This window comes from Cervus elaphus, chromosome 30 (assembly GCF_910594005.1).
Source record: "Cervus elaphus chromosome 30, mCerEla1.1, whole genome shotgun sequence".
NCBI classification, from domain to species: domain Eukaryota; kingdom Metazoa; phylum Chordata; class Mammalia; order Artiodactyla; family Cervidae; genus Cervus; species Cervus elaphus.
Window position 1 is genome coordinate 31080225 of NC_057844.1, and position 72089 is coordinate 31152313.

Below are 72089 nucleotides of genomic sequence, written 5' to 3' on the forward strand. Positions count from 1 at the left end.
CTGACATGAAGGAACTCAAGCTGGAAACCTCATGGATTAACCCTTACAGGTTGTGCCTCTCTAAGTTTTCCTCTGATTCTACAATCAGACTAGAATTAGAATACATTGGCTGATCAAAACCTACAAGTGCCAATCCTCCACCCAGGACTATATATCCCTTTACTTATCCATGTGATAAAGTGAATTCCAGACCCACAGCCAGTTAGGTTATTTGAGCAAAAAACAAAGGCTGAAAAAGACCATCTACTTGAGTTAAAGAATCCATAATGAACCATCCTATAAAAAAATGATTGATTCCAAAAATGGTAGGTCCCTATCCTTGATGTGAAAGCTTTGCATATCTTGCAGTCAGCAGAAATTTTTACAAGAATGAAAATAAACACACCCAAGTTCAGTAAATAAAGAGTGAATAGGGTGCCAACTCAAAGGCATCACAACCCAGTAAAACATGGGGGCCAGCAGGCAGCTCTGCTGAGAACCAGAGCACACCGCTGACAATACAGGTACCAATGGTTTATAATCAAGACTTCTAATCTTATGCTGAGCCTCATAAGAATTATTGTCACTACAATTTATTTGTGAATTTGAGGCTTCACACATTTGACTTAACATAGAAACTAAAACCAAATAGCACGTACCCATGTAAAGAACATGTGTGTTAGTCACTCAGTTGTGTCTAACTCTTTGTGACCCAATGGACTGCAGCCTGCCAGGCTCCTCTGTCCATGGGATTCTCCAGGCAAGAATACTGGAGTGGGTTGCCATTTCCTCCTCCAGGGGATCTTCCCAAGCCAAGGATCGAACCTGGGTCTCCTACATTGCAGGCAGATTCTAAGTCACGCTATAACTGGAATTTAAATTTGGGAGGGAAAAAGGCACCTCCAATGCCAACAAAACTCTCCCCAAAGTATTTTGTAGCTATTATTTAGCATATTTCAAAGGAATAATCTTATTCAGAGTAAGCTGGCCTTTTAATTTAATGACCAGACGTTTGGCCCCAAAGAACCACTAGGTGTAGCAGAAAGCACCCTCAAGCTTCAACAGACTCATCCTTCACTTCGTTCAATGTGCAGCCTGGAAGGAATTTGAATTTGAAATTTGACAAGCGCTTCTTTAGAACACTTTAAAAAATGAGCTTTGAGCCACTTGCTTCTGTCCTAAAGGAATGGTGCTTGCAAGAAAAGAGTAAAAAGGCAGAAGATCCGTTCAGGCCTGCAAGTATTTTATGGTGTCAGGAGATTCACTGAAGCTTGCCATCTCTTTGTGCTAATAAATGTTAGTCGTGTGATTTGTTATTAAATAACTGGCAAAGTTTCATTTCAATTTCTTTGACTATGTCATGATGCAGAGCTACCTGGAATCATATTTGTACAGAAAGAAGGAACACCCTTCCAGGAATATGAGAACCCCAAGAGTGGGTTTAATGGGTAAATTATATGCTTGTCACTCAGTCGCGTCCAACTATTTGCCACCCCATGGACCTTAGCCTGCCAGGATCCTCTGTCATTATAACCTTAGAAGAAACTAAACTCAAAGGCCAGTATTTTATGAAGCCGATAACTTATTTCTGGGTTCCTATAGATACTTGCCTGTTTTTGCTGTTTGTGGAAGAGAAGCGTGTCTGCATCTGCGAAGGAGAGTGAGGCTTCTGCTTCTCTAAGATTTTTAACTTAACTCTGTCTTCATGAGTTAATGCAAACTGCCGCAGGGTGCTTTTTCTAATTGTTCCCTGCCCTTCTCCTGAATCCTCAAAATTAAACAGATCTGAGTCAGAATCCCAGTGATTCTGAGAAAGTTGTCTTACTCCTGGGTCTCTCCTTCCTTTGTAAAATGGGCAAAACGACATGACCTCCCAGGGCTGTTGTAAAGATTACACAAAATAAAGTATGTGAAAACCCGAATGGTGCCTGAGCTTACCTGGGAGAGCTTGCCTTCTGCTGCCCCTCCCCCCCTTTTTATTTCTAGTCTCCTCTTGTCTTTTCCTTCTCCTCTCTCTTTAAAGCTTTTTTATTTATCTATTTTTGGCCATATCATGCAGCATTCAGGATCTTAGTTCCCTGACCAGGGATCAAACCAGTCCTCTTGCTGTGGAAGTGAAGGGCCCCAACTACTTGACCACCAGGAAAGTCCCTTAAATCATTTTTAAAATTGAAGTATAGTTAAATTTGCAATGTTGTGTTAGCTTAGGTATAAGCAAAGTGATTCAGTTATACACACACACATAAACACACACACATATAGTTGTTGTTGTTTAGCCACTCAGTCATGTCAGACTCTATGCGACCCCATGGACTGTAGCCCCCCAGACTCCTCTGTCCATGAGATTTCCCAGGCAAGAATACTGGAGTGGATTGCCATTTCCTTCTCCAGAGGATCTTCCGAACCCAGGGATCTAACCCATATCTCCACGAGGCCAGGCTTTTCATCAGTGTGGTTCTACTGGTCTTTATAACAAGAGGCAGACAGTAAGGCTGGATCCCAGCTGAACAAGAACAAATAGCTGAAAACTCAGGCCCTAAGAGAAGCTGGTTTAGTCAAGTTACTATCACAAATGAAAATCCTAGTACAGCAGAAAAAGAGAGGGAGACAAACACTTGAAGTCTCTCCCAGTGTATCTCATTTTATTATGATAATTGTCATCATCGCTTATTATTGAGAGCTTATCATGTGCTAGAAAGAGTTCTCTTTTAAATTTTTGTATTTTGTATGTATTTTTCTATTTCACAATTTTTTTTAGATGAGAAAATTGAGTAACTTACCCACATTTACACATGTAGTAAGTGGCAGAGCCAGGATTTAAATATAGGGCCCACATTCATAACCAATATGTTACTTTCCCCTCTCTCTTTCACTGGAATCTGTTGATTTAAGTTCACTTTAGGTCTTCTCTTTTATCTGATAGATAAGACAGTAAAGAATCTGCCTGCCATGCAGGAATCCTGGGTTTGATCCCTGGGTTGGGAAGATCTCCTGGAGGAGAGAACTGGCTACTCAATCCAGCATTCCTGGCTGGAGAATCCCGAGGACAAAGGACCCTGGTGGGCTACAGTCCATGGGGTCGCAAAGAGTCAGATGCAATGAATGACTAACACTTTTGTCTGTGACCTTACATCAAAGGTTGCCACTGTGATAAATTTATGACATCTGAATTCCTCAGAAAGATGAGAAGGTGATGTGGCATGAAGCCTCCTGACTTGCTGAAGGAGATGCCCAGTTAAACAGGGCAATTCCTTTATCACTGCTGCCCTTGAGAGATGGTTAGGTCCCGGCTCCTGTGTGAAGTCTCTGATTGGCATGCTGGAGGAGGCGCGTGCTGATTATTCCATGTAACATGGTCATGAAATGCAGCCACATGGGTGGTTGCCCAACAAGGCCTGACTCAAGAGCTGAATCAGTGATGATGACAGAGGCCACTCTCTGGTCCCAGCCCTTCTGATTAGTTATCTCCCTGTCAATGTGATACACTGGAAGCCTTCACAAGCATACACAAGGCTTTGGAGAAATCTTTCCTGGATTTCTCTGCCTTAGATATTAATATAATGTGCAATACATTTATTGATGGACAATGTCACTGTCTCCCTTGGTAAAGAAAAAAACACAGTTTGAACAGCATGGACTTAGTATGGGTCAATCAATCAAAAAACTAGTCTCAAAAACAGTGACTATCTGAAACTAATGTAACAGTGTAAATCAACTATCCTTCAATTTAAAAAAATAAAAACAAACAAAAGTCCAATGACTATTGTAGAGGTTATTAGGGTATAAAAGAAATAGAATTTCCAGTTCATGCCACAAGATTAGTAATCAAGAGAAGTCTCTTGCCTACATTGATGAGAGTATAATCTTATACAGGATTTTTTTTTTATTATTGAATAGAGTTTTATTACTTTTGGCATTAAAAAATGCCTTTTCATTGAATAATCCTATGATGGTGGACTGATTTGCATGGCAATGAAAACCAAGCATAATGACTGTATTTTAGGAAATCAATTTGATGATGCATTTTATATTCGTTTGGTATATTTGTCATGACTTAACACAGAATCATGTAATAATTCAACAATTACATAATGCCACTAGGAACCGTTCTGCCTTTTGGTTTCTTGGAACATCTTAGAGGAAACTCATTCTTATGTTCATTGGAAAATTATAGAGAAGACATGGGTACCTTTTAAGAGTTTCTATTTCCTCATTTTTTGAAAGAATTGGAGATGATGCCATTGCTAAGGTTCCTTCTAGATTCAACTTTAGATATTCAACAGTGCAGGCAAAACCCTGCAATGGTGTGGGCAAAGTGGGGTTGAGTCGGGAAGAAAAGCATTGTAGGATATCAGCAGGAGGTCAGATGGGGGCTGCTTTTCTGGTGGCCCGTGAATATAGTCTGCCCAACTCCCATGGCTGTATGTTTGCAAAAAGACTTGTTAAAAACATGTTACCATTAAAAAACAGAACTCACTTTTTCAAGGTGAATTCCAGCCTGCACACAAAAATCTTCTTTCCATTGGCATATTCTCTTAGTCATGGGAAAGCAAATGAGCAAAGCCTGAATATCATTTCTGCCTTAATGAGGCACACTCCTAGGTCTGAATAGAACATCAAAAAATAATCCCTGACTTTGCAAAATCACCGAATTGGGAAGAGAATGTAGAGGTTCGTCTCTTCTGTGTGCTTACTGACAAGGTTATTGGGTGCTATTCCTACAATATGTTAAGCACTGGGGCTTCAGAGATGAATAAAACCCAGCTCAGACCCTGAAGGAGGTTACAGATAGTTGGAAGGAAAGGTGGCTACAGCCCAAAAGAGGAATAATAAAGCTGCCTATCTGTAGCAAAACTGGGTGTCACCTCCTTCACTCGTGATGTTGTGGCCCAGGAACTGTATTAGGTATGTAAATTATTTGTAAATAAAGAAATAATTTGGGGGGGGGGTCCAAAATCACTGCAGATGGTGACTACAGCCATGAAATTAAAAGATGCTTACTCCTTGGAAAAAGTTATGACCAACCTAGACTGCTTATTAAAAAGCAGAGACAAAAATAAATAAATAAATAAAAAGCAGAGACATTACTTTGCCAACAAAGGTCCGTATAGTCAAAGTTATGGATTTTCCAGGAGTCATGTACGGATGTGAGAGTTGGACTATAAAGAAAGCTGAGTGCCAAAGAATTGATGCTTTTGAACTGTGGTGTTAGAGAAGACTTTTGAGAGTCCCTTGGACTGCAAGGAGATCCAACCAGTTCATCCTAAAGGAAATCAGTCCTGAATATCCATTGGAAGGACTGATGCTGAAGCTGAAACTCCAATCCTTTGGCCACCTGATGCGAAGAACTGACCCATTTGAAAAGACCCTGATACTGGGAAAGATTGAAGGCAGGAGGAAAAGGGGACGACAGAGGATGAGATGGTTGGATGGCATCACCAACTAATGGACATGAGTTTAAGTAAACTCTGGGAGTTGGCGATGGACAGGGAGGCCTGGTGTGCTGCAGCCCACAGGGTCGCAAAGAGTTGGACACGATTGAGCGACTGAACTGAACTGAACTGAACTGAAGGAAATAATTTCTGTTACCTGATTGATAGCTGTACTACAATGACCCTTAAGGGACTCCCTGGGGGTCTAGTGGTTAAGACTCTGCGCTTCCGGTGCAGGGGGTGTGGGTTTGATCCCTGGTTGGGGAACTAAGATCCCACATGCCAGGCAGTGCAGCAAAATAAAAGACCCTTGGAACTCCAGGGTCATGTGACCCATGCCCAGCCAGGGGAAGATGCATCCTCCAGCTGTGGGGGGCCCCTTCCAGCTGTGCATCAGGCAAGATTCTGGGGCTTGCTCCACCCTGGCCCTGGACCTTACTCTGCTTGCTGCCCTGTTTCTGAAGGCAAGCCTTCAGAAATGTTTACTTCTTACACACAGGGAAAGGTTTGACCAGATAGAAATCATCTCAATGCAAAATGAAAAATCACAAGGAACAGGATTTTTTTCAACCAAAGGACAGCAAGGAGATCGCACCAATCCTAAAGGAAGTTGACCCTGAATATTTATCGAAAGGACTGATGTTGAAGGGCTTCCCCAGTGACTCTGGTGAAGAATCTACTTGCAATGCAGGAGCTGCAGGAGACTCGGGTTCAATCCCTGGATTTCAAAGATCCCCTGAGGCAGGGCATGGCAACCCCCACTCCGGTATTCTTGTCTGAAGAATCCTATGGACAGAAGAGCCTAGAAGGTTACAGTCCATAGCGTCTCAAAGAGTTGGACATCACTGAAACGACTGAACACACACTGGGATGCTGAAGCTGAAGCTTCAATCCTCGGGCCACCTGTTGCAAAGAACGAACTTATTGGTAAAGACCCTGATGCTGGGAAAGACTGAGGGCAGGAGGAGAAGGGGATAACAGAGGAGGAAGTGGTTGGATGGTATCACCGACTCAATGGACATGAGTCTGAGCAAACTCCAGGAGACAGTGAAGGACAGGGAAGCCTGGCATGCTGCAGTTCATGGGGTTGCAAAGAGTTGGACACGACTGAGCGACTGAACAATAAATTAGCATACACAGTCTTGGACAGATCAAAAGTTTCTAAAGGTAAGGGGTTTCCTATCTGGGTGGAGTGTGTACATATGTGTGTGTGTGCTCTTTCTGATCACCCCACTGTTCAACCAGCCTTCACCCAGTTCAATCCCAGATACCTCAAAGCTAAATTTGCCTCATTTCCTGTGTGCTTTCTGAGTGCTGGGTGCTAGTTCCCATGGTGGCATTTATCAACACATGACATGGTATTTTAAATTTCACCTTCCCCATCTCTATCTCTTACTGGACTCTGAGCAAAGAGGGAAATGTCTTGAGATAAAGAGACTCGGGCTGTATCAGAGGAGAGGTCAACATCTGGGTGGCTGAATGAGCACAGTGGGGTGGGGGAGGGGAGAGCAGGGCAATGATGATTATTCCTTTCATCTTTATGACTGTGGCCGCCTTTGCAAATCACAGTACCTGCAGGTTGTCACTCATTATTAAGACAAGACTGACAAAGAGGAAGGAGGCTGATCTTACTTTTGAATGAATTTTTATTGGAGTAAGGCTTCTCTGGTGGCTCAGATAGTTAAGAATCCACATGCGATGTGGGAGACCCGGGTTTGATCCCTGGGCTGGGAAGATCTCATTGGAGTAGAGCTGTTTTACAGTGTTATGTTTGTTTCTGCTGTATAGCAAAGTGAATCAGCCATACATGTATCTCCTCTTTTTTGAATTTCCTTATCATTTAGGTCCCCATAGAGCACTGAGTCGAGTTCCCTGTGCTATGCATCAGGTTCTCATTAGTTATATATTTTATACATAGTAGTGTCCATATTAATATGTCAATCTCAATCTCCCAATCTATCCCACGCCTATTTTACCCCCTTTATGTCCATGCATTTGTTCTCTACGCCTGTGTCTATATTTCTGTTTTGCAAAGAGGTTCATCTGTACCATTTTCTAGAGTCCACATATGTGTGTTAATATACAATATTTGTTTTTCTCTTTCTGACTTACTTCACCCATATGACAGTCTCTAGGTCCATCCATGTCTCTGCAAATAGCACAATTTCATTCCTTTTTATTGTCCCATTGTATATATGTGCCACATCTTCTTTATCCATTCCTCTGTTGATGGGCACCTAGGTTGCTTTGATGTCATGGCTGTTATGAATAGTGTTGCTATGAACATTGGGGTGCATGTATCTTTTGGAATTACGGTTTTCTCAGGGTATGTGCCCAGGATTGGTATTGCTGGATCACATAGGAAAGAAGCTGAACTTGAAGGAATTTGACTTATATAGTGTTTCTCAATTGTGGCTACACAAGTGAATTACTTGGGTGAGCTTTGAAAGATAGTGGCGTCATGTGTGGTTCAGGAGAGTCTGACTTACTTGTGCTGGGGTAAGGGTGGGGCATCCATCTTTTGAAATGGCTCCTAGTGATTTTTATAGGAACAGGGTTGGGAATGTCTGGTTAGGGGAGTGTAAGGTTAAAAGGCTAGACATAATTGCGACTCCTGTGTAAGGGTCTCCTCAGGAGTGAAAACAGGCCAGCCACGTGTCCGCCTGTTCCCTTGCCTTAGACAATTTAACTTTTTTTCACATCCCAAAAAATGTATTCATAGCACAGTTCTTAAATCTACAAACACACATAGTATATTCATTCTGTTCTGGAAAGAGTAAAGACTAAAGGTGGGGGAACTTCCCTCACGGTCCAAGGGCTAAGACTCTGTGCTCCCAATGCAGAGGACCTGGGTTTGATCCTTGGTCAGGGAACTAGATCCTTCGTGCGGCAACTAAGACCCGGCATAGTCAATTATATATATATGACTAAAAGAGGAAAGTCCATTACTAAACCAGTAACTATCAAATTATCTCCTGTTTCAGAGAAAAAGTCCTTGATCTTTTATTATGGTAGGAAAGTGACATTTATTGAGGACACTTCTATTGATAGTTTTCACATTGGCATTAGGGGGCTTCATATAGGTTTTCTCATGAGAAAGAAATGCAGTATACTTTTACAAAGTAAAACATCAAACTGACTCTTACACTGGAACCAAAGAAGACCGGGTCAGCCTTGGGCAACATTGGATGGAGGTGGCAAAGGGGCTGGTGGTTGCCAACGGCTGGAGGGAAGGGGAATGGGAGGTTGTTCATTGATTTGGAGTTTCAGTCTCACAAGATGAAAGAGTTCTGTGGATGGATGGTAGTGAGTGTAGTACAACAAAGGGAATGTTAATACCACTGAATTGTGTGCCCCAAAAAGGTTAAGATGGTAAATTTTATATTATGTATATTTAACTGTAATTTTAAAAATAAAAAATAAATTCATCCACATAAAGTGTGAAATTCAATGGTTTATGGTGTATCTACTCTAGAATTATGCAGCCATTGCCATAATCTAATTTTAGAATATTTCCATCACACTCGGCTCCACCCCACCCCACCTCCAAAAAAAAAAAAAACCCTTATACATGTGAGCAGTCACTTGGGAGAGATATTTTTAACAGATCATGGGTGTCATGTGTTATTCTTCCGGAACTTGACTTCATAGACTCTTAGAAGCGACTTAGAGACTTTTAGTCCAATCTCTGCAGATGAAGAAATTGAGGCTCAGAGAAGCAAAGCATCTTGGCAAAGGTCACACAGCAAATTCATTGGCAGAGGCAAGGCTTCTGATTTCCCATGGAGTTGCTTTTCCCAATAAAAAAATGCTGTGTCATTCACTTTCTTTAGATTGTTGCTGACAGTGGATTGAAGGTATCAAAAAGATGCTACCCTTTTCTATTGTGGACACAGGGGTTCTTTCTCCAGCCTCTCATCTTACCCACCTGAACCGGGAAGTACAGAGTAGACAGGAGAGTGCAAAAATCTGTGGTGGTGTCCGGTCATGCTTCCTTATGCCTTAACACTATTAGGGAAGAGCTATAATGAATTTTATGGAGAATAATGTCGCAGCCTCTCTTAGAAGAATGATTAGCAACACAGCCAGGTGCGAGGACTTTACTTTTGAAAGATGTGGCGTTTTGCTGTGGCAGCAAACAGAGCACCATGTGTCAGAGATGCCAAGGTTTTGGGCTGGCGGCGGAGGTCATTACCTCTCTTATCATTGTATGATTATTGGGAAAGAGCAGAGGAAGTGGGTTGAGGCTTCTATACATCCTGCTGTCTTCTCCTTCTTGTCTTTCTACTTTCAGACTTAGCAGAGCCTTGGCCAGGGCAGCAGCTGGATGAAAGTTGGGATTTGGAGTGGGGTGGGGGACGAACTTGGTGAGCTCCTTGAAGCACCTTTGGCAGTCCTTATTTTCTAGAGGGCTGGTGGAGAGGGCGCTGAGGTTGCTACATGTGGGGAATGAGGCCAGGGAGACTCACACAGCTACAGACTTAGACATATCTAGATCAGGTCCTGAAATCTACTCCAGGCAAGGTTTGGGTCTCTTTTGTCTTCTGCCCTTTGGTCTTTCTGGGAATTTGACATACCCTCCTCCTTCCTGGTTACCACCCTAACTCACCCCAGGATGATGTACACCCCCGGGAGTGTTTGGAATTTCTCCAGCCAGGCTATTCAAGAGGTAGGTACTCTAAACTTCCTGAGGGTTTCCATCATGATAGACACACCTGACTGAAGAGATTGCTGGGAGAATGACACAGGCTCCTAGCCAATGGAGGACACTGCCTAGGTTAGTCATCTATTAAACTTCCGGTGCCTCGCTGAGGGCCTGGAGGGTTTGCTGAATGAATAAGTAGTAACATTTCACATCAAACGATGCATATTATTTACAAAGTGATTTATTTCCCATGCATGGACTCATCCTCACAACTGCCCCTACTTGACCCCTGGAAGGTAGGCAAGACTGTTTCACAGATGAGGTCACAGAGCTGGAGGTTGGAGAGGTGGCTTTCAGATACTTAAGTCTGTTGGCATTTTTATACAGGTATCTTATTGAGATGGCCTTTCCTAAAACACTCAGAGAACTAAGAGAGATATGAGTCAGATAGACGTTTGCGGTCTCTGCATTTCGTTCCTAAATCTAGGGTAGACATATTCTTCATCTAAGTCTCTCACTGATGGTATTATTTTCTGTTGTTTGCTAATCACTGCAGGTGTATAAGTTTTCAAAAACATTCTGAGTTAAGTGGGATTTCAGGGCTAGCCTGGTAAACTCGTGTCACCCCATGTGGTTTGGCATGGGTAGCTGTTTCCTGATAGAGATTTTGCATCATACACTATTGTATCTAACACAGTTTTTTGTTCACACACTATTGTCTTGAATGTAGTTTTGGGTAATTTCAATTAACTGGATTGTAGTTTTATGGCCCTGGGTCGTCAAGAAACACATGTTCAAACATTCTCCCTGCTTAATGATATCCTTACTCTTGCTGAACTTCTAGGACCTTATTGGAAATCAATGATTGCTTCTGATCCTCCAAATGTATTGTTGAGGAGAGACCTAGATGAAATCACTATATGAAATGCTTTGAGATTGCAGGATGTGGAGAGCACGCTGTCGTTAAAATGAATGATTCTGCTTGGAGGTAAACCATGTTTTAAGTCTGCGAGTATATTGTGCATGAGGGAATTTCTCTGTGCAGAATCATTTCCCCCCCAGTAATTCGCAGGATCACAGCCCTCCTGGCAGCAGGTATCTCCCTAAACTCCTGGGCAGTCGCCGGGCTAGAGCGAGCTTTCCTCTCCTAGCGACTGTTGCTAGGAGGGGCGTGGCCTCGGAGTCCGGCTAGAACGCGTTTGGTGTCCCGCTCCCCACCCCACCCCCACCGCGTAGACTACATTTCCCGTGATGCTCCAGGTGGTCTCCGTAGTGACGCACTCGGTGTTCGCGGAAAGGGGGGTGGTGGGGAGAAGGAGGGCGGGGGCGGTGGTTGCGAGGAAGGTAGGGGGGAGGGGGCGCCGTGCTCTCCGCGGGCCCCCGGCTCGCGCTCCAGCAGCTGCCGCCGCCGCCGCCATGTTGGCTTGAGGGGTGATGACAGGAGGCGGCTGCGGCGTCGGGGACTGAAAAGTGGAGGAGGAGGAGGCAGAGGGACGGAGTTCTGAGAGGAGAAGGTTCCCGGGCTGAGGAGAGGAAGGACCCGGCCTCTTCCGGGGTCCGGCCGAAGTCGGCGTCGCAGGGAACTCGCGAGGCCGGGGAGGGGAGCGGAAGGCGGAGACGGTGGGGGGGAGGCGCAGGCGGAGGAGGCGGGAGAGGAGCGCTGGGAAGCCGGAGACGATGCGCCCCGAGCCCCGCGGCTGCCCGGAGGCGCCCGCGGCCTGAGCCCCGACGGGCCGTGGGGGTCTCGCTCCTGGCGGGCCCAGCGCCCCGCGCTCCCCCCCACCCCCAACCCCCCGCTCGCCGCCCCGGGCTCTCCGGCCCGGGCTCGCGCTTCGGCTGCCAACGAGTTAAATGCCCTTGAGCGCGGGTTTCCGCGGCCCCGGCCGCGCGAGTTGAGAGCCGTTTGCCCGCGCCGGTCGCCGGGGACACGTCCATGTGTAGCCACATAAGTTCTCTGTGTGCCGCGGCGCCCGGGTATCCTCCTCCCGCTTCATGAGGACTCGACTCGGGAGCGGGTGTGAATCACGGCGGGGCTGGGAAAGGAGGAAGGCGATTTAACCCCCTCCCACCCCGCTCCATGTCCGTGTGTCACTCGGCTCGGTCCACCTGGCGCGGCCGGTCCTGGCGCTGCTGCTGCCGCTGCTGCTGACTTCAGAGACCCGGGAGTTGCTCCGCTCCGGCCACAGCTCTGCCGGCGATTGTTCCTCTGCGCCCGGCCAGGCCGGCACTTCGGCTCGGAAAGAACTTACTGTTTTATTTAAAAAAATTATTTTTGGCGAGCACATCTCGAACTAATTAAGATCTTGAAGATTGATTTCTGTTAGCTCGAAGACTTCTCTTTTTTTTAATTTGTTGTCTTAAAAATTTTTTTTTTCTTTGCGTAAACATCTGGGTATATGTCAAACGGCAAGATGTCCAGTAATGTCCCGGCGGATATGGTAAGTGAAGGATTAAGAGTTAACGACAGCCTTTGATTTAATTGTGGTTTCTAATCTCGTTTAATCAGAAAGGATGCAGGCGTAGGGTGAAGGTTTGCGGGGTGGGGGTGGGGAAGCCACGGTGCTGGGAGATTGTGGAAGAAGTTGGAGGGTCTGGTGTCGCTCTCGTTGAAAGCGCTGCTTTTAATACGGATCTTCTCACTTGGTTGCGTTTTCTAAATGGTTAAAGACAATGGAGAAGTTGGGAACATGTAGCAAGGTGCCTTGAAGTGGAGAAAAATCTCTTCCGCTTTGCTAGAAGCCTCTGAATACTTGTGTCTGAAAGCTTCTGAAAACGACAGAGCTGAGGCCGGGTGTCCCTGCTGGATACAGAGGTTGGCAGGAAATCGGGGATCTTGCCCTGTGACACTGGTCATGGATGCAGTAGGTGCAAGCTGGGTATTTCCAAGAAGTGGGGACGTCTTATCTCTTAGAAACTCGGCCAGGATTTGCTGTGAGCTTTTTCGAAACGTTTGGGAGAACAAGTACGGCGACAGAAATAGACGTTTTGGAATGTTCACAAATCCAGGCTGACTGTATTTTGGTACTTTTAATGAATATTCCAGGACTTTTAGTACCAAATACTTAGTAGTATGACATCACTGGGCTTTTAAAGGCTAATAAAACACATTATTGATTGAACCTTGATCCTGGAATGTTAAGAACTGGAAACCAAAGTACTCTTGTTTACTGACGCTTTTCTTTTTGTTCATGAAGAAGGTTAAGCTTATGAGACTGTTGATTAACAGGAACCGTGTAGGCTTACAGCGCTGGGAAGGTGGGTTTGTGTGAGGTGAAATTACTGTTTGCTGTTCTGGGGACAAACGTAATGCAATTAACAGGGAGGAGAATAATCTCCTTTATGAAAGAATTGAAGTGAACATAGTTATGCTCATATATACGAAGTTAACATTTGAGCATTTGTATATTTCAGTGAAAAAACAAAATTGAACTTTGCTGAGGATTAAATTTTAAAATGTCAGATGTTTCAGTTAGAATGAACCCCATTTACGGGCTGTAAAATTAAATGGCTCTAAATGGCATATTTTGACCTTGGTTTAAAGACATTTTGCTTGTGTTTGATTTCCCTTTCAGTGCACTGTTTAAATGCAAAGGAACCACAATATTCTGTCTCCTGGGTGGCCACAGAGCAGCCCAACACTCTCCTTCCTGAGTCTTCAAACTCGAGCACTGTCCTTTTAGTTTTCCTTTCCCTTACACACCGGAGCATAGTCTCCTGCCGGCTTAAGGCTAGCCAGACTGGATTTCCTTCACCCTGTTGGTGAAGTTGCCTAGATAGGTCTCTGGATGGAGCAGGAAAACCCTCTTTCCCCGATGGATACTCTGTGGGCTCATACCCTCCAGCAAAGACTTGCTCTCTGGCTAAAACCTCCGTCTTATATCATCATGCACACTGTGCGATATGATCACCTTACGTACTATATGTCTGTCACAGAAGTTGTCGTGCAATAGATCTGTGAGATTAAAACAGTGCAACAACTTCCTTTATTTAGGCCCAGTGACGAGAAGGAGCTGAATGTGCGTAGCTTCACTCGCAAATTGGGGTGATTTGGAGAATACTGTTTCCAAGTCAGAGAGGAGGTTTGGAAGCTAGTGTTAGGATCGGGGTGCTGGGAAGGGATGGCAAGGTTGTATTAATAGCTGTAGTTATCAAATACAACTGTTTCTGTTCTGGACTGTATTTTAAGGCCTTGATGATTCTGTGGTGCTTTGAGATCCCTTGATTAAAGGTGATAGGCAAGGGCAAAGCAGTATTATGTAATAAACATATAATTCCTTGGTGATGCCGTTTCAGAATGTGTCTAAGGTACAGCTCAGATTAGATGATTCTGAATAATTTTTATGTTTCATTTTCTAGCCATACAACTCGCTGGAGGCCTTCAGGATTTTTTTCCAGCATTAAAACCTTTTAAACCGTCATTTGCTATTACTCATTTTGCATTTTTGTTTAAGAAGTGTCTTCCTTTTATATGTACCTAGAATTACAGCTTTTTGAAATATAACATGATAAATACCGGTTAGAGGTCGTGGACTCAATACTTCGTGTTTGTTAAAGTTTTCATTATCAATAATTGACAATCTGCACTTACATTCTGACTTAAAGTGAGGAAAATGCCACCGCTCTTGAAAAGCATCAGCCTTCTCAGCCCCACCTCTCCACAGTCTGATACTTCCCTTGAAGCATAACTCTAAATTGATTGGGATGCATATTCTTGCAAGTATGAATACATATATTTGCTAGATGCAGTAAGCATTTTAAGTTTCTCCTTGGTGACAGTGTGTGCTATTTAGAAACAAATGTTACGCTTTTTCACCTGTTAATGGTGCTTGTCAACTGTATAGGAAAATCCTATTTCGGAGAAGAGGTGGGGCAGTGAAATTATAATAAACCCTGTCATGGTTTCAATAGAGATAGTTCATTCTTGAGTTCTAATAATTGCTAAAGCAGTTGATGTTTTTGGTAAAGTCTCCTGATAGCAATTATTGTGACTCACTTTTTAAAATCGATTCTTTTTTAGCATGACTTTTATTTTGTACATATAACCAATATTTAAAATTTACTTTTAAACATTCAGTATATTTTTTTGTGTACCATAAGGGGTCTCTTTTTCTTAGAATCCAAATTTAGCAAGTCTGTCTTTTAGGGGAGGGTACGAATGGTAGGTACCCCTAGTGAATGGATTTGCTATATTCTTTACAAAAAATAATTTGCAGTTGATACTTTTTCAATTAACATTCTGTAAAGATGTTCTATAAATGGTATAAATGTATTTACTTAAAATGTTGGCTTTTTCTTTGCTAAAGGTGATTGAGTTTGAATTGAGATTTACTGACATTTCAGTGTAATAACTAATTTGTGAGAAAAATCTGAAAATATCCTGAACCGAGTGTCATTAGAAAACATTGTATTTAAGTGATTCATTTTCCCTCTCAGCCCAAATCATAGCTCATGATGCGGCTGTATTCATTGTTTATACTTGTAGCATGAATTATGTTAATGATTTAGGCTTTCTGAAAGAAAGTGTTTAGTCTTTCTATCAGTAATAAAGCCTAAGACTGGTTAGATAAGCTGGTAATTTCGTTTTCTGGATTTGGAAAGTTTTCAAGATGTAAAATAATATATTTATAAAATTATTATATAAAAATTGGAACTACTGTTTGGAACTATATGATATCTATAAAATTGAAAACCCTATGTAAGAGAGACATTGACAGTGTGAGAATAATGGCAAAGCAGTTTTGGTTATTTGAAGCATTCTAAGTGATAAAGAATCCTGTACCTTTTTAAGCTATGAATGTAAAATTGTAGCACATGTAACCATGTTTAGTCTGGGATTAAGTGAGCTAATGATAATTTGATTTTTTTCTGTGCTTAATGAATATTTTTATTGTAATGTCATATCTTTTCCATTTGTGAAAGAAATATTGGAGCCCTCTAGTGGACAGGAAATTATTCAAATGGATTTCTTTTCAAAGTGAAGTTTTATCACTTTTCTAAGTTAAATGACAGATATAGAGTATACCAGGGGGAAAATGTCATGCTCGAAAAAGGTATATCTCTTATGGTATATTTCTTTAAATTGTTTTACTTGAATGTGTCTTAAATTTGGTATCTTGAATTAGACATTTTTATTGAGAAAACAAATAGCACTTTATTTCCCTCCATTTTGAATGGCTTTTCCTTTCCAGCTCTGAATCCTACTCCAGCTCATCTCCCTCTCTTGTGAAACTGGCTTTTAGTCCATTCTAGTCCACAGTGATCTTTCCTTCCTGTGAACCATTTTCTGTCTATTTCATATTCTTACATGATGTCAAATTTACATGAATATATGTCTTGTATTTATTATAGCTACCGTAATTTCTAAAACATTTAAAAACTGTTGAGTGATTTTCTTGACTCATAAGGCATTACTCTTTCTGTTATTTATGGGGAACATAAATATTGTCCCGTACTACTACTACTACTAATAATGGTGTTAAGCATGAAGTCTGTGATGTCTGATACTACTTTAAATATGAAAAATGTATTTTTAGTGTAGTTTGGAAGTTATTTTAAATTAGTGGATAAAATACTGATGGCTTTACTAGTTTTCATAACATGAAAGAGTAAATAGGTTTTAGGAGACTGAACTTCAACATGCTCTTTAAGAATTCCTCTCTTTCTGGAGGGGGAAAATTGAAAGTGACTAGAATTCATGGTAACTGGAGACCCTGGGTAATAAATTATTCTGAATCAGTAAATTTTTTGGATACATGATCATTATTTTGGGGAATATCCCAGTCTATTTTGGATTTCTGTCCTGTTTGCTTACATGTAATATGCAGCACATAATTTAACTTACTTTTGGTGACTTCGAGCCATCATTTGAATAATATTGATTCAGTTCAATGAAGTTCATTGACTGTTTCTCTATAATGTACTGTCATTATTCTATAAACTACAGCATCTTAGCTCAGCATCTGATACAGCTTTTGAAGCTTTGTGCCCCTTCACTACTAGTAATTGGCAAAGTAAGATGAGGCAAGTCAATTGCGATTTGAGAATAAAAATATTAGAACTTCTAGTTTATTTTGTGCTCCAAAAAGAAAGAGAAATTGAACTTTTTTTTTTATTAATACATAGATTGGGTCTAAAAAACCTCCAGGCTTCTCTAGGTCCACATTCTAATGAACATTTTCCTGAGGGACAGTATGAGAATTTTGTAATGTGGAGACAGCAAGACTATGAGTTTCTCATAGTTTTTGCAGTTTTTTTATGATAGTCTTTTATATAGGTTCTTTAAAAATTATTTATGTTTGGCTGTGCTGGGTCTTTGTTGCGGCTCAGGCTTTTCTCTAGTTGCAGTGAGCAGGGGCTTCTTGTTGGCTTTTCTAGTTGCAGAGCATGGGCCCTAGGGTTCATGGGCTTCAGTAATTGCGGCTTCCGGGCTCTAGAGCACAGGTTTAATAGTTGTGGCTCATGGGCTTAGTTACCTTGTGACATGTGGGTTCTTCCTGGACCAGGGATGAAACCAACGTCTGCTGCATTGGCAAGCGGATTCTTTACCACTGAGCCACCAGGGAAGCCCTAGGTACTTTTTAAGAGAATCTATGATACTTTGAATGGAGATGGGGAGCAGAGGTTCACTGTCAAAGTACCACAGAGAGTTGTAGAACTCAAAACTGAACAACACATTTTTATTTTACTTAAGATGAATATCTTAGATGCTGATCAAAAAATAGTCATACTCAGTAACAGTGGTCTTAATGTTAAGAGTAATAGTGTTTTTAGTGGTTGCATGATGAAAACAATGTTTAAGATAGTTAATTAAAATTAAAACAAAATTTTAATCTTTTAATTTTGTTTTAGTGTGTTTTATAATTTGCATAAAATGTATGGTTTATAAATGAATATATTATATATATTGACATTGTATGCTGAAGTATTTTATGGTTGGGATGTTCAGTCAAACTTTATAAGCTGTAAGATGACTTCAGATTTCTAAGTATTTTGAGTTCTGTTTGATATAGTGTTCCCGTCTCCTGCCTTGTTGAGTATTTTTCTGTGGTCAGTATGCCTAACTGTCCCTCTCTGACTTCATAGTTGCTGATTCTAATTTGCTGTGGGTGTAGAAATCAGATTTTCAAAGTTTATTAGGACAAAGTGTTAAAAAGGAGTAAACGACGTCCAAGTGGGATTTTCAGGCATTCTTATTGGAAAGTGCATAGTCTTTTATTTCATGGACTTGGTCATGTCTGTTTTGGCTGTTAAGAGTTCTGTTTACTTGAGGGGCTTATTTCCTGACTGAGTTTTGGAGAGATGTAGATTTTTGCAGGGATGAACTCCATAGATAATTTTAAAAATAAATTTACACAGGTAGCTTTATTTTGAGCTCAGAGGGGAGAGATGCTAATATTTGTTGTGTCCTAACTGTTTCCCAGGCAGATGCTTGGCATTTGACAGGATAACATTTAGTTTCATCCTCTCAGTGACCCTGGAGAAATAGGTTGGTAAGTAAAAAAAGAGGCCGCTGTTGCCCCCCTGGTGAAGAGCACCAGGAATACATCTGTAGTGGGACAAGTCGAATTTACTGACTTGCTGCAGCCACGCAGTCACAGAAGAGGGTATCGCAGAGGTTCTCAGTGGGGTTTGCCTCATGATGCTGATGAGGGAGCCGGGGGAGAGGAGACTAGCACAGGGTAGAATGCTGCAGACAGAGTGGAAGTGGGTTGGTAGTTGGATCTTTCAGCTGTCTTTGTTTAGGAGGCAGGAAAAAGGAAGCGGGCTGACGGAGCTCGTCAGTCATTGTGGAGCTGTAGTGCGGCCCTGGGAGAGTTTATTACCTGTTGGTCTTCTACCGGCCTTGTCTGTCTGTCACAGAGTGGTTGTCAGCAGAGCTATTTTTACTTTCTCTCAGCCTAGGTTCAGAGAGGGTAAGGATCTTCTTTGGAATCACATAGTTAGGAAAATACAGAGCGAGGGTAGGAATTTGGGTTTCATGGCAATAGTGATAAACACCCCATGCTTTTCCCCTGTGTACCTGAGCAGACAGTGCTAACCCCTCAGGCCCTCTGTTCAGCAGAGTACCTGGATCTCCTCCCAACACCTTGCTCCAGGTATCTTTGCAGAATGCTGTGTAACCTATGGGTTGGAGTGATTGTAATGCAGGTGGGTTTTTCCCTGGTGACTCAGATGGTAAAGAGTCTGCCTGCAATGCAGGAGACCCAGGTTCAATCCCTGGTTTGGGAAGATCCTCTGGAGAAGGAAATGGCAACCCACTTCAGTGTTCTTGCCTGGAAAATTCCATGGACAGAGGAGGCTGGTGAGCTAAAGTCCGTGGGATCGAAAAGAGTAGGACACGACTCAGCAGCGAGTAACACGCTTTTCTTACTCACTGCTTAAATTCAAGGGAATTTTCTTTAAACTTGTTGGAGCTTTGAGTCCTCTTGTATATATATTATACAATAGAATTTTTTTCCTATAAACTTACACTTTGAATTCAAAGACTGCTGCTGCTGCTGCTGCTAAGTCACTTCAGTCGTGTCCGACTCTGTGCGACCCCATAGATGGAAGCCCACCGGGCTCCCCCATCCCTGGGATTCTCCAGGCAAGAACACTGGAGTGGTTGCATTATATATGTGACAGACACATAGGTTGATTTAGTGCTTTCAGGGTGTTTTGTTTTTGTCTTCCTACTAATATCTGCTTATGTATGATGCAGATTCTCTGTTGATTGATTACAGCCTAGCAGCATTTTTTTTATGGTCTAAATAAAATATATACATGGGCAGTCTTCTATAACTAGGTTTTGAAAAGAAAATGTTCTTTCTGTTGAGGAAAATTATCTTAAGTTAGGCATTATATCGTATTTATGAACATAAATCAACATGGCAATTCATTATGTCTAGACAAAATGCTCTGTCAAGACAGATGTTTGATTTTGTTTACTCTTATAAAGTTAGTGTTTTTGCCATAGAAATGTTCCTGCTTTATTCATTTAGTCATATATCATTAACAACTATCCATACAAATAAGTATAGAACCATGTTATAATTTTGAACTGATTCTGAGTGACGTACAAAAATTGTTTCGCTATTCCATATTCATAAAGCATTTAAAAGTTATTAAAAACAATGTTGTAATGCCTATCTTAGAGTATGTCTCTGTGCCTTGTCTGATTACTTTCTTAGGATAAAATTCTTAGGAATGTAGCGGCTGTATGTTTAGATATGTGCTAACAACTGGGGTGAGGTAGGGATACACATCTCACTAATTTTGAAGCATCCTTGATTTTCTGGATAAACCTAACTTTTTCATTATGAATTATCTTCTTAATATGCTACAATATATTTCATTTACATTGTTTTCAGTTTTGTTCATGAAAAAGATTGACTAGTGATTTTTAATTTCTTGTAAAGTCTTTGACACATTTAGCTATCAGGGTTATTCTGACTTCGTAAAATGACCTGAGAAATGTTTATTTTCTGAGTTTGTGAAAATTGATTTTATTGCATCCATAAATGTTTGGAGGAGTTCACTGGTGAAGGAATTTGGAGTTTTCGTTGGGGAGGGGGGTGGAGATTATTGATTCTGTTTCTTCAATTCATGTAGGACTATACATGTTTTCTATTACTTTTTTGTCAATTTGACAAGTTTTGCTTTTCAAGGTGTTTATCTATTTTCTAAATTTTCCAATGTGGCTTAAGTTTTGTTTTTTTTTTTTTTTTTTTTTTTTTTACAATATCTCTTTATTATCTTTTTGATGTTTGTAGTATTTGTAATGAAATGTGCTTTTAAAATCTGATTGTTGGTAATTTGTGCTGCTTCTTGCTCTATTGACTTTCACAGAGTCAATTTTCAGATTTCTTGTCTTGCAGGTCTTCTATTAATAACTAGTTTTGTTTGCCTGGAAGTGTGTTTATTTACCTTCATCTTTAAAGGGTCTCTTCCTTTAGCACCTTTAAGTTATTTTATAATTTCTGGCTCCCACTGTTTTTATTAAGTCAACTTGTGGTCTTACTATTTTTCCTTTGAAGTTAATGTGTTTTCTGTTTAACTTCTGTTGAACTTAATGTGTTTAGGCTATTTTCAAGATTTTATCTTTGTCTTTGGTTTTTAGCAGTTTTACTAACTATGTGCTTGTCCATAGCTATTATTGTATTCTTTATGCGTGGAATTTGTAGAGCATTTTGAGTCTATGGCTTGCTATTTTTGTCATTTTGTGAATTTTCTAAGCTGGAATTCTTTTTTAAATTTATTTTTTATTGAAATATAGTTGAATTAAAATGTGTTAATTACTGCTTTGTAGCAGAATGACTCAGTTATATTGATACATGTATATGCATTCTTTTTCATATTTTCCATTATGCTTTATCACAGAATATTGAATGTAATTCCCTATGCTATACAGTAGGAACTTGTTGTTTGTCCTTTCTATATATACCACTTTTCATCTGCTGATCTCTAACTCCTGATCCAAGCCTCTCCCACCCCTTTCCCCTTGACAACCGCTAGTCTAGTCTATGTGCTTGATTCTGTTTCTGTTTCATAGATGGGTTCATTTGTGGCATATCTTAGATTCCATATACTAATGGTATTAATACGGTATTTATCTTTCTCTTTCTGACTTCCTTCACTTAGTGTGAAAATCTCTAGTTGCATCCATGTTGCTGCAAATGGCATTATTTTGTTCTTTTTTGTGGCCCAATAGTATTCAATTGTATATATGTACCATATCTTCTTTATCCATTCATTTGTTGATCGACATTTCGGTTGTTTCCATGTCTTGGCTATTGTGAAAAGTGCTGCTGTGAACATTCTGTTCACTTCAGTTCCATTGCTCAGTCCTGTCCGACTCTTTGCGACCCCATGGACTGCAGCACACCAGGCCTCCCTGGCCATCACCAACTCCTGGAGTTTACTCAAACTCATGTCCACTGAGTCGGTGATGCCATCCAACCATCTCATCCTTTGTCATCCCCTTCTCCTCCCACCTTCAACCTTTCCCAGCATCAGGGTCTTTTCAAATGAGTCAGTTCTTCACATCAGGTGGCCAGAGTCTCAGCTTCAGAATCAGTCCTTCCAATGAATATTCTGGACTGATTTCCTTTAGGATGGACTGATTGGATTGTATGGTAATTTTATTTTTAGCTTTTTGAGAGACTTCAATAGTGTTTTCCACAGTGACTACACCAGCTTACACTCCCACCAGTTTACACTCCCACCCACAGTGTAGGAGGGTTCCTTTTTCTCCACACCCTCTCTGTAAGCTAGGGTTCTTCAAGTACTGTTTCTATTCAGTTCTTTCTTTCTGGGACTACAAATGCATGTGTGGTGGGTCATTTCAGTTTTCATTCTTTTTTCCCCCTCTGTGTATCTATTTCGATGTTTTTGCTGAACTGTCTTCAAGTTCACTTATCTTCTCTGTCCAGTATCCAGTTATACCCAATTATTAAGTTCTTAATTTCAGTTTTTGTATTTTCAGTCCTAAAACTTATACAGATTCAAATTCTCACGTTTTACCTATTTTTCTTGAGTATGTAAACATTGTTGCAGTGTTTCTGTCTGATAACTGTGATACTATCCCCATCATCCATGAGTCCATTTCTGTTGTCTAGCTTTTGATCATTTGATCCTTTTTCCCAATATGCCTGGTAATGTTTTAATAACATTGTGATGAAACATTATAGTGGGTCTGAATGATGTTATCTTTCTTCAGATAAAAAATACTAATATTCTCTGGCAGGTAGTTAGGTAAACATTGATCACTTTGATTCATTAGTGATTAATAAGAAATAAGCCTGAATTCAGGGTGATCAGGAAATTCAGATAGCCTTCTAACACATAGCTCTTCTGAGGTCTCATTTAAAAGTTTAAAGTGTTTACCAAGATTCTTCTTCCTTGGCAAGCCCTGAATTTTAAATATGATGAGGCTGATAAAAGCTCTGCTTAGCTTTTTTATCTTCTGCAACATCTTTTTGAGGAGCTTTTCTGCATTTCAGTCCATGTTGTTTATGATTCAGCACATTCCTGGAGGGCAAACACTGAGCAGGATGTTGGGCTCGTTCTTTGCTGCTGCTGCTGCTAAGTCGCTTCAGTCGTGTCCGACTCTGTGCGACCCCATAGACAGCAGCCCACTGGGCTCCCCCGTCCCTGGGATTCTCAAGGCAAGAACACTGGAGTGGGTTGCCATTTCCTTCGCAGTTCCTTTTTATCTGGGATCCTCAATCCTGGCTCCTCTGGTGTAGCACAAAAGTCCAGTTTCTGCCTTCCCATCCCAGCGGGACTGCCACAAGCTCCCGGCTCCTGTTCTGCCTGGCCTGGATGCCCTGTACTGGTAACTGGCAGATGCCTCAAGGGGAAAACAGGGGCCATCCGTGTGTGTCCCTTCTCTCGGCATGTGATGTCCTGGCTCTCTCGGTGGTTTTCTGTGTGCATTCAGATAGCTCAGTTTGTTTGTTTGGTATCTTATGTCACTTTTGTAGTTGCTTTCAGTGAGGACTTTGGTCTGATATTGCTCTTCCTCATGGCTTGACCTAATTGCCCTTTGTGTGCGTTAGTTCCCCTGCCTCCCTTTTGGCTCTAAGATTACCAAGTTTTTTTTTTTCCCTCTCTCTCTTCTATCCTGATAGTAGCTATGAGTAGCTAAAATTAATTCAGTACTTAACTGTGTTACTTACCATGGCACCATCAGCCAGGCAGTTGCTTAAGTCAGACATCTAGGAGTCATCTCTGATCTCTCCCTTTCCCTCATCCCCCAAATTCAATCCATCTCAAACTGCATCTGGAATCCATCAACTCCTGTTCTCCATGCCACCACCGCATTGCAAGTACCATTGCTCTTTCCTGGACACAGCATTAGTCTTGGAGCTAATTATTCTGCTTCTGTTTACGTTCCCCTGTGATGCATTTTCCAGAAATAGCGTAAGTGATTTTTGTGAGACGTAAATTGGATCATCTTTCCTTCTGGAAAAAAAAAAAAAAAATGGAAAACTTCAGCAGCTTTCCATTGAGGAATAAATTCCCATAGAATAAAATCACAGATCCTTAAAGTGGCCCTTCAGAGTCCTGCATCATCTGGCTCTTGCCTGTCTCTATAATCTTATCTCCTTTGACTTCCTATGCTTCAGTTATCCTGGGTCCTCTCAGACAGGTCACAGTCTCTTTCCCACACCTGGGCTGAGCCTGAAATCCTCCTCAGTGTCCTTCTGTACCCTACATCTGTGGGCAGTGCTGTCTTGCTTCCTGTCCTCAGAGGTACTCTTTCTGTTCACATCTAAAATTGAATTCCCTCATCTCTCCATTTCTGACTCAGAACCCCATGGGCTCCCTCTGTGGCACTTGTCACACTTAGTAATTCATTAGTTTGTCTTTAGATTTGTTTTAATTGTCAACAATTCTGTTAGGGTAGGTATATCTCTTTCATTGGCCACTGTGGCCAGTAAGTATGATGCCTTTTATATAGTAGGTTTTTCATAAGTATTTGTGGGCTTAAGAAGTAATTATATTGTAGGCACTGTGCTAAGCTAATGACTTGAAACAGACTTAATCCTAAAAAAAAAAAAAAAAAAAAAAACCTCTCAGAACAAGCTTACCAGGTAGGTAGGTGCTCGTGTTAGCTGCATTTTACTGATGAGGAAGGTGAGAATTAATGATATTTTGTCACTTTCCCGAAGCCAGCCAGCTAGGTGGGCCCGTTTTGTGTTCTTGGATATTTTTGCATTTCTAACTTTTCACCATTTTAATGTTATATCATCTTCATTATATCTCAAAGCTAATGACTGTGATTATACTTATATTCTGGTATTTCAACTTTAGCTTCTTGCATTTGCTTAACATTTTAAAATAACCAAAATTTCAGAAAGGAAATTAGAAATTTGTAATGGAAGCTGAAGAAATATTAATAAGATTTAAATACTTGAAGTGGTGGATTTGCAGTGTAGCTACCAAGTATTATGAGTGGTTTTTCAAGCCATAAAATCTCTCTCATTATTTGTGATGAAATAGAAAGCCTGTGTTACTATTAAATGCATATATTTGATATATATAAAAACATATATTTGAAGAAAATGGTCTTTGAGCCTTTTGTACTTAAAGGACTATTACATAGATTTTTACCTTTAGCACTCAATGTAATCGATACAATTTCCATGTTAGCTATCACTGTACTTCCATGCTTACTTGTCTATGGGTAATAATCCTGCTCTGTTTCTTTCTTTTCGTTCTTTAGTTAATCAGTATGTATTTGTTGAGCATGTGCTTATGCCAGGCACATTTTTAGGCTCTGGTGTACAGCAGTGAGTGAGGGAGATAGACATTAAACACAATAAATAAGTAAAATACATAGTATGTGAGGTGGTGGTATTTTTTTCTCCAGGGAAGAATAAGGGAGAGGGTTTGGAGAGTGTTGAGGGAGAGTTGCTGTGTTGCCCAGTTTTACATAGGGTGATCAGGGGAGACCGTTGGGAAGGGGTCTGAGGGCATTGCGGGCCATCCAGTGTCTTGGGGGATCACATGCCAGGCAGTAGGATATGTCCTTGTTTGATTTCCTTGTTCCTTTTCAGTTTCTTTCACTGTCAGTCCTTCCCTTAAATTTTTGTGTTTCTCATGGTTTTTGTTCCCTGCCCTTCTGTGTCATCTGCGTGATGACACTAATTCCTCACTAATTGTGCAGCAAACATTTGTCGCCTGCCGGTGTGCCAGATAGACCCTGTCGGTAGTCGGAGCCAGTTAGTTTTCTCTGATGTCAGCACACACACACAGTGTCTTTTGAATGAATTTCCTGTTCTTTATCTCCACTGCATTCAGCCATGTTTTCATCCAGATATCATCCCCCTTTATCCACCCCCCCCCACTTCTGTTTATCTGCCTTTCACCCTTTCCCCAGGTTTGTCTTTTGAAAACACAGATCTCATTACAGAGATCTCGTTGTTTAGCTCTTCTACCTAATTATGGTTGGCCAGTCCACGCCCAGCTCTTTAGGTGGTGGCATTAAAGCTCTTGGCATCTGGGCTCCGATCCAGCCTCATCTGCTACAGTTGCCCGCTGTGTGTGCCCTGTGGGGGGCTATAATGAACTCTCTGCTGGCCCACAGACCCTCAGTCAACATTCCTGCTTCTCTCATCCTTGCTTAGCCTACCCTTTCTGCCTTGGGGCACCTCCCCCCTCCCTTCTTGCTTTATTTGCACTGAAGACTTGTGCTTCGTGGCAGTGTTAATTCCTTGGTAATGCCTTAACTACTTGGTCAGGAGCTTGGTCATTCTAAGTATAGCACATGCTAGGAGGTCCAAACCAAAGGGACAGTGGAGGCACAGCTGTTGCCCTGGAAAGGACCAAGGGGAAAAAGAGTGGCAGCACGGCCTTCTCCTTCCAGGGCTGCCAGCAAGTTGAAGCACCAAGTCCAGAGGGACAGAGCTAACACACTTCCTGTTCAGGTTTCAGCATCTCTGGTTCCAGTGAGCCCACAGTTGCTAGGTAATGATGAGTCTCAGCGTTACCTGTTGTACCATCATAACAGCCAAGGAACAAGGTCCGGTCCACAGGAAACTAAGGTGAAAGGATTGCAGTTCCAGCTGATTAGTCTGGAGTTCCAAGAGCTGAGCTTCTCAGTCAGTCCTTCTCTCATCCACATTATTACCTCTACTCAGGCTATGGTTTTTCCAGTGGTCATGTATGGATGTGAGAGTTGGACTGTGAAGAAAGCTGAGCGCCGAAAAATTGATGCTTTTGGATTGTGGTGTTGGAGAAGACTCTTGAGAGTCCCTTGGACTGCAAGGAGATCCAGCCAGTCCATCCTGAAGGAAATAAAGTCCTGGGTGTTCATTGGAAGGACTGATGCTGAAGCTGAAACTCCAATACTTTGGCCACCTCATGCGAAGGGTTGACTCATTGGAAAAGGCCCTGATGCTGGGAGGGATTGGGGGCAGGAGGAGAAGGGGGCGACAGAGGATGAGATGGCTGGATGGCATCACCAACTCGATGGGCATGAGTTTGAGTAAACTCCGGGAGTTGGTGATGGACAGGGAGGCCTGGCGTGCTGCGGTTCATGGGGTTGCAAAGAGTCGGACACGACTGAGCGACTGAACTGAACTGAACTGAGCACTTGTCAGTATTTTTGTTTGTCCACTAGACAGACTGTGTACTCTCTGAGGGCAGAGAGAAGCTTTATCTTCCTCATCTCTCTATACCCCTGTTCCTATATAATAGGAACTATTATAATAGCACCGCGCCTGTTGTATAGAGAATGCCAGGTGAGTGTTGAGCCAGCGCTGCAGCTTTGTCCAGTGGGACATTCTGCAGTGATCGTAATATTCTGTATTTGTGCTGTCCTGTAGAGTAGCCACTGGCTGCACGTGGCTGTTGAGCACTTGGAAAGTGGTGTGTGACTGAAGAACGGAATTTTAAATTTTATTTAATGAATTTAAATATGAATAGTTACAGGTGGTATTGGACAGTGTGGTTATATAGTTTACATAACTATCTCTCTCAAGTGCAGTTATATAGTTTACATAATTATTTCTCTCACTGGACCAAAGAGCTCTCTAAATTTTTTTTGGCTTGTATTTCAGATGGTCCCAAACTGCTCAGCTTTTGGTTTTACTTTTTGTAATTTTTGTTCTCTCACTGTCAGCATTTTTTGCTACTGTCATTGTGTACACTGTCATCACCTTTCTTTTAACTTTTTGGATTTTAGTCTACATGACATAGAAAGACATGTAATCAAGCTAATGGAGTTCTTTTAGAAAGAGCAAATGGTATAGGGGCCTGGAAGTCATCTTTGGCCTTTCCTAATGTGAAATAAGAATTAAGTAAGAATGTGGAATAGCCCTCAGAAAAGAAGAGAGAAGGCTAAAAATATAAATTAATGTGGGCATTAAATTGAAGAAAAAATACCTAAATGACATTAGATGAATTCACTAAGAGATGAGAGAGCAGCCCAAAAGTATATAGTGCCTCTAGTTAGAGGTAGCATAATTTTTTAAATGAGAAAAGGAACGAAGTTATGGTGAAAAATTGTTTTTTAAAGTTTGACTCTGAGGAAAGCCATCCAAGGAAAAACCTAAGCAAGAGTAGCAGTGGGCAACAGCAGAGATTGCAGGGGCGATTGGATAAGGACCAATTAAAGTTCATTTTGTGTAATTTGGTGAAGGTTGCATGGATTTTAACTCATTGTCAGATATTTTACTGTAGTCAAAACATTGTTTTCATTATAATTCATAGAGTTTTCTTCCATATTGAAGTGTTAGAAAAATTCAGCATGTCCACTTTTTTTTGAAGTCACTGCAGTTTTTCAGTTTCTGTGTCCATATCTACCTTTTCTTAACCTTCTCTGTCAAAATATTTTGCTTTGCTATTATATATAATCTGGACAAGCGTTAATAATACTTGCTTTCTGCTCTGAAGTTGATCCTTTTTAATCCTGCCCAGGTGAGTCTCTCTGTTACCTGGTGGGAGGGTTGTTGGTTCAGTAGCAGCCACTGAGTTTGTGCTTTGATGCAGGGTTTACTAAGAGGTGTTCCGTGTTTAACTCTTCACACCCAGAGAAAGACAGGTTTACTAAGAGACTGAGACATCTAGCCTCTTGGTGGTTCTGTCAGATTCCCAGCTGGCCGAGGAAGCAGGCAGACAGCTCTTAGACTTCCCAGAGCCCTGCCTGCCTCACTCCTGTGGGATTTTGGACAGGCTGCCAATGAAGACAGAAAACTGGGAAAACATTCTCCCTAAATATCTATATTCTAAAGTGGAGATGGGCTCATTCTTAGGTTGTTTATACTACAGAGTGCAGATGTAAGCTTATTATTATTTTTTTATTTTTATGAGTCATATCTGAAATCTCAAGTAGAACCACTAGCTGTACACTGAAGTCTTCCTGGAATAGTTCAAGTGGCCATCTCAGTCTACTATGAAATCCCCGCACACATATACATACACCACGTCTTCTTTATCCATTCTTCTGGTGATAGACTTGCAGGTCATTTCTGTGTCTTGGCTATTGTGAATAGTGCTGCTGGGAACACTGGAGTGTACATTTTTGCTTTTTAAAATGCAGTCGTCATCTTTGGGGATTCTGTGGAGTCTAATATGGAGCACCAATGACTAGAAATACTTTGCTAATTTTAATTCAGTAGTTCCCCTAAAGTGAAAGCAAAACAAAAATTCACTTAAATCAGAGTACTTTATTTCAGTAGAGTCAAAGAAGGAGGAGTTTGAGTTTATTGAATAATATTTGAGATTTGTAGGAATGCTTAATATCTTTCTGATCTTACAAAAGATCTCAACTGTCTTTTTTTTTTTTTTTTTTTAAAGCTTTTCCCTTCTCCAGCTAGTACTTTGTTTTATCCTGTTTCTAGGTTTGGAAGTATATACATAAAGATAATAACATCTATATATATGTTTATGATTTTTTTTTTAAATCCTTATACTTTAAAACCTTATACTTTTAATTTTATTTACTCTCCAGTCATCTGTCAAAAATAAGTAAAAATGAGTCTCTAACTGTACTTTACAAATTTTAAAGTACAAATAACTGTACTTCACAAAATGTACACTTTTTTTTTTTTGCTCTTCAGAAATCACATTTGTGTAAGGTTATTGACTTACTGAGTTAGGGCTCTGCTAGCTTATAAGCTATTTTATCTGCCACATGTATTCTACCGAGGTAGTGTATTCCAGTGATGGTATTAATTATATCAAAATTAAGAACATCAACACTATTTCTCAACAGTCCTAAAGGAGATCAGATTTCTAGATCTTCTAATTTAAGTAATTTAATAAGACTGTAGAGGACCAGTTGCAATCACCTGGCAACTATTTATAAAATACTCTTAATTTCATTTAAATTCCTTGAGAGGCACTGTTAATGATTCTATTTGGGGGATTTATGTGCAGTAAATTCATAACATGTATTTGTTTACAAAATCAGTATACAATACTAATATAAACTGGAAGTTTGAAGAGTTTTTATTATGGCCTTGTATTAGAGAAATACAGAGCAACTAAAAGTTTTTTTATTGGCGTACTAAACTTTGCTAACTGTGGAATACATATTCAATGAATAAAAGATACACAATAGAAAATGGTAGAAAATTCAACCAAAGAAATTAGCATGATCTTTTTGGAAAGGATTGACTCTCCAAGTTCAAGGTAAAATTTAATATCTGCAAAGCAATAATAACACCATCTCTTACTTAAGAGTTTTAAAGTTAGACTTTGGAGAAGGAATTGGTAACCCACTCCAGTATTCTCTCCTGGGAAATCCCATGGACAGAGGGACCTGGCAGGCTACAGTCAATGGAGTCGCAAAGAGTCGGACATGACTGAGCAACTAAACAGCAAAGTTAGACCTACCAAGAAACTGGCAGAATAGCTTCCTAAGCAATTTGTTTGGTTACCCAAGAACCATGACTACTGTGAAATGACATAGTATAGTTATAAATAATAAACACAAGTTCAGTCCTGATTTGTGTTACAGTTTTGTACCTCAGAGGTATTTTATTTTTCTCTGATGAACTTAGTGTAATAAATCAGATACTTCAAGTAATAGGTTTTTAAAAAACGCACAAGTAACATCAGATGTATTGGAACATTGCTTAGATTTCAGTCTTATTAACACAGTCCTTTTGGAACCTAGGTTGATTAGCCGCCTTGTGTAGTTTTTGTTGTTTTCAATGTAAATAGTTTATCCTAGTATTCAGTGTCCAGGCGGGCCCTATCCCAGGTGCTTCACACACATTCATTCAGTAGGATTTCCCTACAGTGCTATGAGCTAGGAATTATTAGCCCCATTTTACAAATAAGGAGACTGAAACATGAGAAATTAAGCAATATCTTGGTGACAGGTGGAACCAGGATTCAGATCCAGGTATTCTCTTTTCAGAGCCTATGCTATGAGTGTAACATCTCTGGAATTCTGGGAAAAGTGAAAGTGCAAGTTGCTCAGTCATGTCCGACTCTTTGCAACCCCATGGACTATACAATCCATGGAATTCTCCAGGTCAGAATACTGGAGTGGGTAACCTTTCCCTTCTCCAGGGGGTCTTCCCAACCCAGGGATCAAACCCAGCTCTCCTGCATTGCAGGTGGATTCTTTACCAGCTGAACCACAAGGGAAGCCCAAGAATACTGGAGTGGGTAGCCTATCCCTTCAGTGGATCTTCCCGACCCAGGAATCGAACTGGGGTCTCCTGCATTGCAGGTGGATTCTTTACCAACTGAGCTATCAGGGAATTCTGGGAAGGTATACTGTATTCTTCAGTACTACTGTGTGTATTAAAAATGAGCCAGTTCATTTTGTGGACACACAAAAAAGGCAGCATTTATTTAACAAATGAATAGCAAGCCAGGTAAAGGGTCATCTTTAATGTCTTTATTACACAGTTGAGTTTATTGTTTATATCATGGTTGTGACCTAGCATGTTGATTTGAACGGTGTCCATATCTGATTCCTTAAGTTGAAAGAACAAAGAGTGGAAGATAACTCAAGGAAAAAACAACTTGAATTTAATCTTTTTAAATTTCTAATACCATTTCAGATATAGGAACCATGAATGTAAAATAAACTAAGACTGCAAGGAATCTGGGAGTAGTCTGAACCTAGAATTCATTCTCTCTTAGTATAAAAAAGTCTTTGAGGACCTCTCAGGTTCTGCTTATCTCCAGTACATCTTTTCTGCAGGGTTGCTAACACACTACTCACTATCTTCATTAGAGAAGCTTCTTTCCAGAAAAGAAAATACTGTAAGTTAGGAGGAATTGTTTGGCGTATCCAAACAACATAAATCATTCTGTTAAGCTTTGTAGAATCTTCCACATTTCTAAGTGATTGACATTTTATCCTCGCAGTTGTCTGTAGAAAAACGAGTGGGGAAAAGGGATTATTACCCTTGATTTATTCCCTGTGATGGAGATCTCCACTCCTTTAGTCAACCTTTAACATTAGTGAGTGTTGTTCATTAATTCTTTGTGGGAGTGTGGTCCTTGGATATCTTTCTAGATTGGTTCTCTCCAAATTGCTAATCAGATTCTCTTCTAACTTTCCTCTCCCTCTCTTTTTTTTAAATGGTGTCTTTTCTAGTGACAGGGCTTCCCTGATAGCTCAGCTGGTAGAGAATCCACCTGCAATGCAGGAGACCCCGGTTCAGTTTCTGGATCCGGAAGATCCACTGCAGAAGGGATAGGCTACTCACTCCAGTAATCTTGGGCTTCCTTAGTGGCTCAGATGGTAAAGAATCTGCCTGCAATGCGGAAGACCTGGGTTTGATCCCTGGGTTGGGAAGATCCCCTGGAGAAAGGAACAGCTACCCACTCCAGTCTTTTGACCTGAATAATTCCATGGACAGAGGAGCCTGGCAGGCTACAGTCCAAGGGGTCCCAAAGAGTTGGACATGACTAAACACCTTTCGCTTTCAAACACTACAGTTATCTTTCTGGTGGAAAGAAGAGCACATTTTGTTTTATTTTGAAAAACTGCTCAGAAGAAAGAAATTTACATAATTTGCAATGCCCTACTAGTTTCATTAATTCATTATTATAAGTAAACTGATTATCTGGGATGGATTGGACAAAGTATATAGCTGCTTTATTAAGTATTCTGTCTGAATAGGTAGGTTAACTTTTCCAGATTTGTAACAGTTCTGTTATAACATCCTTCTTAGTTCATGGATTTGGTGGAATATTTTATTCCCTGGTGGCTGCATTCCTTGTAAACTCTATAACTGTTATGCCAAGACTTCTGATATAGATGCAACAAAACACCTTATTTAGTCTTTGACTTCCATCTTATGCTATGATAGTTTCTCATTTTCTGTCGCAGAGTTAAATGACCAGCTTTACAGTTTGACTCAACTTCTTTAGCTTACAACATTAAGAGTCCCTTAGGTGGGATTTTGTAAATACTTATTTTAAGTTTTATGAAAAATTGCAGACAGAAGTGGAGAGATAAGTATAATAAACCCCCATGTATCCACATTCCAGTTTCAACAATAATTAACTCATGGTCAGTTATGTTTACTTGCTCTTCCTGGATGATTTTGAAACAGATCATATTACATATGACATTTGATATGTATGAATGAAATATACATGATAATGACTTTTTAAAACAACCACAATAATCATTACGGCTTCAAAATTAGCAATAATTACCTAACATTATCAGCCTTACAGATACAAAGCATATAAAGACAAGTATTCATGCCAGTTTTTAGTAGTTTTGAACTGAAGGTACTGAAAAATTTAATGTTTCAAAGGCTGTTTAATATTAAAGTGGTTTTTTTTGTCTTATGAACATTGAGACCTGAAGAAGGCATAGTGTAGCAACTTTCTTTTCTAATCCTGCTGTAGACAATATTCTTAGCATTCTCATCTTTTCTCTTACCTCTAAAAAGAAGTAGAAAATGTTCTCACTTTGCTGTCAGTATATACAAACTTAAACATTGACCACAGATTTTGAGCATAATTGCACTTATTCAGATTATATGAAGTAAGAATGTTTTCGATAAGTAACAATCTATCTTTGAAATCTAAAAAAATTGCCTAAAGATGTAAAAATAGTTCTTGGACAGAGAAATATATTTCAGGTGATTAATTGGCGTTAATGTGGGAAATTATTAGGTTGCTATCTTCCTTTTTTATTGCAAAGAAAAGGAAGAAAATTGTGCTTGTACCTCTGGTCAGTGACCTAAACAGTTTGTTCTCTTTTTCCTTTGCTCTGTAATAGGTTAGTAGTTATTTAAATAATTGATGTTAAGTGTCTCTGAATTCCTGTGGTTCACAGATACTATTAACCTTCTCTTCCTGACTGAAGAGGATGTATAGGATAGAATCTTTTTTCCTTTGTCTAAATTTAGAGTTCATCATGAATTAGAAAGTTTGTGAGTGTATCTGAACTGGAGGTAAAGTATGGCTATTTTCTTATTTTTTAGCTTTGTTTTGCTGCTGCCGCCTTTTTTTCCCCCCACTCTATGCAGTTCAGGGTGAATGGAGAGCTAAAAATAAACATTTGCAAACAGTTCAAGCTAGAAGTTATTTTTCTATAATCCTTGAGCTGAATAAAAGCAGAAGTTTAAAAACTTCTCTGAATTCGAGTTTCACTGGCATCCCTGGCTTACAGAGAAGGCATTTGGTTGCCATTCACCCAGCTACCTGCTCTTGTCTCAAAACCCTGACCTAGTTCTAGATCTGAGTAGGGATTGGCGCCATGTGCAAGTTTATCCGTACCTGTGGATTTGCACTTGAATATCGCTTTTAGCAAACTTGATGATCTTCTGTTGGCTGGAGATGTATTTTCTCCTGTGATTACTTTCTGCTTGAAGAGTTGGATCACAGGTTGACATTAAAATATCAAAAGCCTCTGGAAACCCTATCCTTTCTAATACATGTAAACAATTTTGTTTGTGGCCCTTTCCCTGTTCCTCCCCTGAGAGACCCAGTCTTTTATTACCATTACTGAGACTGTCCTTCTCAACACACACCCCACCCCCAAGGGTGGGGAGGGGACTGAAACACACATCGCAAGAGCAAGCCTGAACAACTTAAATCAGATTTTTAAAAATTCAGAGTTTCTGCTGCCTCTACAAATCTGTCAAACAGGAAATAGACCAAAACAGAGGAGCTGAAATTTATTTATTGTAATTTATACTTTTATTCTTAACATTATAGCATACCGAGCTGTTTAGTAGTAGCCTTTCTCCACATTGACATTCAGACTCTAAACTAGAAAATGCTCTTGTTCTTTTATTCTAGAAAGAATGAAGCAGACAAATTAAATTTATATATTCACCTTCTGCGTCTGATTTTAAAAACTGAAGTGGTTTAGCATTTTGCACTGTAGCTAGGAATTGAACAGTCCTCAGAACAAATTGTCTGGGGATAAAGAGGACGTGACATAGCAGCATTGCCATGGTGTTCTCTTGCCCTTGAGGATTGCTACGTGCCCCTAAGATAGTTTGTGTTCCATATCTTGATCAGGATGTAACACAGCATGGGATAGATAACCCCTAATTTACCTGTCTGTGTAGCGGTCTGTACAGCAATAGGTTGCTGTTTCTATAGCAGTCTCTGCTGTGTAGAGTTTAGCTAAGACCAAGAAGATAACAATGAAGGCCTCCAAACAGCAAATTTTATAACCAAATTGATTTTGGTTATAAGATTTCCAGAGGTCAGCATCGATGGCATGTGAAAGTGAAGTCTCTCAGTCGTGTCCGACTCTTTGCGACCCCATGGACTGTAGCCTGCCGGGGTCCTCCATCTATGGGATTCTCCAGGCAAGAATACAGGAGTGGGCTGCCATTTCCTTCTCCAGGGGATCTTCCTGACCCAGGGATCGAACCCAGGTCTCCCGAATTGCAGGCAGATGCTTTAACCACTGAGCCACCAGGGAAGCTCTTATTTTAGACACAGTTTAAAACTGATTATCTCAGCCTGTAGCAAGAGAGAAGCTCTCTGGATAGCCACCACAAGCAACTTCTGTGATAAAATCTCCTTACTGTTAGTTGGATCTAAAAGTAAATTCCCTGAATTCTGTGATTATATTTCATAATTAGTTTCTTCAGTATCTTCAGTGCTTTAACTGAGGGGAAGAAGGAACTCTATACATAGTAACATAGTAACAGTAACATTGACATAAAGAATACTGATGAAATTGCAATATATTTATGGAGTGCTTTTCATAAAGTTAACAAAATGCTTTCATTCCAAGTGTTTTATTTGATAGATTTCTTTCTTTCTTTTCTTTTTTTTTGGCTGCACCATGTGGCTTGTGGGATCTCAGTTCCCCAACCCAGGATTGAACCCACAGCCATGACAGTGAAAGTCTGGAATTCTAACCACTAGGCCACCATGGAACTCTAGATTATTTCCTCTAATTCAGAGAGTCTGCTGGCTTAAAAAAAAATCCTAAAAAGTGGCAGAATTCCTAACAATTCCTCCCATGGACGGAGGAGCCTGGTAGGCTGCAGTCCATGGGGTCGCTAAGAGTAGGACACGACTGAGTGACTTCACTTTCACTTTTCACTTTCATGCATTGGAAAAGGAAATGGCAACCCACTCCAGTATTCTTGCCTGGAGAATCCCAGGGACTGGGGAGCCTGGTGGGCTGCAGTCTGTGGGGTCACACAGAGTTGGACAGGACTGAAGTGACTTAGCAACAGCAGCAGCAGCATCCTGAAAGTTTGGGGGGAAATGTCCCTGAGCATCTACCTAATAGATCCTAAAGGCATCATTGTTGATAAACGATATTTATAATGGCGCCCTGCAGAGACTGGTTACTTGATGTATATTGAAAGACGCTAAGCTTATCTCCCCTAGACATGTATGGATCATGCAGCTGTTCACAAGTTGGTCTCAGAAAATAAAGTTAAGAAAGAACTACATGGGTTTCCCCTATTGCCTTAAGATAGTTTTCCAGACGTCTTCCACTGAGTGCTTCTCTCTGTGGGTTGGAATCTTTTAATCAGCCTGTGAATGATAAAGCCAGTTGTTTGCCCTGGTATGGAACTCATCTAGTAACTTAGATCTCTGTGCAATTCAGGAAGCACAACTTCCTGAGAATTTCCACAAAATGCCAGTAATGTCATCTGAATTTTTGTTTTTTGGTTCTGAGTTGAGAAGGTAGTACATATTTGGGGATTAAATAGTATTCAGAAAACTGAGAATAAAATGAAGATGTTTTTTGGCTTTGCAGTGGGTTAAATGTATTCCTTGGTTTCTGGGGCTCCCAAATTTATTCAGGAAATTTCTAACATGGTAAAGTAATTTTAACATTAATAGCCTTGATTCCTTTGATCCATGGCAGATTGGCAGTTCATGATGATTTCTCAAAGTGTGTGCATTTATGGCTCTGTAGCGTCCAAATGAGAGGATCTCAGGAGTTTGAAGCAGGTGTATTTAAGAGGTCCTTCCCGTCATCCACTTTCCACCAGGTGAACTCCCTGACCTCTCGGTGTAGGATAGAGCCTCTCTGGGATGCTGTGTTCGGCCCTGTAAGTCTGTGTTGGTGTTTATTGGCTCTGTGTGCCTGATGGATGACACAGGGTTTCCGCTGTAGTGCTGAGTTACACCGGATTGACATTTCAGTTGCTGTTTTGTTTTGCCCAGGGTTGCGTCAGCTCATGTAGTTTGGGAACTAATAGTAATATTTTTAAAATATTTATTTACTCAACATTAATTAATGGAAGGATAGACTAATTTAATTTTTACACCATTTCCATATTGAAACAAATAGAATTTTGTAAGGGTCAGTTTTAAAAAAGCAGGGTCAATTTTGTATAAAGAATTAGGCAGAACATTTCCCAGGTTTTGGGTGTTTTAATTCATAATTTTTCTAAAGCAAGAATGAATTAGTCACTCAGCCATGTCTGACTCTTTGCAACTCCGTGGACTGTAGCCCGCCAGGCTTCTCTGTCCATGGGGTTTCCCAGGCAAGAGTACTGGAGTGGGTTGCTATTTCCATCTCCAGGGAATCTTCCCAACCTAGGGCTCAAACCCGAATTGGCTGCATTGGCAGGTGGATTCTTTACCACTGGGCCGCCTGGGACAGTCTTCCATGTACCTCATTGGTCAGAACTAGATACATGGCCACTCCTAGTTGCAGTGAAGTTTGCTACAGTTCTGATGTCCTTTTGTATTAAAGGTTGCTTCTTACACTCTATGAGGAAGGAAAGAAATGAACGTCGTATGAACCTGTTAGCATTGTGTTTAACTGTTAATATCATTGCGGAACTGTACTTAGTGGCATTAAAAAAGTGAGGGGTTTACATGCTTCCTGCAGCAAGAAATCTGGATGGTGACCGTTTAGGGTTAGTACAGTGGCCTGATGCTGATCTCAAGGGACCAGGCTCCTCCTGTCTCTCTGCTCTTCTCTCCTTAGCCTGTGGATTTCTGTCCGGTGGTCTAAAGGTAACTCCAGACATCACATTATGCTCCAGGTGGTGAAAAGATGGAAAGGCAAGAGGCTTTTCCTGAGCAGTGCTTTATTTGAGAAGGGCCTTCCTCCCCAAGTACTGTAACCTCTGTCCCACTGACCTGGAGTTGTCAAGGGCCTGGGCATACGTGGTGCTGGAGATTTGAGTAGCCCTTTCAGGCCCTGATTGTAGAGGCTAGAAATTCACCAGTCTTGGTGGTGAGGGAAAACAGCACCAGCGCAGGAGCCAGCCTTTCAGACAGAGGAGCTTTGTGTCCCTGTGTCCTTTGTACAGCTCCTTTTCCTGTGTCGAGAGCGAGTTCATCCTGGTTTGTATTATAAGCAATGTTAGTTCAAATAAGGTAAATCATGTTCTTTAATTGAATTTAAAAACATCCAATTCCTATGTAGGAAACTCATTTTTAGAGGAAAAAATGGCTGTATTTTCACTTAGTGGGAAATTAAGTAGTCATTAAATATTTACAAAGGTTGTGCACAGAATGGGCTGCATGCCCCGGAACTATTCTAGGTCATTAGTGATCTCTAGGATATAAATCCAGGAAATGCTTTTCTGTCTTCACGGTACTTGGCCTCTCAGCAGAGAGCATCTGGTCTTCCTTTACACACTTTCTTCTCTCGGTTTCCGGGACCCCACATGCATCGCTTTTTTGTGTTGTCTCCTCAGCTACCCCCTCTCAGTTTCTTTTGCCAGCTCTCTCTGATTTGCTTTGAAAGTGTTAGCTTTCTTCAGGGGTCAGTCTGGGCTGTCATCTCATCAGCCGCTTTATCCCTACAGCAGTCAAGGTGATCTTCAGTGGCATTTGAATTATGAGCCTCGCTGTTTAAAACTTTTAAATGGCTTCACAGTTCACTGTGAACACTCAGACGCCTCCCAGGTTGTGTGAGAAGATCTAGCCCCTGCGAGCTCTTCAGCTGCATTTGTGCCACCCTTCCTCAGTCGCTAGTCTGCCCCTGCACTTTTCAGGTTCTTCCTTTTGTTCCTTGAAGTCTTCTTAAGCGCTGGAGTGTCCAGCGCCCAGCTTACTGCCTGGAGTGTCCTGCTGCCCACTCTTGGCATCCCTGGGTCCTGTTTTAGGTCCTCAGCGAGGCCTTCAGTGAAGTCCCCCTGAAGCTGCCTGTTCCAGAGTCTTGGTTGTTTCATGGCACCTCCTCACAGGTGATCTTTGGTTCTTTTGCTTCTTTACATACCCAGTTTGTGTGTAGTAGGTACTAATTATTTTTTTGGCTGAATGCATGGTTAATATCATGGAGAGATTCTTAACATTATTTTGAGAAAAAGAAAGATTCTGTTGAGCATGATCATACTGTGTAAAAAATGTTTATAGTCCTATGGTGGGAATCTGTTTTTTAAAATTAGCTTCTAATGGCAAAGGAAAACTTAACTCCTGTAACTTGCAGTTTTACATCTGAATGGAACTCTCGAGATCATTGAATACAATCACTTCCTCCCTAATCGGGGAACTTGGATAATAATATGCTATTTTTTGTTTTTACAGAAAGTTTTAGAGTTAACAATACTTTCACATACGGTCTCATTTGAGCTTTAAAGTAGATTCTGAGTAGTTAGGGTATTCTCTGTATGTAAGCCCTCGTCTAGCCACCAGGCACGTGACCTTGGGTGGGTGAGAAAATGAGGGTGGTGTGAGTATCCAGAGACTGTATATAAATTTTGTGAACCCTGCAGTTTGAAACATGTTGGTGGTAGTGGTGTTACAACTAACAAACCTAGCTCCCAGAGCAGTGATGTGCTACCACGGTGTCCGGGATGTCACAGCTGGTGAGCGGTCGGGCTGATACCAAACTCCCGCTGTGTAGTCAATTGGAGAAATCTCCCTCGGGCAAGATGTTTAACCTCAGTTAAGCCTCAGTTTGCTCATCTGGAAAATAAAGATACTATCTGCTTTATACAACAGTAGTTAGCACAGTTTCTCACACACGCTAAGTAGTCAGTAAATCTTTTTGTTGTTACCACCACCAGTAACATCAAGCACAACAAAAATGACCAGAATGGTAGTTTGATGAGTAGTTTGAGTCTTACAGAGTTTTGAATTCTTTGCTAAATTCTCATTTGAGAAGTAATTCACGTATACAGGTGTGTTGTATAATAGCTGTGCTGCAGCATAGCAAGACTGCTTAGAAGTTTTTGTTTTCCACATATTTTCTAATTGTACATGCTCGGGCTAACTTATTCAGATTTAAATCCCCAAAATAATAGCAGTTTAAAGACTGCAAAGTGTGTAGGGCGACTGCAGACATTCAGAGGGCTTTGAAACTTTGGAATAAGGATTGTTAGTAAGCACTCGGACTGTCAGCTTACCTCTTCAGTGTTGCTGTGGCTTCTTAGAGACAGCGTCCTGATCATGGTCTCTTTCTCTTCCTCGCTAATGGCCCCCTGATGATTTTATTGACGCACTTTAGGGAGCATGATTAGTTGGTTCAGTACTTGTAGCATGCCTTCATTAGGATGTTTAATACGTAATGCTGCCACAGATACCTAATCTGTAAAAAAAAAAAAAAAAAAAAAAAACTGGCTGATGGTGGGAGGAAGTAGAAGGAAGTAAAGACAGAAGGAATCCAAAGAAAGAAAAGTGAAAGTTGCTCAGTTGTATCCAGCTCTTTGCAACCTCATGGACTATACAGTCCTTGGAATTCTCCAGGCCAGAATACTGGAGTGGGTAGCCTTTCCCTTCTCCAGGGGATCTTTCCAACCCAGGTCTCCTGCATTATAGGCAGATTCTTTACCAGCTGAGCCACAAGGGAGGCCCATGAACACTGGAGTGGGTAGCCTGTCCCTTCTCCAGAGGATCTTCTGACTCAGGAATTGAACCAGGGCCTCCTGCAATCCAAGGCTGTGATTTCTGCCCTTGAGGAGTTTACAATCTCCTTGAAGCCATCTGCTGCTATTGCATTTGCTTTCTGTATTGTAATGCTAAATGTTTTGATGCTGCTGGATTTATATTCAGTAACAACTTCAGTAACACACAGGTCTTGTGTTTTTCTAAATGAATAGCCTTGATGCATTCACCCCTAATGAGGGGCATTCCGTGATTATGTTAATAAATGATAGACATTCTCAGCTCAGGTGGCATATCCTGCATAGATGCAGACTTTTGTGCTGTCTTCTACTGGCAGTTGTACTGGACATTATATACTGATGTAGACGCATTTATCATGTTTGCCTTTTTCATTTTCTGCTCGTTTTGTGGAGTTTCGCGGCAAAGTAATTTGCCACACTGAAGTAAAATCATTTATTGTGACTTTAAAATTTAATAAATAATAAGTAATAAAGCAATTATATCCAAGTAAGAATTCACGAGTGTTCCAGAGATGTCCAGTTATAAATGAGAACCTCAATGTCAGGAGCACATGAGGTCATGGCTCTCTGGGGCACCACTGAGTGACGGGATCCCTAGTCACAGGTCGACGCGAGCCGTCTGCGAGCTGAATAAGCTTGCGGATTCAGGCGGCCGAGACAATCGCCGTCTTCATGGCTGCCCAGAATGAGTTCTTCTTGGACAGGAGAGCTGGCTATCACTTTTGAATAATCAGTTGACTGAGAAACATATTGTAAAGAATAGGATGATTTTTTAAATGCCTTGCTCTTTTTTTCCCTCGTCAGGGCAACTGTTTTTGTTTTATCACTGTGGTCTGTTGCAGGGCTTGTGTTCCCTGATAATTTTACTTGGGAATTTAAGCTAGAGGACTCTTTGACCTCTCCTTTACCTATATTTCTGAGTAGGTGTTTCTACAATTAAAAAATAAGGAATCCCATTGAGTTTTTACCGCTACAGATTTAATAGTTCATGTACATTAGAATCTACATCATTTTCATCATTTTAAGTGTTAAAAAGAAGGTAAAGATCCCATAGTTTTAATCCATTTAGTAAATCTCAGTGTACCTTAGTTTATGAGTACATAATACAAGTAAATTCAGAGACAAGAATCCAGGTGTATTTTCTTAGAAGTTAAAATCTGTTTTCATAATGCCTTACAATAACTTCTTCACAAAGAATGCCTCACAAAACTTCTTCATTCCAATAAAAAAAGTAGGAATGCTTTCTTGGCTTCTTCAGTTATATTTTGAAATTCTCCTTCTGCTCTTTGTTTGAAAATATAGTTTATCACTTCATCCAGGGTGACTAGGCACAGGAGAATTTTTTCATGCCATCCCTTCTCAAACATGTGAGCCCAGAGTGTGTGTGGATTGGAGTTGGGCACCGAGCATTTCGGCCAGAAGGAACAGCCTGGATACAGGCCTTGAGGCAAAGAACTTGGCAGCTTGAGGCACTGAAAGAGGATCCCTGTGATTGGGGCATGGTGGGGGCAAGAGTGGTCGGGGTGACAGAGGATAATCATGGAGACCTTGCTGAGGAGTTTGCCTGGGCCACTGGTCTCTTGAGCATGGTGGCACACAGCAGGTATTGCTGGTGGTGGTGGTGGTCTGGGTTCAGCTCTCAGCTTCCCTCTTGCTGACATCTCTCCTGTCATTCCCAGGACTCTAGATGTGGGTGGTAGCGTCAGAGTCCGCTAGGCTGAGTACTAAAGTACTCAGGGAGCATGGGTAGTAGCAGTTTTACTTCTGGCCACTGTTCATACATGCCCTACCCTGGAATTTCCAACTCACAAAAGGTTCTCCTCTCTTTTCTCTTTTATATTCATTTGGCAGATACTTGTTGAGCCCTTTGTAGCCACCCCCTCCTCCACAATCAGTTGTTTGTATGTCTCCTAGCTTCCAGGGTATGAAATCTCCAGAAGTTTCATGTTAAATATTTTGTAATCAGGCACCAAGTGCAGATCTGTTTCAGAAAATGTCTGAATAAGTGAAAAACTAAAAGAAAGCTTATGAATATGTAATCATCATCTCTAAGCACTGCAGTTATTTGAATAATTTGTTTTTAATCAGTCCTGTGTAGAAACGTGAACATGTTCCTCCTTCGTTCCATTTTTCTTTAACATGCAGTTAACAGAAATTCAAAACATGCCATTTAAGTCCATAGTTCTAGGGAAAAAAATACGCTTATCTATTTTCAGCCTCATACCTTAAGTCACTGATGGTTTATATTTTTCCTCTAGATCAAGCGGCTATTTTGATACAGGATTATTTTTTAAAAAGCACTGTTCACCTTCAGGTGAAAATAAGAAAGATAAATAAAGACAAACATATAATACCATATACATTTTTAGCAAGTCAAGCTCTTAATTTTTTAAAATAATCTTTTTGAGATAATTATGTATTTACATGGGATAGTAAGAAATAGTACAGGGAAATCCCATACACCCTTCACCTAGTTTTCCCTAATGATAGCTAGCATCTTATAACTAGTTCAGTAGCTTCAGGGAGTGGACGCTGATAAAATCCACAGGCTTTATTCGGAGCTCTCCAATTTCGCATGCTTTCATTAGTGTCTGTGCGTATGTAGTTCTGTGCAGATTCACAGGCTGCTTACCCAGCAGCACACGTTTTGGTTCCACCCCGAGGATCCCTACACGTCCCTTTATAGACACAGCCACTGTCTCCCTTCCCCTCTTCCTAGAACCCGGCCACCACTCTTCTCCATCTCTAATTTAGTAATTTCAAAAATATTGTATAAATGGAATCATATATACGGTGTCATCTTTTGAATTGACTTTTTTTTTTTTAACTCAATATAATCCCCTTGAGATAAATTGAGAACTTTTTAAAAGTGATTTGCAAAGAAAGTCTAACCTCTTTCCCACTGGCCACTTACCTGTCCTTTAGCAAAAACAGGCAGGAATGAGCCCCACAAAGGCACAGGCAGAGGCCTCCCCTCTGTGCCCCAGGACTCACTCTGCTCCTCAGAGACTCTTGGAGAAGTCAGGAGTTCCCCTTTTGATCAGTGTGTTGATCTCTGTGAAAAACAGTCATATTTCTTTCAGAGGTTATTCCAGTTAATCCCGTCTTCCATTCCCCCTCTTTCTTTCCTCTTAATTTTTTTCCATCCTGACCTACTCAGAACAAATGGTTGAGTGAATTAAGCTGTAGATAAGTTTTCTCCAAATTGTTATAATCCAACAAATAGGAATCGCAATCAGTTTGACCGAAAATCTTAAAAAGAACAAACAAACTTGAAATTACATGCATGAAAGAGCTTCTTTTGTTTCCATTGTCTTTACAGGAAATGATCCTGGTAGTTCTGCTTCACTGATAGTCTTGTCTTGATTTGCTTTGCCTCCAAAGTAATTATAAAATGTGTATCATTCATTTGGATGGTCTAAGTGCCATCCCCTGGGTATGTTATTCCGTGATAAGAACTCCATCTCCTACCAAGTCATTCAGAGTCCTGATGAACAGTTTTGTTTTTAGATGAGTATGTATATGAGTATATCACATTTTAAGCTATAAATAAGAGTGTTGTTTGTAACCCACTGTTGATGTGTTGAGAATCCCAGTACCTCACAAGCAGAGGTATTTTTAAGGTATTTTATAGATTGACTTACCTTGGCTTCAAAGAAGAAAAAAGGTCTTTCATTAAAAAGTATTCAAATAATTAATACTTAATCTTTCTAAAGAAACTAGCTCACATTTGTAGAAACTGCTATATGTTTTACTGAGAGGAGCTGTAATTAACATTTAATCTGAATAAGCATGATAGATTCTACCTATACTGTGCTTGCTTAGTTGCTCAGTGGTATTCGACTCTTTGCGACCCTGTGGACTGTAGCCCACCAGGCTCCTCTGTCCATGGGAGTTTTCAGGCAAGAACACTGGAGTGGGTTGCCATTTTCTTCTCCAGAGGATCTTCCTGACCCAGGGATGAAACCTACATCTCCTTTGTCTCCTGCATTGCCCTCTTTACCCACTGAGGAAATCCTAACTATACTATAAGAACAATTAACTACTGACCAACCCATGTAGCTAGATGTTTGGATGATTGCTTCAAGATTTACTCGACTTTTTTTTCTCAATTTGTAGCTCAAAGCCACTTTCAAACTGTACCATGAATTATAAACTTAATTTCTGTGGCCATCCAGGTATAAGTGTATAAAGCAGACCAGCATGAGTAAATTGAGAGGTTATGTGTCAAACTGAAAAGTTCATATCCACCTGTAAACATTTAAAACAAAAATTAACTGTGTCAGACACATCTACAGGCCAAAAGTTTTCAACATTCTGATCATCTTGATAAACATAAATTTGTTAAACCGTTGATTTTGAAATGTGAAAGAGTTTATTAGTGACAGTGATTGTATCAGGTTTAAAATAGGAAAAGCCAAGAACTTTGCAGCATGAATGCAGTTAGCATTATGTATTTATGAGGTGAGGTGTGTGTATTGTTTCTTGTTTAATGCATTGTGGATGTCTTTCCACATCAAATCATATAGGTCTGTATCTCATGTCATTTAATGATTGTAGGAAGCTTCCATGATAAGGATGCACTATCATTTATTTTTCCATTTTCTTGCTGATGGATATTAGGGAAAATCTAAAGTATGTGTCAGTGTAACCTTTGCGGAAAATAATGGTTAAGTCCTCTTCTCCTATTTTCTTCATTATTTTAAAATATTATAACTTGAATAAAAGCTCAGTAGAAATTAATTTTTAACTTCAAAGTTGATCCCAGGAAATAGTAGGTTCCTATTATTTACATAACTCTTCGGAAGCCTGAATTTAATTATATTTCTTTCTGATTGAAGCAGCCATGTGGCTGACCCATTTTGAAGGGCATAATTTCTTGGGCATTAATGGCTGAAGTGCCCTTCCACAGTAGTTTGAAGCTATTAAAAGATTCCTTGTAAGTTCAGAGCAAATAGATATTTACCCATATTCACACCTACAGAGACAGTGTTGAATAGTTATGTGTGTGTGAGAACTAAAATTCACACTGTCTTGTGTAGACATTAGGCTCCGTGCTTTAGCAGTCACTCGTTACTTACTTGTTGTGGGAAAGAAAGAAGGTGGTGCTTTCTTACAGCTGAATCATTATTGTAAACTCTTCCTTGAATTTTATTCTGATGGAACTTACAGTTCCTGGATCAAATTACTTCTTGCCAACAGTGTTGTTTCATCAGACCTCTTCCTGTAGTAAGTTCTTTGGTATAATTTCATTTTAGTTAGGAAAGGCAGCAAAAATTCTCACAGGTCATATCGAAAAGGCTTTTCACCTGAGATGTAGACTTCTTTTTCTTTTATCTTTTGAAATACTTTAAAAATTGAGATAATAGGGTACATAGCAGTTAGAATACAGATTCTAACATGGAACCCGATTCTACTCCATCTGCTGTGAAATCCAGTTACATCCCGTTGAATGCAGAGTTGGGTGTGTATAGCATTTTCCTAGAGGAGATATTTTATAATTATCAATACATTTTCAAAGTGGTGATTTTGAGGTACTGGGAATAACAGTGGCCATGGTGGTGGCAGATAGTAAATGAGTGACCTGGTATCTTGGTGGTGCTGCAGTGGATTCCAGTTTATTCATTGTAGACTTTGTCATCTTACAGATTTACTGGGTTGGTTTTTTTTTTCTTTTTAATAATAATAAAAAGATGTTAGTAACTGAGGAGGAGAACTTGGGTAACCTGGTGCATTGGCAGTCTCTGTGCTCTGTGTGTAGAGAAACTGGGCTCTGGCTGTACCCTTCTTTTTAAAGAACGTGTTATTTCCTCTCGTATAACAGAGGCCTTACAGGTATAGAAAACCTCACGTATATATCTGTAACTTATAAGGGAGATGAATGAATATTGTGGTTGAAAAAAATTGTTAATTCTGGACAAAGATAAAAATTTTAAAGTGAACATTTTGGAAACTGTATTAAGAATGGTATAAGCAAATATATATTGACTTGGAAGTGTAAATCGAGTGGCTCTCAAGAATGTTAATTCTATTGTCCTTCTTAGGTTTTCCACTGAGGGTGAATCTGTGTTCTTTGTTACACAGAGCTCCACGAAAGTGAATGATCATGTAATTGGGATTAAAGTAACTACTGTTACTGAATCTTCCAATTAATAAAGTTCTTCAAAATTACAGTTTCTGGTTAATTTGTTTAGGTTTGAATGATTTTTATAGGATAAAAAGTTGTATGTAGTTTGTTTTTTCTCTTCCTTTTTTCTAAGAAGCATATTAGCAACTGAATTTTTTTTCCTATTTAGTGATGTGATCTGCAGGGTAACAACTTGTATTAGCTGTTCAGTGGAAAATGTGTATTTTATAGTTATAGCGATAACTTGTAAAAGTCCAATTCTGAACATTGCTGGAGTAAATTTAAAAGCGTAATGAATTTTGCTTTCCCTTTGTTCATTTATATGGTAAATATATCCTCACACACACACGTATTAAATAATGAAAATAAAAACAGAAAATAGCATTAGTAATAATTGAGAATGTGATTGAAATGAAAAGGCTATGAGTCGTTACTTTACTTTAAAAATTTTAAGACTTTAAAAGAATCATTGTCTTCTTTCAGATAAACTTGCGCCTCATCTTGGTAAGCGGGAAAACGAAAGAGTTCCTATTTTCTCCTAATGATTCTGCTTCTGACATCGCAAAGCACGTGTATGACAACTGGCCGATGGGTGAGTGGTGTTTTTCTCTTGAGAATGAATAATGTTGATTCTTTATGCCCTGTCTTGTTTCAGAGACATTTTGAAAAAGTTGTAAGTAAAATATAAAAAAACAAGCGAATGATTGAGGGTACAAGGCTTAAAGTTGAAGGGGCTGCTGCATCCCTGCTGGGTTTGGCCTTTCAGCTCCCTCAGTGCAGAATGGTAAAGGAGCCTGGGCATCAGGTTGCTGGGTGGCCTTATAGCTGTTTTAATGGAAAAGAAAATTATTTTTTAAAGGAAAACACAAGGTAGCCAATACACACACACACACACACACACACACACACACACTTTCATATCAGTAACTCTCTTTACACCAAAGTACAAAGTAAAAACAAAGAAAAACTATCTTTAACAAATTATAACACATGTTTTTTATTTTTGGTCTATTCTATACACAACCTGCTTAGCGTGGCATTTGACAGAAAGTGAATATCTCATTCATGTCACTTCCTGTGTTTTTTGAACTACTACAAGGTCAAGGAGGTATAAAATCCATTTATGCTTTGCATTTTCAAGCCAATATCCAGGACAGAATTTTGGAGTGTGTGCGTTTATGTGTGTGTGTGTATGTGTGTGTGTGAGAGAGAGAGAGATCCTTTCTCTGGTTCTTTTCCATGTAATAAGACTCATGCCATCCTCAAATGAGTCTTCAGCTTATGTTCTTCCTGTGAAGCTAACCCAAGTCATTTTGATCCTCTCAATTGCATGTACCTAGTGATATGACTGTGCTGATTTCACTAATTTTACTGGACTTCCCTGGTGGCTCAGACGGTAAAGAATCCACCTGCAATGCGGGAGACCTGGATTCGATCCCTAGGTTGAGAAGATCCCCTGGAGAAGGGAAAGGCTACCCACTCCAGTATTCTGGCCTGGAGAATCCCATGGACAGAGGAACTAGCCAAAACAGTTTGTACTTTTAAAGCACAAGACTTGTGTTAACAAAGAACACAGTGTATACAAAATGAATCAACTAGATCAGTACTGCTCAACCTAAAATAATATTATATGAAACTCTTTTAGAAGAAACTCTTTAATCCTTATTAACTTCTATACAACCATGAAACTAAAACCGATCTACAAAGAAAATGCAAATATAGCTCTAAAACCAGTAATGTTCAAATTAACAACTTTAATGTGCCATGTGGCATATTTTTGCTAAAACCCACTCGTTGCTTGCCCCATGAATATGGTACTGTGGAGTACGGCATGCCTCCTCTCCCGCTGGCTGTATGAGAACCCAGGTATGTGTGGATTTACCACAGACCCTTCATTCACACAGTGTACCAAACTGTCATTCAGCCTTCACTGACAGGAACATGTCATTTATGGATTAAGTCGACCTTTGTTCTGTTCTTGTTAACCTCTTGACAATTAAAGAAGTACTGCTTGGCACCAGTACAATCATAAGCTTAAATGCATACATGAGCACTAAAGTCCCAAGGCTGTTCTTGGTTGTAAGGTAATAATTTGAATTATCTAGATAATCTCATCCAGGTTATCATTAAAATGAAAACACAATCTAAAAATTCTTGACGAGGACTTTGAGACCCAAAGAACCTGTCTTAGGGATTCATAGACCTGAGTTTAAGAAACACTGCTTTAGACAAATAATTTGAAATGACTGGGTCTTTCTTCTCGCTGATAACCAAGGAACAAGTCAACACTAGCTCCTGAATCAGAAAGAGACTGGAGCTAAAGGTCATAGATAAGAAGGAATTTCAGAAGAGCTGAAGTAACTAAACTTAGAATACTGGATCGTCTTCACAGCCAGGCAGGATAGGAAAGTGAGACTGTGAAAAGCGTTTGTAAATGTCTGAGAGTGATGCTGTCTGTTTAGTGGCTGAGTTGTGTCCACCTCTGAGACCATGGACTGCAGTGTGCCGGGCTTCCCTGTCCTTCACTATCTCCCAGCATTGGCTCAGACTCATGTCCATTGATTCATTGATGCCATCCAACCATCTCATCCTCTGTTGCCTCCTCCTTCCCCTTCCCGCAGTCTTCGTCAGCATCAGGGTCTTTTCCAGTGAATTGGCTTTTCGCATCAGGTGCCAAAGTATTGAAGCGTTAGCTTCAGCATCAGTCCTTCCAATGAATAGTCAGGACTGATTTCCTTTAGGATGGACTGGTTGGATCTCCTTTCAGCCCAAGGAACTTTCAAGAGTCTTCTCCAAATCCAAAGTTCAAAAGCATCAATTCTTTGACACTCAGCTTCGTCATGGTCCAACTCTCACATTCGTATATGACTACTGGAAAAACCATAGCTTTAACTATATGGACCTTTGTCAGCAAAGTGATGCCTCTGCTTTTTAATATGCTGTCTGGGATCATCATAGCTTTTCTTCCGAGGAGCAAGTGTCTTTATTTCATGCTGCAGTCACCATCTGCAGTGATTTTGGAGCCCAAGAAAATAGTCTGTCATAGTTTCTATTGTTTCCCCATCTATTTGCCATGAAGTTACGGGAGTGGATGCCATGATCTTAGTTATATTTCTCCTGGCATTCTTGATTCCAGCTTGTGCTTCATCCAGCCTGGCATTTTACATGATGTACTCTGCATATAAGTTAAATAAGTAGGGTGGCAGTATATAGCCTTGACATAAATGCCTTTCCCAATTTGGAACCAGTCTGTTGTTCCATGTCCAGGTTCTAACTGTTGCTTCTTGACCTGCATACAGGTTTCTCAGGAGGCAGGTAAGGTGGTCTGGTACTTCAGTCTCTTTAAGAATTTTCCATAGTTTGTTGTGATTGACAGAGTTAAAGGCTTTAGCATAATCAGTGAAGCAGAAATAGATGTTTTTCTGTAATCTCTTACTTTTTCTATGATCCAGTGGATGTTGGCAGTTTGATCTCCTGTTCCTCTGCCATTTCTAAATCCAGCTTGTACATCTGGGAGTTATCAGTTCACATATTGTTGAAATCTAACTTGAAGGATTTTGAGCATTACCTTGCTAGCATGTGAAATGAGTGCAGTTGTGCAGTAGTTTGAACAGTCTTTGGTATTGTCCTTTTTTGGGATTGGAGTGAAAATTGACCTTTTCCAGTCCTGTGGCCACTGCTGAGTCTTCCAAATTTATTGACAAATGAACAATGCTAAAGGAAAAAAAGGAAATATTCTATTTACAATAATCTTGGGTGTGATGAATTCAAAGTAATCCATACCAAAGTGTTAACAAATTATTTGATCTTCCTTCTGGAGGAGAGGGACCTGGGATCATGGGAGTCAGAAGGCACTGAAGGAGGACAGGATGGGAGGAGAGGCTGGGGGCGGGGCTGGGGTGAGGCTGAGGTTCATTTCTCCTCTCCATTCATGCTGAGTCACCGACAGGCACTGGTTGTATCAAACTCATGTTCTTCATTTTGAACAGTCAAAACAAGGCAACAGGGAGAGCCTTGCACTCACCTCCTTTATCTTCTGTCACTTGCTCTTGAGAGAGTGTTTTAAACTAGTCTTTGTGTTGACAGTTATCTCATGAAAGCAGGAACTTCTGTAGAAAACACACACATGATGCTAGAATTCTTAAGAAAGGTGATGATGGAATTCTCAAATCTCTATCAAAATCACAACTTTAAATTCTGTATATACAAGGTAGTGAAAATTACTAACCCCATACTTTGTCATGATAGAGTGTCCTCAAACCACTATTTTGACAGAATCGTATTCCATGTTTTACCATAATAAGGTAAGTTATACGCTAAACTGAAGTATTTTGTTATCCATTGTACACACCAGTTGTCTTTTGATTGTCTTTGTACATTATCCTAGATTTCACACTTTTATAGTACCTTCTAATATCTATTGTTTTTCAAGTTCATTCTGAGAATTTTGGGTAAAGTGAACTAAAATTGTATCTTCTGTCATGTTTATCAATTGGCTTTTAAAAAAGCAATAAAGTTATCCACATTATCAAAAAGTAGACACTGTTCTGCTTTTTAAAATTTTTATTTTCTAGTTACTGAGGTATAATTTTTTTTTGTTATGCTCTTTACCAATATCCTAATGCTTTTAAAAATCTGTGTTAAACCTACTGTTTCCAGCCTCAAACACATGTTTTAACAGGTACAGATACTGGAACATTGCAATGTTTTCTGTTATTTCAATAAAAGTTAATTTTCAACTGACATCTTTTTAACTAGGATTAGACTTTCCCCAGCTCATTTGTTTTAGTTTTTAAACTTCAGGACCGTGTTCTGGCACATTTTGTGTTCTCTCAGAAGCAAAGACTAATCTTAAGCAGTTCCTCTGTGCAGTGAGAAGCAGCGAGAGCAGTGCTCGCGAGACTTGTGGTCATTTCAGTTAGCAGGAAGCTCCAGGTGACCGCTCTGATACTCTCCATCTGATTGAGATCGGAATTTTGGAACAATGCAGTAACACCTTAATTTTACGTTGAAATGCACCTAACAATTCCCTGGTTCTTTTCAGACTGGGAAGAAGAGCAGGTCAGCAGTCCAAATATTCTACGCCTTATTTATCAAGGACGATTTCTGCACGGAAATGTCACATTAGGAGGTAATGGTCACCTTTGTAATGAGACTTAGTGCCCGTCTTGCAGCAGCATCACTCATTTGTTTGTTTAGATGCTTATGTTTGGTTTTGCTAAAAACATACAATTTCAAACTGTATGAATTTTGCCTAGGTTTGGTATGTCTACATTTTTGCATTTTGCATTCTAATTTCAGCTCTATGCTTAAGTGTTTACCATCTTGTAAAATAAACTCTTAAGCCATTAAAGATGGGAGTCCACACTTATTATTTTATAAATGTAGTTTAATTTTACTTCTGGATAATATAGTTTAGATGTCATATTTTTAAGTTAAAGCCAGACACACAAACTCGGCGAAGTTTATGATGGTGGATTTTCAGATATAATATTAAAGGGATGTTTTCATTTTGACTGTAATTGGTGGAATGGCTAATCATGCAGAAATACAGGTAAGTGAGTCATGTTAGAGAAACAGTGAAGTACAGTGACTGTAAGAGCAGACCTTAGAGCCAGGTTGTCTATGTTGGAGCTTAGCTCCACTGCTCACTGGCTCCTTAACCTTGAGCCAGTCCCTTCCCTGCTTGCTGTCGTAGTGTCGTGGTTTCCTCGTCAGTAAGTTAGAATAACCGTAGTGCCTGCCTCAGAACAGTGCTTGGCACCTGTTACGCACTTCGTTAGTTATCACTGCTCTTTATGTGTGAATAGAGACGTGGCTCAATAGTGCCCCCTCATGGGGGTGCAGTTTCTACCATGAGCAGAATTTGTTTTTCTTTAAGTACAAGTATTTCAAATATATTATGATAATTATCAATAGAAATTTGTAGGCAGAGGAAGTGATCTACCTTAATGTATCTTTGTATACATATAGTCATGAGTTTTTTCCTCTAAACCTAACAATTGAAGTGTTTAATCTGATCTTCCTTAAAGGTAGGATATTTTCATTCATTCACTCATTCATTCAGCATCTATTTATTTATTATGTGACAACGGTGCTAAACAGTTAAAGATACAGGATTGAAAAAGATAGACTGTCTTCCTTCAGGGTACTCTGGTATTAGATAGTAGAAGCAGATAAAATTCACTGTTAAAATACTGTGTGACAAAAAAAAAAAAAATACTGTGTGACGAGGGCTGGAGTAGATGAATGCAAATGATTATTATGACAGATAAATAGAATGTTTCAGTATGTAATTACAAGTGTTGTCCGTGGCTGTATTTCACATTCATTGAAAATGGGACCGTATTTTAGTCTTTCTTTGATTATCTGTGCCTCAGGTAACTCTTGGAATGTCACTGGGAGATGTGGCCTGAATTAACCTATTGACTCCACGAGTGGCGTCTTGAGACTCCACTTCCCTTTAAGTATTGACCTGTGTGAGCATTTTCTCACCTACTTAATTTAATTACCTCTCTGTTTTGGCCCTAAAGCTCCAACTTCATGTTAAAGATCATAGAATTTGTGTTGAAATCAAATCATTGATTGTTTTTTGGAATTTGTTTTTGAATGATTAATAGATTGACTTACATTATTTACTGTGTTGCTATCAGTCTGTTCAAAACCAAACCATCTCTCCGGTCTTGTGATTTAGACAAATAACATTAAGAGTATAACCTGGATCGTCTAAGTTGATCAGTAAATCTGGGTAATGACATTCACCCCTTGGAGGGTTTTAGTTATTGTGTTTCTTTGTCTCCTGTATTCTTGAATGTGAGTAATGAGGAGCCAGTGCACAGGGTCATACGACTGAATGGCCAGCATGGAGCAGGCCTGGGCGTGCTCTCCACAGTTTGAGGGTTGCTCTGTACTGTAACCCTGCCACCCCATGGGTGCTGGAATCTTCCTTTAAGTGCAGATTTCTGCACGCCCAGTCCGTCCCCGTCTGCTCGGGGTGTCCCGCCCCCGTTGGCTCCTGTGTGAAGCGTGGGGCCTGTGCCGGCTGCTGTGCACTGCCCCAGCAGAAGGCAGAGCCCCACATGAAGGAGAGAGGGCGTCTCAGGTCTCGTTTCCCTCTTCCTTTTTCTGCTCTGATACCGTTAGTGTCAGTGTCTGCTCTTTCGAGTTAAAATTCAGATGGAGAAGAACAGTAACCGTCCCCATTAATCACATGGGTAGCCTGAATCCGTAAGCCCCTCAGCAGCTTCCTAGGCCTGACCACAATGTTTCTCCATATTTGCATCTCAGTTTGCATACCTGTTCTCTGAGACCCATTTTTCTTGCTGCTCAGAAAGATGATAATGGTGATCGCAATAAAATTTATGGGGTGCTTCTTTGGGCCAAGCCCTGAGGTAGGCACGTCCCTGGATTGTTTCTTTTAATCAGTACAGTGGTAAGGGGCAGGTGCTCAAATTCGTCTCCCAGTTTGGGTGGGGGAAACTGAGGCATCAGGAGGAGGCAGATAGCACTCAGAAGCCATCTCACAGTCTGTGAGTGGCAGGGATGCGCTCTTAACGCAGGGCTGGCTGCCTGTGGTCAGGAAGCGGTGTGAGAGTCGTCTGCACACAGCGTGGTGTGTAGACGTTGCAAATTCAGTCAGGCTTTCCCAATACATTTAGTGAAATGATTGGTAATATAAAATTTTGTTTGCATTTCAGTGTTAAAGCAGGCCCAGGAGATTATCCAGTAAGGGCACTCCTCATGTTTCAGCCTACTGTGTATTTGGGGCCATTATGCTTCACTTCAACTTCGGAAGTTAAGAGAATAGACCAAATAGTGGCTGGCTAGCGTTAAGTAACTTGGCAGCAGCAGCAGCGTTAAATAAGGTGGAAAGTCACCTTGATTATATGAAATATTAGGAATATTGAAGATTATTAGGGCTCTTCTTAACCATCATCCTATAGAGAAGATTTAAAGAGGGGGTGGCAGGAGGACTGAGCTTGTTGAGTACTAATCTGAGCCTGCCTTCAATTTTCCAAGTGAGGGGAGTAGATTGAAACTCAGAACTAGAACATTGCAGCTGCAGAAACAGCTCCAGGCCATAGCTCCACTGTCTGGTTCTCATTTTATACACAGAATGACAAAGGGATTTACTTTGTGTGACTGGTTCATAGGTACATGGGTGCATTATATTACTCTATGTCTGAAATATTTCATAATAAAAATTGTTACTTATAAATGAGAAAAGCCTTTTAAAGGCTTGATTAGAAAACAGTGATTACTAATAATGCCAAACAGTGATTCGTTTATTTAAAGTAACCTTTTAAAGAAAATTGTTTTCTAACTGAAGAATATAAGGTTAAAAATAATAAAATTATGTATTATTATTATTATTATGTTTAAAATCATTAATATGTCATTTCTTTTATTTCTACATTGTGGTGACCTCTTTGATGCAGGAATTTTATTAGGTGACTAAATAAAATTAGGTTAAGCAATTATGTATTTTCTCTTTCCCTTTTCTTACACAATATGTTTATATATGTCAAACTAATAGTCATAGCTGAATAATTTCTGAATTCTAAAAATTGCTTCTGATAATACTAACCTAATTTAATTATGTAAGAAATGCTGTATCCAGTAAGAAGTGCTATCTGTTGAGGAAATCATACAGAAAGCAGTCAATTTTTAAAGTGGTCTCAATTCTGGTGAGTGATTCCAACAGGTTGATGTATATGTAACAAACGGTCTTCTTTTCACACAGCATTAAAGCTTCCTTTTGGCAAAACAACAGTGATGCATTTGGTGGCCAGAGAGACCTTGCCAGAGCCAAATTCCCAAGGTGAGCCGTGTGCTGGGAGCTTTCTGCCTTGCCCCACAGAGGCAGGCGTTCACAAATGGCTCCAGTTCTCTTGGACATTCTGGGAAAAGGATGTTTTCATAGTGTATGGTCAGAGCTCGCTAATCAGATAACCAGGCATTTTGGAAACAGGCTAAAACTAAAAGGGTATTTATTATAGCCTTTTAATTTTAAAAAATGCCAACATTAATTTAAAAAAAAAAAAAAACCCTGTTTCTTATGTTGGAATCCCTCTGCTTCCCCCAAGCATCTTTATAAACAAGGCTTCTCTTCATTTTCTCTAGGTCAGAGGAATCGTGAAAAGACTGGAGAGAGTAACTGTTGTGTCATCCTGTAACTGGTCTGCCTGGCGTTGTATGGCGTGGTCTTTGTGTTTCATGCTGCCAGGCCAGGGGAGACCCGGCATTGCTTCAGAACCTTCAGGAAGAGTCTGCCTGTAGACCCATGGACCTCAACTACCACGTGAACACTGTCATCTTCTCTCATGAAAGTAAAAAGAACCAAGAACATTTTTCACTATGACTTTTTATTTCTAGTAGTTTTGTTTATGTTAAGCAGTTTTAAAATATAAATATAAATTGATTTTTGAATGCAAGTCAATCTCCAGGGGAAAAGTTAACAAGTGATTTTTCATAGCAGAAACCATTTTGCTGCCACAAAAGTTTTCATCACCAGAACTAACAAGTCAAGTGTTCCAAATACAATTTTGCACTAAAAATGATTGACAATTATTTTCTTCATCAGCAGAATTTATAACATGGTTTATGGTACCTAGAAATACTCATATGTGCAAATCCACACTGGAAGACGCTCAGCAATTAATGAAGTTAATTGCTGGGCCAACTTGAGAGGAAAAAATGGAAAAGAAACTAAAATGTTGGGTGAATTCTACCGAAGTCAGCCATGGCGGCTGCCCTGGCCCAGAATCCTGCCCTGAGCGCGGCTGTTCTCACTGCAACAAATGAAAAGACACAGTGTGCCTGTTGTTGGAAGTGCTCGGCAGAGGGCTCATGAAATTAGTGTTTCCTTCACACGTGCGCTCCAGTCAGACTGACTGGGGGTTGTTCACACAGCACAAGAGGGAGCGCGCACGTCCTAGCCTTAACGCGGGGGGGGAGTTCCAGTCACTCGTAGATTTCCATGATTGCACAGAAATATTAGAAAACCTCATTGGTTCACCACTTTTATGTATTTGAATATCAGCAAATTGAATTTTCCGTAATTATTGCTCATCTCTGTGTCCCGTGTCATACTTAATCATTAATGAGAGCTCAGATGAATTCTTAAAATTAAAAATTCTCCATAGGACTGATTTTGTTTCTTTATGTAGTTTGCCTTGGGTATTAGTGCTTGCAATTGTATTAAAATCAAAAGCTGATTTTCAAGGCATACTTGATTAGGGATGCCATTCTTTTGTTTTGTACTGATAATTTAAAAATTGATATGCTAAAAACAATTTGCACAGCACTAAAGCATGAGCTAGTTTCATCTAAACCTGTTAAAAAAAATATAAAAGATTTTATATTTTGTCACTGGGAAGAGATTCTTCCTGGGTGAAATTGCGAATATATGTAGAATATATTTAATAAAAACCTCATAAAATACCTAACTATAGAACTTAAATATAGATTGGCGTGTAGTATATAGAACAATATTCCATATAAATAACTCTAGCCTTTATAAAAATGAAGTTGCAGGCTGACATAATGTTCTGTACTGAAACGAGTGTCCCAAGCAGTAAGTGTAAATGGTTTCAGTCAGCTTTGTTTAAAGGTAATCAGGTTATTTTATTCATTGTTAATGCTTTGATGAAAAGGCTTTATATGCAGTAGATCTACAAAAATATTGTTCATACTGATCAGAATTAAATTTGTATAGAGCAGAGTTTTAAAATGAATGTAAATAGCACTAAACATTTTCTTTCTGCAACCTGTACTTATAGATTCTTTCTGTACACTAAATAAAAAAATATCAGTGCATTTTGGTGGTAATCTTAAAGGTCTTTGATTAGGTTGATAGTTGTTTAAGTACTGTCTCATCCATGTTATAATTGTTCAATTTTTATTTCTGAATCTTTAAGAAAATTTGTTGAATATTCTATTGTTAGTTTTGGGAGGATTCCCAGTGTATCTCTGATATTTAACCTGGTTAATTTGTGCACAGTCATGACAATGGGTAGAATTACGTAGTCTCTGTTATCACTAAGATGTTCTATTCGAGATGTTAAGTATTTATATGCTTTGTTGACTGGCTCAAATGTGAATTCTGTTAGTGTTGACTAAAGAAGAATCTGCTGGTTACTTAATTGGGCAATTAAGCCATTTATGGCTGTATTCTTTCCTAATATAAACTACTGGTAATTACTTTTAATACCTATTTTAATTCTAATTATTCTTCTATTTTTCCAAAGTTAAAGACTATCAGTTAAATTATAATTGAAATTTTATGATGGCTAACCACATTCCCTATTGGTTTTCTATGTATTTTTCTGTGAGTTCCCACGTTCTAAATTTCCCTTCACAAGACTGCAATTTGGAGTTTGCAAAATGGATAAACTGGATCATTAGTAGAGAAATGTGTCACTTAATACCTAATATCATTGTTGTGCAAAATGAAAAAAGAATAAAAAAATAGCAGTAAGATTATATACTGAAAACACCAAAAATTTAGATGCCTTAATAGTGCATACATGAAAATACTCAACTGTCCCTTTTTAAAATAATTCTTTGGACTGCCGGACGGTTAAAATCGATACCACATCCCAGTGAAGATCCCTCTGCCAGAAACAGCTCGCTCACCAAAAGGTGAGGGCTGCAGAGGTTCAGTCCTGTAACTCAGGCCTGAGTTACGGACCTGTGACCCTCCTAGCATTTGGTGTTTAAGTCCTGTCTTTTACCTAAATTGTCCTGGACTTCAAGCATTCTGGGAAAGGCAAAGCTTTTCTTCTTTGTTAAAACCTCAGCATGTCTCCTTCATCTGACTTATTTGCTTTCTCTTCCAGATAAATTGTATCTTATCATGAAAAGTATAGTATCTGACATCATCACTCACATTAAATGAGGTTTCCTCATAACAAACATTTATCCTTAGTTTTATGTCATCTTGACCAATGTTACAGTAATTTCTGTTAGCTGATTGTGGTATACGATGTTTAATGTGAAAAATTAAAACTTTCTTCATCTGTTGTAGAATATTTCTCTTCTTTTAAATCACTTCTGTTTGTAATTTTGGTGTAAAATTTTGTGTCTCCACTATTTTCCTCTTTTTTTCCTTCAGTTTATTTCATTACATTCTTCAGTAAAATCAGTATTGTGTCAGCCCTTTATTCTTCTGTGTTACCTAAACCAAAGAGAAAGTGATCAAGTAAGATTGAGTACGCCTTCACACTGTCCTTATTGGTAACTGTCACAGGCATTTCTTTAATTTTTTTCCCCATTATTTTGTGATATAGTCGCTGGTTAGCCAAACTAGGTGTTTGGGGGTTGGAGGAGGGCTTGAAGGAGCGCACATAGCCTGTACTTGTGGTTGAAACCACACCGCAGGCTGCTGGTCGTCTCCTCGGCAGTTTCCCTGTCCTGGCAGAGCAGGCCTCTTGCCCATGGGCAGTGGATATTAAGTTATTTTGTGGCTCTTGACAGTGACATCAAATGTCTTGTAATATTATTTTTTATAATTCTGCCTCTTTCTCAAGATGACAACTTTAAAGAAATACACAGTAGGCATTGTAAATTAATGCTGTGAAAAGGGGGGGTGCCAGTCTCTCCTTTGATTCAACCAATAAAAAGCAGAAATTGAGGGACTTCCCTGGAAGTCCAGTGGTTAGGACACTGTGCTTCCACTGCAGGGGTCCGGGGTCTGATCCCTGGTTGGGAGATCTCATGCCACCTGGTGCAGCCAAAAAAGAAAAATACACATTTATTTATTAATGTAGATCTAGAAGTAATTTGTTTTGAAAACAGTGTCTCAGGTAGAGACTTGACTTAATTCTAGAGTGCAGTGTACATTCAGACATTCAGTATCTGATTTATATTTTCTACAGACATCTTATTTTGATGGACAGGGAGTCTAGGTTGTAGTAGAAGAAGTCTCATTTTAAGTAATGAGGGAGCAGGATGTAGAGGGGAACAGTGCTGACCACAAGCAGAGTGGGAACCTCCAGGTTTAATCCATGCTGCTCTTTGGTCTGGCCACATGTTCCACGTGATGATAAAATAGAGGGATTTATTTCATTCTCAGCTGTCTGCTCAATAAGGTGGATTTTCTGGCATTCTGGAGCCTGCCTCCTCATAGTCCCCCCTTCTTCATCACGCACCATGGTTTTTTCTCTCTGGGGTGGGAGGTGGGGTTTCTTAACAGAGCTCCACTAATCAGCGTGCTGTTTTCTACCAGTGTTTCTCAGGCATTTTTAAAAATTTGGTTATTTTAACACATCTCCATCCTGACTACCCCTGCCCCTCAGCACTCAGAACACAGGTTACCATGCAGGAAAACCACAGGGCTTCAGGGTCCATTTCCTTAACCTTTGGGCTTTGGTGGTTTCATGTGTAGAGTGAGAATAATACCTATTTTGTAGGGTCGTAAGGATTATTTTAAGATAAATATTTAGAGCACTGATCGACCAAAGAACTTACCTGACCAATCCACAACCCTGTCGAAGGGCCTTCTGATGGAAGTAGAGGCCAGGCACCCATGTGGTTCTAGACGTTCCGAAGAAGTAGATTAGGAAAAGGAGAGAAAAAATGAAAGTTTGGCATGCAGATCTCTTACAAGTAAATATGATCATATAGTCAGAAGTTACCGTGATGAGGAAGGAAAAAAGACGTTGAAAAGATCATCAAGGCAACAAGTCAGCTCTCCGGTCTCATAACTTAGGCACGAGCAGACGGGGAGCTTGGCTACGTAAATCAAGGGTGAGTCTAGTAAGTGTCTAACACCTCGGAGAATGATGTTCGCTTGGAATGAGCTGGGTGGAGAGGAAATAAGAAGTACATGTTTACTGTGTTTGCAAAGGACAGGGCAGCAATATGCTGCTGGGTGTCAACCCTGGCTGCACGCTGGAACCACCTGGGGAGTTTTTTTTTTGGGGGGGGGGTAGTTTTTTAATTTTTCACTTTTTCATGTTAATGCCTGGGCTTCTCACATCAGCTGAGTGAAACCTGAACACTCGTGGCTCGGAATGGTCACCTTCTTTGCAGATGGCCAGAAACTGAACCACTTAAAGACCAAAAACACAAAGGAAAATTGGAAAGACTGCAACAAATGGTGTTAAAATAGAAATGGAAATGGGATGAGAGGCTGGAGACGGAAATGAGGAACTCGGCCGCCTTGGGTTCAAGTCACCAAAGCCGGATGGACATACCAGGCAGGATTGTAGGAGCCGTTGTGCATGCTGGCTGAGCAGTACCACCCCCTGCCCACTTCCCACCATTGCCCCAGACCCCCTCCTGGGGCGTTGTGTCTGGGTTCTGTGCTGGGCCCCATGTTTGAAGGCTCAGTGACACACCTGAGTGTGTCCAAAGGTGACCAACCAGGGTACCGAAGGACCTGGAAATGATGTCACAAGTGAGCTGTTAAACTCCCAAAGAAAAAACAGAAGCAGATAACTTTTCACATGTTTGAAGGTCTGTAATGCAAGGCATGGTACCTCATGTGAGCTGCTGGTCAGAACAGAGCTCGGGCAGAAATTGCAAGTAGGCAGATTTTGATTCCGTTTGGTTCTGAACTGCAGAAATGAAAGCAGCTCTTTTTGAGTAGTGAGACTGCTGTTATAGGAAGTGTTCGAGCAGAGGCTGTCAGAACAAAGGCCCTTTCCTGCAGGCAGGTGCAGAGGAGAGTCACGCGTTGGGTGCAAGAATGGATTAGTTCACAGGAGCTAAATCTGACTCCCTCCTGAGTTTCTCTGTTTCTTTCTGTCCTCTGCAGGATTATTCTCTCACCACACCCCTCATTCATTTCTAGGCACCCACCCCTTCCTCCTCCCCTCCAGTGTGGCCTTTCTTACCAGTGAAGATTGTCTTGGGACCCCCTACATAATTACTAAGACTTCCTTCATCCTCAGTGTCTCCAAAGAACTACCATCACATTTTAGCTGAAATGTGACCATCCCTTAGTACAGTAAGTCCCTTACATACAAACGAGTTCCATTCCAAGAAAGTGAAAGTTGCTCAGTTGTATCTGACTCTTTTCGACCCCATGGACTATTACAGTCCATGGAATTCTCCAGGCCAGAATACTGGATAGGTAGCCTTTCCCTTCTCCAAGGGATCTTCCTAAACCAGGGATCGAACCCAGCTCTCCCGCATTGCAGGTGGATTCTTCACCAGCTGAACCACAAGGAAAGCCCTCCATTCCAAGAACATGTTTGTAAATCCAGTTTGTCCGTAAGTCCAAAAAGTTAGCTTGGGCACCCAACTGACACAATCGGCTATGTAGTATTGTACTGTAGTATGTTTACAGTACTTTTCACACAAATAATACATAAAAAACATTGTGGACTGTACAGTTCCTTGAAAAGTACAGCAGTGCAGGATCCCAGCTGGCACTTCTCAGCAGTGCCAGCTACATCACTACTTCCAGACATCCTGCCAAGGCTTGAAATAAAGATACTGAACTACTGTACTCTGTACAGTGTTGTTGTTCCGTCATTAAGTTGTATCTTTGCAACCCGCTGGACTCCGACACCAGGTTCCTCTGTCCTGGGGATTTCCAGGCAAGAATGCTGGAGTGGGTTGCCGTTTCCTTCTGCAAGGGATCTTCCCAGACCAGGAACCGAAACTCTCTCCTGCGTTGGCAGGTGGATTCTTCACGACTGGGCCACTGGGGAAGCCTCACTCCGTACAGTACTGTCCAGTGAAGCACAGAAGAGCACAACCACACACATGGTTGTAGAAGATGCACACACAAGACAATGTACGCCAGGCTCAGGAGCTAACTTACCTATTGGGCGTGAGGTCACATGTTTGCATCTTTGAAAGTTCGAAAGTTAAAGGTTCATATGTAGAGGACTTACTGTATACATTTCTGAGCTGAGGTTCCCTAGGGAGTAGAGACTGAGGCAAAGCCTACATGCTAAGGCTTTACTGGTTGTTTTCACCCCAGGACAACAGGAAAGAGAAAAAAAATTAGAAATTTGGTAGGCAAAGGGGGAAGGTTACCTGAATGGTAGGGAGTTCAGAACTGGTTTGGGGAGTAGACAGTGTCGAAGTGCAATCATAAAAACGAGAAGGATTTGCAGATCAGCGTTCATAGCAACATCATTCACAGTATCCAAAAGATGGCAACCACTCAAGCAGGTGAATAGAGAAGCAAAGTGTGGTATTGTCAGACAACAGAACCTTAAAAAGGATGGCAATTCTGATGCGTACTACAATACAACAGCCTTGCAGGTACTATTCTAAGTGAAATAAGAAATCACAAAATGACAAATAATGATTCCACTCAGACAAAGTACCTTGAATAGGCAAGTTTACAGAGCCAGAAAGTAGAATAGAAGTGACCAGGGGTTGGGGAATGCCGGGTTGGGGAGATAGAGACTCAGTTTCAGTTTGGGAAGACCAAAGTGTTCTGGAGATGAATGGCAGTGGTGTTTGCACAACATGATGAAAGTATGTAATGCCCCGACTTGTACACTTAAAAATAGTTAATATGGTAAATTCTGTCTTATGTGTATTTTAACCTAATAAAAAATTAATTATTTCCCCCAGAAATATGAGTAGGCCTTACCCAGGAAAAGGAGCATGGTGAAGGGTCAGAGAGAAAGGTCGGGGTGGTGGCGGGGAGTGATGCGATCAAACGGAAATGCAAAGGCCCAGACACGAGAGTGGGTGAGCTGGCCAGGAAACTGTGAGTAGCCCCGAGGTGGTAAAGTCCACCTGCCAATGCAGGAGATGCGGGTTCAAAACCTGAGTTGGGAAGATCCTCTGGAAGAGGACACGGCAACCCACTCCAGTATTCTTGCCTGGAAAATCCCATGGACAGAGGAGCCTGGTGGGCTACAGTCCAGGGGGTCGCAGAGACTTGGACACAACTGAGCGATTGCTCATGCACGCAGTATGGCTAGAACACCAAGTCCCTGACTTTGAGGGGGAGGACATGAGAAAGTTGAGCCTTGAAAAACCAGCCAGGAGCGCAATGTGGGGAAACTCCGCAGCAGCCCCCCAATTCTGAAATCTGGACTTTGCCTGCAGGGGGTTGGAGCACTGAGATCACCCCCATCCACACCCCCAGAAGACACTTGGCCCCTCCAGCCTTTCTACCGTAATAAATTATGAATTACCAAACTGCTTTTGTATTTTTACAAAATACTTTTTTATAAAGAATTCAAAGAGTCCTAAAGATGAAGAGATGAAAAGTGTTTTTTCACTTTTGTTTTACCCCAAGTCCGTCACACACAAAGAAGAAGGTGATCTGGATATTATAGAGTGAAGTAGGTCAGAAAGAGAAAAACAAATACTGTATATTAGAGCATCCATGTGGAATCTAGAAAAAATTGGTACAGGTGAACCTATCTAGAGGGCACGAATAGAGAATGGACATATGGACCAGGCGAGAGAAGGAGAGGGTGGGTCTAATTGAGAGAGCGGCGCTGACATGCATACACTACTGTGTGTGAAACAGCTGGTGGGAAGCTTCTGCATAGAACAGGGAGCTCGGCCTGGTGCTCTGTGATGACCTAGGGGATGGGATGGGGGAGGGAGGTCCAAGGGCGAGGGGACGTGTGTATACGTGTAGCTGATGCGTGTCTTTGTACAGCAGAAAGTGATACAACATTGCAAAGCAATTATCCTCCAGTTAAAAGAAGAGGAATATCTGGGAGAAAAAAAAAAAGAAAGGAAGCATAGAAGTGGATTGCCTTTATGTTGGAATGACTCCAGACTCACCCTGTTTCCACCTGCTTGACCTCTTTGAGCACTGGTTCCATACACACACACACCCCTGGGCCCAGCCTCACGTGTCCTGGAGACCCAGCACTGGCCCATTCTTTCTGACTCTGGCCCGGCAGCTCCTTGGAATCCGGGTGTCCGGGCCCTGCATCTAGATGCCACTCACCTCCCCATGCTGCCCACATACCTGGACACGTCCTACAACCAAACCCACACCAGCGCAGCCCCAGTTTCCAAAGGGGGAGATTCGACAGTTCCTGAATGGTAGAAGACCTTGGTCTGGGAAGGTCTGGGAAGACCCAGATCAATTACTGGGTTGACCCCATAATGACAGAAGGTCTTTGCAGCAAATTTCTCAAAAAAGTGTCTTCTTCATGAATTGTGTTGACCTAGTTATCAGACGAGAGCCGGTAATCTGTTCCTTGGTGCTCGGAAACTCAGCTCTGTTTTACACCCACTGGCAGCTGTTTATACCCTTAGCCTCCTTTTCCGTTTACTGTCTACACAGCTGTCCAGGCTCTACATAACCTCTGTAGGTAACATGGAAAAACACAAGCCCCACCAACAGACAGACGTGCTTTTGGCCCCAGGCCCACCATAAATCAGTCTGACGAGTGTGGGCACAGTTTCACTCCTCTACACATCATTGCTCCATGTGAATAGGGATAGAACACCCGGTGTCCCAGTGGTTGGATGATTGTTGAGCTCCCATGAGCTAATATCCACGCAGAAACCCAAACATGTAAATGCTCAAAAGATGTGAACTCTCTTTCCTCTTCTTTTTTTTTTTTAATGGACCCATCCCAGCTGTTTTTTGCTTCTGAACACATTGGGAGGTAGGCTGGGTATCCATACTGAACAAAGAAATAAACAAGAAGATACGGGCTCTGTGGAGCCTGGCCCCCAGGGGCCAGGACACCTGAATTGTAAACAGGAGGACAGTCAGGACCTGGCATGGAACAGGAGGGGGTAAGTGCGTGAGCCACGAATGCAAATTGGTTCTCTGTCTCAGTTCCCCAAAACGGCTGTGGGGAACTCCAAGACGAGTTCCCAAGGAAGAAACGCAGCCATCGCTGTAAACAGTTGAGAATGGTCTCCAAGATCGTAAACAAGTGTGGGAGCCAGAAACCAACATTGCGACAGTTTGTGCCTGGCCCGGAAACAGAGGCTGGGCTGGTTCAAAATGTGAGTCTGCAAATAAGTTTGTGCTGGTGAATTTGGGTTAGAAAGCTCATTTTCCGTCTCTTCTGAGCCATTGTTTTGGGTGTGCGTTCCTCCGGGCAAATGACGACTTCGGCAGCTCTCAAGAAATATTTGCCACATCCGAGACAGATGGGGACGGTGTGTGCAGCACGGGAAGGCAGGTCTCTTTCCCATCGCTTTAGAGCCTTGTGCGGTCTTATCAGGAGGAGACACAGCGGAGAGGGGACCAGAAACTGAACAGACTCAAGCCCAGCAAGTGATTTATAGGAAGGAGAACCACATGGCCCAGTGATGCCTGTTGTCTGGATACAAAGTTGTTTCTTTTTAATTTTATTGAAGTATCAGTTGATTTACAATCTTGTGTTAGTTTTGCTGTACTGGGTACACTTCTTTTTGTTGTTGTTTAATTTGGCTGTGCTGAGCCTTAGCCGCAGCACGCAGGAGCCAGTTTCCTGACCGGGCACCCTTGTATTGGGAGCACAGAGGGTTTCTGTTTGTTGTTCTGTCGAGGATGTTTATTTTCTCTTATTCTTGGAACATCGTTGCTTTACAATGTCACATTAGTTTTTGCTGTGTAACACAGTGAATCAGCCACACATATACATTTATCTCCTCCCTCTGGAGCCTTCCACCTCCCCACCTCCATCCCACCCCTCTGGGCCATCACAGAGCCCCGAACTTTGCTGCGCTATATGGCAGCTTCCCGCTAGCTAGCTATTCTACACATGGTAGTGTGTGTGTATGCCAATGCTACGCTGTGCTCAGTCACCTTAGCCATGTCTGACTCTGTGACCCCACGGACTGTAGCCCACCAGGCTCCTCCGTCCATGGGATTCTCCAAGTGAGAATACTGAACTGGGCAACCATTCCCTTTCTTCTCCAGGGGATCTTCCCTGCCCAGGGAATAAACCCAAATCCCTTGTGTCTCCTGCATTGTAGGCAGATTCTTAACCCCTGAGCCCCCTGGGAAGCCCAATGTCAACGCTACTCTTTCTATTTGTCCCCCCCTCCTCCTCCCTCTGTGTCCACAAGTCCATTCTCTACGTCTGCATCTCTATTCCTGCCCTGCAAGGAACACAGAGTCTTAACCACTGGGCCACCAGGGAAGGCCCTGGCGACACCTCTGCTAGGGCTCCTTTTCACTCTGTTCGTTGATCCTCACAGTATCAGCTTCCTAGAAGTGCCCTAACAGAGTACCGCAAGCTGGGTGCCCTAAACACTGAGGCGGTCTCATGGAGGCCAGAAGTCCGAGACCAAGTTGTCAGCGGGCTTGGCTGGAGGGCATAACGGTTCCACACTGCCGTCCGGGCTTCCCCAAGGTTACGGGCTATCTCTGATGTTCCATGACTTGTAACGGAGTCTCAGCGTCTGTCCATCTTCACGAGGTGTCTGCATATCTGTGTAGGACACCTTTCATAGTGGATCAAGGACTTGCTCTGCTGACCCCCCCATTCCAGTGGGACCTCATCTGAACCAGTTACATCTGTGATGACCTGTTTCAAGTAAGGTTGCGTGCTGAGGTACCGGCAGTTAGAGCTTCCACGCATGAATTTGTGGGGACACCTGTTGAGGGTACACCTTTGCTAGATGCTGGGAGATGGAAAGACGTGTGGATACACAGTCTTTGCCACGATCCAGACTGGAACGCATCTAGCAGGGCCTTCTGCAAGTGGGCTGCAGCCCATCAGCAGGACCGTGGCAGGATCAGTCACCTTCCGGGGGAGCGTGAAGGAGGGCGCCTGAGAGAAATGACCTTGAGTACTGGGAACAACCTTTAAAGTGCGTCCCAGTCTGATGAAGGAGATTTCAACAGAATACACTTTACTGTTTTTTAATAACTGCACTTGTTTCTGGCCGTGCTGGGTCTTCGCTGCCGCACGTGGGCTTTCTCTAGTCGTGGTGAGTGGGGGCTCCTCTCTGGTTGCGGTGTGTGGGCCTCTCGTTGCGGCGGCTTCTCTGGTTTCGGGACACAGGCTCTCGGCACACACGGGCTTCAGGAGCTATGGCACAAGTTGCTCCTCGGCATGTGGGATCTTCCCAGATCAGGGACCAAACCCACGTCTCCTGCATCGGCAGCCTGGTGGTTTTTTTTTTTTTTTTCATCACTGAGCCACCAGGGACGCCCCTGAATCCACTTTGAAAGTCATCTTTGGTGTACCCTTAGCCTTTCTATAGTGTAAAATCGTATGGTTGTTAAAATGAACATACTGTGGCACATAAGCCATCTAGTCTAGAATTTATTTATTTTTTAAAATTTGTTTATTTATTTGGCTGCACTGGGTCTTCGTTACAGCATGTGAGATCTTAGCTGCAGCATGTGGGATCTAGTTCTCTGAGCAGGGATTGAACCTGGGCCCCCTGCATTGGGAGCACAGTGTCTTAGCCACTGGACCACCAGGGAAGTCCCTGGTCTAGAATTTAAAATAAAAATACTTCAAGTTTTGAAAAAATGGTCAGACCATAATTTTAGTTAAAATGGTTTAGAAAATTCATCCAATTAAGTCTGTTATCATGTTCAAAGTTCACAAAAACATGTTCTCCAAATGTGGTTTATTAAAATTGTGCTGTATTTAGTAATTCCCATAACATAAGATAAAGTAAAATAATAAAATAAAAATACTGAATTGTGGCTGACTTGTGTCTGACCCAGATTCCTACACTGAAGCCCTAATCCCCAGTATCCCAGAGTGTGAATGTACACAGAGAGAGTCGACCAACAAACAGTTGATTAAAGCAAGAAAGAAGCCTTTAGGGTGGGACCTGAATCCAAGATGGCAGGTGTCCTTATAAGAAGAGGGGATCAGGGCACATGGGGAGAGATGCCTGGGATTCAAACCCACACAGAGAAGAAAGCCGTTTGGAGACAAAGGGAGAAGGTGTGGTTTGCAAGCCAGGGAAGGGGAGCCTCATGGAGCCAACCCCACCAACACCTCAACTTGGACTGCCTGCCTCCAGAACTGTGGGAAAACAAAATACATCTCTGTTGTTTAAGCCGTCTCTGGGATTCTGTTGTGACGGTCCCAGCAAACCAACACACTCTGTTGTGCTGCGCTCAGCCCCTCAGCCGTGTCCGACTCTCTGCGACCCCGTGGACTGCTGCCCTCCAGGCTCCTCTGTCCTTGGGATTCTCCAGGCCAGAAGACTAGGGTGGGTAGCCATTTCCTCCTCCAGGGGATCTTCCCAACCCAGGGACCAAACCGGGGTCTCCTGCACTGCAGGCCAATTCTTCACCAGCTGAGCCACCAGGGAAACCTAACACACAGTTAGTAGTTTCCAATCCTCGGGGTTTGCTTGTTCGCCTGTTGGCATTCAGTTTGGTTTTACTTCTGAATGTTTTCAAGTTAGCATACACAGGGGCTTCCCTGGAGGTTCTTGGTTAAGACTCTGAGCTTCGACTGCAAGGGTCATGGGTTTGATCCCTGGCCGGGGCACTAAGATCTCACAAGCCACGTAGCATGCCCAAAATAAACAAGAACGTAATACACACATCTCCCTTTTCTATCCCATCCTCATCTCCTTGCCCCATGTAGCCTGTATTACAATTTGATGGGTGTATGTACATGTGTGTATGAGCTAAAGAGTCTTTTTATAAATATTATGGTATTTTGCATATTACTTTGCAGCTTTTTTTTTTTTTAGTTAATTGTATGGCTCTGAGATCTTTCTGTCTTTTATCATATTCCTTATTGATATACTTTTAATTTGTCTCCAGTGTTTGCTAGTAAAGTTTTTATTTTAAAAAATAGTACTTCTGGTCCAGTTGGTAGTTTCAAGAGTCCAGTGTCTTTAAATTTGTGCAGAGACTAGGAACAGTCATGAGTGAATAAACTGTTATGCCTTTGAAGAACGCAGGACTTCCCTGGTGATCCACTGGTTAAAATTTTGCTTCCAACACAGGGGCACAAGTTCCATCCTTGGTCGGGGAGGTTTTGCACTCTGCTCTGTGGGCCAAAAAAAGAAAAATGCAAAAATAACTAGAGTTCGAAGTTTCTTAAGAATTCAGCAGAGCCATATTCCTTATTGTGATGGTTTCTATGGAAAAAAAAAAAACAACTCCAATAGGACAGTGTACTTATTTCAGTACATAGAACTTACACCCAAACCACAAAGGATTTCTGATTTCTTAGCACTAAATTCCTTAAAACGTCATTTGAATATTGCCCATAAGGCCTGCTTTAGCCTTTAGCTGCAGCCCTGGGACTGTACAAGGCTTGATGACCACTTGCATTTTATTGCAACTTGTATGGATCCAAAGTGTTTTGAGTTAAAATCAACCCTTGGGCAAAGAAAAGCTGATGAAATTTATTTTAGACATAGAGCAACATGCCAGATGTGACAGCCCCTCCAATACCTTTGAGAGATTTAACTGTGTTTCACAATAGTTTTGGTGCATCCAATTGTTTTATTTCATTTCCAAAGGATTTTTACTTTGACTATAGCCATGAATGCTTTGTCAATTATTATTCGTACATTTTCCCCTTTCAATTTAGCAGCAAATAGCTTATATTTGAGATCCAAAGCAAAAGCAAATACAATAATCTGAAGAGATGTGTGCTGGTTAAAAAATATCTCTTGGGCTATCCAGCAGCAATTGGGTCATGCACATGTGTGTGTGCTCTGTCCTTTGAAAAGAAATCTATGAATTTTATTTAAAAATCGTTGAAGCAAACAGTGTACAGAAAGTCCTGATGTAAGTTAATATTAAGTATCTATCAGTTTATAGTGAAACTATCCAACTTTAAATAACAGTGATAATTTAAAGATAATTTGTTCAAATATTAGAGTACCAATTAAAAATGTGACCTTTGTAATTCTGAACATAAAAAGCAAGTGTGCGCGCACTCAGTTGTGCCCAACTGTTTGAGATCCCGTGGGCTGTAGCCCGCCAGGCTCCTGAGTCCTTGGGATTCTCCAGGCAAGAATACTTGTGTGGGTTGCATTTCCTCCTCCAGGGGATCCTCCCAACCCAGGGATTGAACTTACATCTTCTGCGTTTGCAGGCAGATTCTTTACCACTGAGCCACTTGGGAAGCCGTAAAAAGCAGTAAAACTTCCTTATTGTAAATTGTCATCGACACTCACATACCTCTCTCCAAAGCTCCATCACACCCGGGAGATGACAGGTCCACTGGGAAGCTGCAATAGAAGACAATGGAGTTAGATCTATCAGAAAACCTTAACCAGTAGAGTAATATTAGTGGTAGCATTAACAGCAATAGCAGGAGTATTTATCATCCAACTTAATACATGATACATTGGCAATTAAACTCTTACAGGATTTTTGGTATTTACAGGAATTGAAACTTGAGAAAAGCCTCTGCAGGTGTTTTCATAGATGCGGGTCCCCTCTCTCCTAATGGGTTAAGCCTTCTTGGTGGCAAGAACTAGAAAGAGAATAAAAACCCTTCTCCAGGGTGCGTTTGGCTAGGAGCATATGCAGAAGGTGGGGTGCCACCGCAGGGTACCCAGCTCACTTGCCGGGACCAGTTTTCGCCCTCTGCAGCCCTGGGCTTGGTTCTGAAATTCCATCCCAGTTCTAGCACTTCACAACACCACTTGGTCCCCTCACCTCTTTCTCTTAGAAAACTGGGAGCAGAGTTATTGCCAAAGCACAGTTTCTGGTGGTTTCTGCCACGGGGTTGGGAGGCTGAGTGGAATGGACTTTGGTGTCAGATCCACACAGGCTCAGCTCTTGGTTCCTACTTTACACTCTCTAGTTGTGGGATCTTAGGGAATTTCTGTAACTTCCTTAAGCTCCTAGTGTCCTCAACTGAAAAATATTAATAGTACCAGTGCTACTCAGCCATGGGGTTATTGTAGTGACTGAGACACAGTGCACGTGTCCTGTGATGGTTCAGAATAACAAGGTGGTCACGTCAGCATTTCTTTAGATTTATCGGGAAGTCCTGGCGTTCTCTTTCACAGATATTTTTATGAGTGTGAAATTTAACAAGTTAAAAAAAAGAGTGAAAACAAATATTTGCTCATCAGAGAAATTATAAACTTAATACAAATACTAAAGAAAACTTTTACAATGGTTGTATTTTATCATGCAAACGTAAAACTTTTAGACAACTTTCTTAAAAGCGAAGTGCTTGAAAAATAAGCAAAAGCTACATAGAATGAAGACTATTTCATGGTAAGTAATGAAAAATAAAGCAAGTTTATTTGACCTTTTTATCAGAGCTCAATCTCAAAAAAAAAAAAAAAGTGGTTCAATGGTTCCATGGTTTAAGGGTGAGCTTATTTTTATTGAAAATTTTGCAGCT

The 72089-nt window shown here is 41.0% G+C and overlaps 1 protein-coding gene across 2 annotated transcripts; it reads left to right on the plus strand.

Annotated features, from left to right (window-relative positions):
- The first annotated feature begins 11417 nt into the window (after positions 1–11417).
- On the plus strand, positions 11418–59041 carry UBL3 (ubiquitin like 3). 2 transcript variants are annotated; one of them, XM_043891829.1, is made up of 7 exons: positions 24476–24479; positions 30729–30739; positions 47217–47221; positions 47380–47488; positions 51941–52027; positions 55640–55717; positions 56020–59041. In XM_043891829.1, the coding sequence occupies exons 3-7, from the start codon at positions 47219–47221 to the stop codon at positions 56070–56072; spliced, it is 330 nt and encodes a 109-aa protein (XP_043747764.1). In that variant the 5' UTR covers positions 24476–24479; positions 30729–30739; positions 47217–47218; the 3' UTR covers positions 56073–59041. The 2 variants fall into 2 exon arrangements, with proteins under 2 accessions (XP_043747763.1, XP_043747764.1); XM_043891828.1 differs by lacking the exons at positions 24476–24479; positions 30729–30739; positions 47217–47221 and adding an exon at positions 11418–12494.
- Positions 59042–72089: the final 13048 nt, after the last annotated feature.

What these genes read in the sequence shown, in the direction of transcription:
- UBL3 (XM_043891828.1), top strand. Translation starts at nt 12,453, where the DNA reads ATGTCAAACGGCAAGATGTCCAGTAATGTCCCGGCGGATATG. An exon ending in GTAATGTCCCGGCGGATATG is followed by an intron (nt 12,495 to 47,379) that starts GTAAGTGAAGGA and finishes GTCTTCTTTCAG; the next exon opens with ATAAACTTGCGCCTCATCTT. An exon ending in GCCAGAGCCAAATTCCCAAG is followed by an intron (nt 55,718 to 56,019) that starts GTGAGCCGTGTG and finishes CATTTTCTCTAG; the next exon opens with GTCAGAGGAATCGTGAAAAG.